The 72,089-nt window shown below is 34.1% G+C and overlaps 1 protein-coding gene and 1 long non-coding RNA gene across 2 annotated transcripts; both read right to left on the reverse strand.

Annotated features, from left to right (window-relative positions):
• Positions 1-14,350: 14,350 nt before the first annotated feature.
• Positions 14,351-16,192, reverse strand: LOC124890244 (inactive protein RESTRICTED TEV MOVEMENT 2-like). Its single transcript, XM_047402068.1, has 2 exons — positions 15,966-16,192; positions 14,351-15,051 (listed from the first exon to the last, which is right to left on the reverse strand). The coding sequence occupies exons 1-2, from the start codon at positions 16,087-16,089 to the stop codon at positions 14,528-14,530; spliced, it is 648 nt and encodes a 215-aa protein (XP_047258024.1). The 5' UTR covers positions 16,090-16,192; the 3' UTR covers positions 14,351-14,527.
• A 14,001-nt stretch (positions 16,193-30,193) lies between these two features.
• Positions 30,194-53,307, reverse strand: LOC124890241. The gene is made up of 3 exons (XR_007049027.1): positions 52,990-53,307; positions 46,363-47,056; positions 30,194-30,496 (listed from the first exon to the last, which is right to left on the reverse strand). It is a non-coding gene; the product is annotated as an uncharacterized LOC124890241 (long non-coding RNA).
• Positions 53,308-72,089: the final 18,782 nt, after the last annotated feature.

Here is a 72,089-nt window from a genome sequence, read left to right on the forward strand (position 1 = left end):
TGATGCTCAAGATCATAAATTCTATAACCCTTTTGTGTATCAACATATCCATTAAAACTGATTTGATAGATTTTGGTCCAAATTTATCTAATTTATTTAGATTGGTAGCATGACACAAACATCCAATCACTCTCATGTAAGATAGGTCAAGTGATCTCATAAACATTATCTGAAAAGTTGACCAGTTGTACAGTACTGTGGAAGGGATTCTATTGATAATATGAACAATATTGAGAATACACTCACCCCAAAATATGATTGGTATATGACCTTGAAACGTTATCGCTCTAGCTATTTCTAAATATCTCTATGTCTTCTTTCAACTGCACCATTCTACTGAGGTGTGTGTGCGGACAAGAACTTTGGTGAATAATTCCATGATCTTTAAATAGCTTATAACAATGTGTGTTGAAAAACTCACCACCATTATCCAAACTAAATGCCTTTATTTTCTAATAAATTTAGTATTAATCGTAGAAATATTTTAAGATAGTATAAGCATCAGACTTAAAATGCATACAAATATCCAGGTCCACCTAGAATAATCATCAACCATTGTAAGAAAAATCCCATTCTATTATGTGTAGTAGCTTTGTATGGTCCCCATACATCCAAATATATCAAATTAAAAAAATTAGAACTTTTAGTATGACTAACAGAAAATGGTGACCTGACTTGTCTTGCTAAAGTACATACATCACAATTTGGTAAAGTCAAACACATTTTACTCTTAAATAAGTTTATTCTTCTAAGAACAGTCATAGAAATGTGTCCTAATCTCTTATGTCATATATCTGCATCACCATAAGTTGCCATAAATCTAAGTTACTTTTGCTCTGATCCCAATAATTGTTTTGATTTCCAAGTATATAATCCTTCTACTTTTCTACCAATCTCCTTCACTCTCCCAGTGAAGAGATCGCAAAGAATGACAAAATCGGGGGAAAAAAGAGTAGTTGCCACACACAACACATTGTCAACTACATCACCTCCTAGCAAAAACAATTTTCCTGTTTGCATGATAATAGCTTAGTCACCAGTAGAAAGTTGTACCCTCTCTGAATTGGTAACTGCCAATCCATAATATAAGAATTATTCATGAATAACCATATAATTTGTGGAACAACTATCTACTGTCCAGTCTTGATCTTTGACTGTATTATGATAGTAAAAAGTTCTAACAAAAATCCTGCCACATTTGCACTTGATTAACTTATCACAAGCTTGTGTAGCATGTGAAGAATTTGGTTGTACTGAGTTGGAGTGAATAGTGGAATTTCTCCATTGCTAAATACTGATTGTTGTATACCATTAATGCCTCCTTGATGATAGCCATTGTTATTTTCTGCATGCTGTATAAAAAGACATATTGCTCATTTCCATTACCTGCATACTGCATATGAGAACTGAAACTTTGTTGACTATCTTCACCCTTAAGCAAGGGGCCAGAGTACTACATGTATGGTCCAATAGAAGATGTTGTAACACTTTTAACCTTTTTTACTTTATAGTCTGTAGGATATCCTATCAGTTGATAACATATCTCTTGTGTGTGGCCTTACATATGACAGTATGTATAATACTTCAGCTTGTTATAATTTCCTCTACGATGACCCTTCATATCACAGTAATCACAATACAAAAAGCCTTATTTTTTTCCCTTATAAGATTGATCTCTACATCCATCAGGTCCTTATCCTCTAAATCTTTTAGTCTTAAAACAACTACTACTAGGTTTATTTATGAATAGAGCAGTAGGATCACTAATTTCACCAATGGCATATTGTGCTCCACTCAATGCCCGCTGACTTTCGTCTTTAATGATAAATGCATAACACTAGTTTACCTTAGGGAAGGATTCATCATGAGGATTTGGCTCCTTTCTTGCCCGTAACTATTAGTTAACCCCATAAAAAACTACAACAGACTCTCTCTACTCATACTATCACCATATTCCTTTGATTTTTCATAGTCACACGCAATATGTGGCACTATAGAATTATATTCATCCCAATGATCTTTCAATTTTGAATAATACACAAAAATCAGGGAAACTCCTTGAACATATGTAACTATAGGTTTATGAAGATGAAAATTTCTCTCCATATTCACTTTATTGAATCATTCCTTTAAATCCTTCCCCACTAAAACTGCATTTAAATAAAACAAAATTCCACTAATTAGGTCTTTACCTACATTACTTGTCAACCATGAGATAATTATTGCTTGCAGCAACCCCATTGAAATTTCTCTGATTCATCGATAAAATCATGTCGCTTGATACTTCCATCAATAAAACCTAAAGTGTTCTTCGTCAAGAGGTTCAATTGCATGGTACAACTCCACAAGGAGTAGTTTTCCATTCCTGTGAGTTAAATTCCAATTTGTATCAGATGTTGTTAGATACCGGGGGTGATTATGGTTGATCATCGGCGTCATTGTTCTCCTTCAAATATGCAATGAAATTCTAGAAAAAATTATTTGATTTGAGAGAGAAAACTATCTAAATCAGTCGATTTGCTCTAATGCCATGTTAATTTGTGATTTAGAACTTCATGTAAGTTCACCGACTAGCTAATTTATAGAGAAGAGAAAAACAAATCAGAGTGTTTGTGGAAAAGTAAAACTGAGAATAATTTAGTGTATGTACATTGTGTGTACAACAATGATCACGTGTTGCTTATATACTAATTCCTATCTCTACTAACTATCGTTGAGTTCCACTAGCCTCCTATGATCAAGATACAAAAATATCTACTAACTATCTCTAATACACTTGCTACATCAACAGCTTCCTTTAACTGTACATTACAGCTAGCAATTAATCAACTAGCAGCTATTTATTTATCAGAATTATACTCCTCAATGTAATTTTTTAAATTTGATGTTAAGTCAAAATAAGATAAAAATTAAAATAGGATATTTACGATTCGTGAGGATTCTTGACAACCACCGATTCAAGTCGTGGTTGCTGCATCCACTTCTGCAAGCAAACCTGATAAGTCTCCTTAATTATAATTACGATTAAATATAACAGAGAGCATAGATGTGATTAGGAGTGACAAATAGAAGGATTAACCTGAATTTGGGCGGATCAAAATGAGCTAAAGTAATAAATGGGTCATTGCCTCACTCCCACCCCGACACCTCAAAATATTGATAGGCTAATATAGGTTGGGTCAAGATGAGCTAAACAATGTGTTATGACCCAACTCACTCAACTTAACTCATCATTGAACAAAACTATATTTACCATTCTAGTATCAAATTTAAGTTGGAACGATATTTTTTAATTCTTGTTTATATTTATATTTATATTATTATTTTGTATTTTCAAGTAAAAATAAAATATTAAAGCTTTCTAATTTTTGTATTGAATCCAAACAAAGTTTCTCTGTTTTGAGATGCAGTGATCTGCAAGTTATATACCCAACAAACAATGATGTGCATGTTATATGCCCAACAAAGAGTTATGTACAAGATTGTTGTTTTTCTTAGATTTTAGGTTACAAAATTAAAAGAAAATGTAATATTTTCTAACTCTACCTTAAATGGGTGTTTGAATATATTTTAATTTCTCAAAATTTTTGGTTCTACAAACACACACAAAAAAAAAATTGAAACAAGTGATCATTATATCTAAAGATGAGATTTTTAAAAAAAATGCAGTTGCTAGCTAAAAAGGTATTTTGAATAAAAATAATGGAGTTATTAATTTATTTATTTTTATAATTTTCAATAAAGAAAAAGAATATAGTTGAAGAAACTAAATAAGAATTAAAAAATACTAAAGGTGGAAATCATACGTGTTAAGATTGAGCATCTTATCGGTTAAAGTTGTGCACTATCATGAGCGCATTAAGATTGATGATGTGTGATGAATTTATTTAGCTAGTCCAAATCAACCCATTTTTAAACCACTCAAATCCATCAAACTTATGGACGGGATGAGCGGGTTAAATGGGTTTGGATTAGTTTTCCATCCCTGTCTGTGACAAACCATCTTACCACATTAGCACCAATTAGAGGTGTCAAAATGAATCCAAATTGAGCTAACTTGCCCAACCCGTCCGAAACATAATAGGTTGATTCAAGGTAATTTGTTATTGGGTAAATCTCAATTAGTTAAGTCGCGCTCATTTTCAAATTAGGTTCAAATGAGCATAATCAATCTCTATTTCAACTCATTTAATAGAAAAATTATTTTCTTAATGAAAGTACAGGAAAAAAGTGACAATATGTCCTCCCACTCTCAAAATTACCTACCTCACCTCACCCTCACCCTTACCCCAACTCCACCATAAGCCAACTTAACCCATCCCTACCCCATCTCCCTTAAATAAATTATTTTTATTTCTTAAATTATATAATTCCTAGCTCGAACCCTGAACCCCCCCCCCCCCCTCCACCCTCGTCCTAACAAATTATCTTATTTTAATTTTTTTGAAAAAAATTAAATATTTTTTCTTATTTCAAGGTCAAAAACCAACACTCCCTCCTTCCCCGCACCCCTTACCTCTCCCCAAGAAAATATTTTTTAAGAATAATTTTTAAAAGTAAATAATTAATTTTTTGTAAAAAAAAAAAAAAACTCGTACCCCACCTCCGATCTCTCCCTACTCCTTACATCCTCGCACCCCCTCCCCTATATGATATATCCGTTCCTCCCCCCTCCCCCCTCCCACCGCCCTCCGAATAACAACAACAACATAACAACAACAACAACAAACCCAGTGTATTCCCACAAAATGAAGTCTGGAAAGGGTAAAATATACGCAGTCCATACCGCTAGCTTCGAAGAAGTAGAGAGGTTGTTTTCGATAGACCCTCGGCTCAAGATAAAGAATAGTAAACAAGAGCATAATAAAACATGAAACAGGATGTATGGCATAACATAAATAAGGAATAAGATATAATACAATAGAAATCGGAGCAATACGAAATAATATAAATAAGTGCAATGTGAAATACGAGATAAGAAAAGGACATCTGGAATAGGACAACCACCCAGTAGTAACATACACTCATAGACCAAAGGCACCCACCACCCCCAAACCCTCCTGATTAGGTGCTCCTATCTATGGACACATTCCTCGGATTGCTAACCCGGCTATACATGAGCTCTTCTAACTACTTACTACAACCCACACACTCATCCTAGCCTTCTACCCTTATCCGTGACCTCGACACCTTCCTATCTAGGGTCATGTCCTCAGTAAGCTGAAGTTGTTTCATGTTATGTCCAATCACTTCCTTCCAGTATTTCTTCGGCCTACCTCTCTCCTCCTGAATCCATCCAATGCTAGCCTCTCACACCTACAAATTGGGGCATCCGTGCCCCTCCTTATCACATGCCCAAACCATCTCAGCCTTTCTTCCCGCATCTTGTCCTCCACTGAAGCCACTCTCACCTTCTCACGGATAATCTCATTCCTAACTCTATCCCCTCTAGTAAGTCCACACATCCAATGCAACATTCTTATTTTTGCCACCTTAACTTTTTGAATATGGGAGTTCTTGACTGGCCAACACTCTGGACTACCACTCTGTAGAATTTGCCTTTAAGCTTAAGGGGCACCTTCTTATCACACAACACTCCCAAGGCGAGCCTTCACTTCATCCAACCTGCTCTAATATGGTTAGAAACATCCTCATCAATCTCATTGTTCCCATAAATCATAGACCCAAGATACTTGAAATTATCCCTCTTACAGACATCCTGGGAATCCAACCACACCACCACATCTTCCTCCTCCTCAAGTCACTAAACTTGCATTCCATATACTCCGTCTTAGACCTACTCAACCTGAACCCCTTAGATTCAAGGGTTTACCTCCGAACCTCTAATTTATCATTCACACACCCTCGTGTCTTATCAATCAGTACAACATCATTCTCAAACAACATACACCAAGGCACCTCCACTTGAACACTCCACGTTAACACATCTATCACATATGCAAATAGGAACGGACTAAGAGTCGAATCCTGATGCAACCCTATCTCGGCTAAAAAATGCTCTGAATCCTCTCCCGTCGTTCTCACCCGAGTCTTCCTTCTATCGTATATGTCCTTAATAGCTATGATATACGATACCGATACCCCTCTCACCTCTAAGCATCTCCAAAGAACCTCCCTAGGGACTTTGTCATACGCCTTCTCCAAGTTAATGAACACCATGTGCAAATTCCTCTTCCTTTTCCTATACTACTCCATCAATCTCCTCACCAAGTGGATTGCCTCTATCATCAAGCGACCAGGCATAAAATTAAACTGATTCTCCAAAATGGACATGATCCTCCTCAATCTCTACTCAACCACCCTCTCTCGAATCTTCATAGTATGACTCAACAGCATTATACCCCTATAGTTGTTGCAACTCTGAATATCATTCTGGTTATTATATAATGGAATCATCGTACTCCACCTCCAAGCCTCAGGCATTATCGCCGTATTTAAAACATCGTTAAATAAATCAGTCAACCACCTTAAACCAGTCCCACCTATAAACTTCCAAAAATTTATCGAATCTCGTCAGGCCCTGTCGCCCTTCCCCTTCGTATCCTACGAATAGCCTTTCTAACCTCTTCAACCTTAAAACATCTAAAATTATGGCTCTCCTCCAAGTGCTCCAGCTCCCCTAACTCAACGCCTCTGTCCCCCTCCTCATTCAAAAGCCTATGAAAATACTCCTACAATCTCTTCTTAATGTGAACATCCTCCACCAATACTCTACTATCCTCCCCCTTAATGCACTTCACTTGATCGAGGTCCCGACCCTTTCGCTCCTGATACAACTACAACCACGAGGATGGACGTGAATGAGTGCGTAATAAATCCATCCAAGGAAGTGCACAAGTGAATTGTAAAGGAGGGCTTAAACATACCAAAATTATCCCACTTCTTGCACTTGATGGGCACCTCACCCTTGAGGGATATTATGGATATTTCACACTATTTTTGTAATAACTATAAATAGAACTTTTTAGGGTTTCATTCATTAGACTTTAATGATAATGAATGTTGTATAACATTAAAAGACAAGTCCTCTCTCCTTAAGGCACAAATCTGAAACTTGTAACTAGGGTGGAATCACTAGTGTTGCATTCTTGCTTAGAACGTTAGGTGCTAGAGAAGGTTGAGGTCTCTTTTATACTCACCAAAGAGAGTAGGTGTTCCTATTATCATTGTATTAAGGGTCTAGGCGCTTGAATACACTTAGGTTCTTAGTACATAAGATAGTGTATGTCACTTTATCTATCCTTTCTATTCTTGCAATCTTGTAATATTTGTATCTCGTATTGTATCCATTTGTGTTGTTGCTGTTATTCCCATTGTTAAGTTTATCTTGTTCTTCATTATCATATTGTTAATCTAGTTTGTTATTCACTTAAAATAAGTGTTAATCACCTCATTGCATTGTGTTTTTATTGTAGATCTTGAATCTGAGAGTGGTCACTCAAAGGGTCCTCGGTTCTCTTGAACTTGTGGAATGTTTTGAGTGTGTGTTTTGTGTGTTCTTGTTCAATCCCGTATCATTTGGTATCAAAGCAAGGCTGGTTGTGTTCCTACACTACCAATCTTGGGTTCTCTTGGACGAAAATTCAAAAAAAAAACTGAAAACTGAAAAAAATTTCCAGAAAAGTGCAAATCTGTCCATTTTGTGTTCTTGGTCGAAAATTGTGTTGTTGTTACCTTGGCCAAGATTTGTTTGTTGTGTGTCTAGAAATTGTAGTCTTTTGTTTGTTTAGAGTGTTTCTAGTGTTGGTTTTTTTTTTCATTAACACTAAAAAGTGTCCAAATCTAAGATTGAACTTGAACTTGTCGAAGTTGTTCGTGTGGCCGAGTTGGATGTTGTTGTTACTAAACCTTGGCTGATTTGATGGTCTTGTTGTAGTGGAGTTGGAAACTGAAATTGTTGTCGTTCTTGGAGTTTTTGTTGTGTTCTTAAGGTTCTTCACCCTTTCATCATCTTGTTAATCCTTAAAGTGCAAACTAGATCTAAAAAGGTGAAAGACAAGCTTGTAGTAGTTGTTAGTGAAAAACTTGTCTGTATCACTTCAAAAGACTTTTCATCTACTTTTCCTTGATTTAAGGACCTTGTTTCAAGGAGAAAGTTCAAAGAATTCAAGTTTTGCTTTTGAAATTTGAACAAAAAGGCTCCAAAACCATTTTTCCCTCCATTAACCAAATCCACCAATTCCAATTGTATATTGATTAAAACTTGAAATTGGGAAATAAAATTTTGATAAAACTCGAGGCCAATAGTGGACTACCATGTCACTAAAGTACTGTTCACGCAACATTTTTGAGTTCAAATTTTAGATTTCTTAGTTTCATTTTATTATTTCCTAGTTTCATTTGTTTGCTCGGCACTAATTGACAACCTAGTAATACCCTACTAGCTTGTAAGTTAGTTTTGTGTACGTTCTTCATGGTAACATTGTTTGTTGTGTGCTTTTCTCATTCTTGAGTCGTAGTATCTTTTTTGGTTCAAGTTCGTACATTACTTATTTGAGTCGTTTCAAACAAGAATCTACTCCGACCTCGAGCCACAATTTGGACCAAGTAACCTCATTGGAGTATAAGCGAGTTATCAACACTTGTAAGGCTAATAGAGAGAAAAATCCAAAGTGTGAAAGTGAGGGATTGTGGACTATTTTGAAACACATTGTGGACTATTTTGTGATGAATTGTGGACTGATTTTTGCTAATCTTTAATGTGTTTGTTTTTTTTGTATTTTTTTCTTAGTAGATCTTGATGGGTACAATGACGAATGAAGCTGAAATGCCTAGTTGGGTTAAATCCATCATGGCAAGACTTGATGTCATAGATAGGCGAATAATGGACAGAATGGAAGGAAGATTGGAAGGGACGAAAGGTTTTTTGTGCGAGAAGTTGGATAACTTGATGGAGCTTCCAAGTGTTCCTAATCAAATTCCCGTGAGTGGCTATGCTCCACATGAGCTACAAGGTAATCAAACTAACTTTTGCACTCTAGTGAATGAGGATAATAGCCAACTAAGTGTGAATGATAGTTTGTCTTTAAGTGAGCCGAATGTGCCTTCATTTTGTGATGATAATGTACAACTTGGGATTGTGGATACACTAGTTGATTCACCTAGTGTTGAAGCCATTGTGGAAAGTGGTAGTATATTGTCTTATGGAAGTCATGAAGACCAACTTATGTGTGAAAATAATGATGTTGAACATGTTGGTTGATTGACTAAAGATGACCCTCTAGTTGTTTTTGTTATTGATCATGATAGTATAGAGGGGACATTTGATCATTATTGTAGTAGTATTGGGGTAAGGAAGTGTATTCCCAACCCGTGCCCATGGACACTCTACCCATTTGATTTCGGTGATCATTTAAAGTGTGGTGATGAGGATATCTTTTGGAATGACTTGAATGTGCATGAAATGTATAGCTTTCCTCTCTCAGCTTTCAAGTCTAATTGTTGTTCCAAGAAAAGTCTATGTTTTCAACTTGATAAGCGACGCTTGTTCCTTGTTACTTGTCACACTTATGTGGATAAACTAGTTGATTCTCCCTTGGTAGGGTATTCAGGTTAGAGGGATATTTGGGTATATGTAAAGTTTGAGCCACCTTGGCAAGATGCTATGATTGATTACACTAATCCTAACCCTCATACCTTGAGGAACTTTTGTTTGCTTGTCCTTCCTATTGCTTTGCAAGGTTCGGATTAGAGGACGAATCCTTTCTAAGGAGGGGAGGATGATACGGGTATGATCATGATCGGGGTCCAATGCGTCAAGACTCGAGCTCGGGGGGCTGCCCATCCAAGGAAAAAGATTTGAAGTGTAGAGAACAAGTCCCACAAGCTCCAAAACTGTTCACTGTTCATCCACGTTCATTGTTCATCCGCCCTTTGCAAGGGTTTTTTAGTCATTTGTAATAAGTTAACCTAGGTATAAATAGAACCTCATTAGGTCATTTTGGGGGGATTTTTGGAGAATATATTTTGTAGCCTCTTTGAGAGTTTTTAGCAAGGTGAAATCCTTGGACAAGGTGGAATCCTTGTGTTGATCATTTCTTAGAAACGGAGATTGCTTGGGAATTCTGGTTCCCTTGATGTCACGTAAGAGATAGGTTTAGGTTGTGTGTGATATTAAAGGTCCAAAAGTGGAATAAGTTTTTGGGTTGTTAATATTATACCATCCCTTTGTCTATCTATCTATCTTTACTTTCTTGTAATCGTTTGTCTATATCTAGTGTAATCCGTTTGTGTTCTTGTCTTGTAACTGTGTGTTGTTGTTATTGCATCTTGTTCATCAAGTGTTGTTGTTTTTTTAGTGTGTTTTACTCTTGATATCACTTCCCTTCTTGTTTTTCTTATGAATCCGAGAGAGGTCATTAAAAGGGTTCATAGTTCTTGAACTAATGGACTAATTTTAGTGTTTGTATTGTTGTGTTCTTGGGGAGTTTGGTATCATTTGGTATCAAATAATGGCTTGATCTTGTTCCTACAAGATCAAATCTTGGGCTAGCTCACTTGAAAATTCAAAAAAAAAAAAATTGAAATCTGAAAATTCTAGAAAAAGAATAATCTGTCCATTTTGTGTTCTTGGCCAAAAATTATATTTTTATTGTGTCTTGGCCAAGATTTTTATTTGTCTTTGTTGTCTCTAGGTGTTAGTTTTGTTCCTCACTAACACATTGAGTCTATATCTTGATTTGAGCTTGTATTCTGATGTTGTTATTGTGAACATAAGCATGGCCCATTGTTGTTGAACATTGTTGTGGTAGACATTGTTGTTGAGAAACTTGATTGGCCGTGTATTTGGTTGTTGTTGTTGAAAGGAGTGTTGTTGTTATTCTTGGTGAATGTTTTTGTTCTTGAAGTTCTTCACAACCTTCATCTCTTGTTAAAATCGAAGATACAACACTAAAGAGACTTGGCCGTTTGTTGTTGTGGATTGGAGTGGGTCGTTGGAATTGTTGTTATTCTTGAAGATTGTTGTTATTGTTCTTGGAGTGGTTATTGTTTTTCTTTAAGTTCTTCACCTTCCTTCATATATTGTTAGAACATAAAGTGAATGATAGATCCTAAAAGGTGAAGGAAAGAAGTGTAAGTAATTGTTAGTCTTGAAAGACCCCCAACCACCAAAAGACTTTACATCACTTCTCAACCACTTTTCCGTGAAACAAAGGTCCATGTTTTAAGGAAAAGTACTACAAAGGTCAAGTCTTGAAATTTGAAACTTGAAAAAAAAGCTCCAAGACTTATTCTACCCTCCTTAAAATAAACTCCACCAATCCAAATTAAAATTGGTCTAGACTTGGACTTTGGAAAATAAAAATTGTAGAAACCGCAACCAATACGTGACTGCCACATCAAGTACTATTCATGCATCAAATTTTGGCTCAAATTTAAGATTTCTTAGTTTCCTTTTGTTGTTCCTTAGTTTCAATTTTGTTGGTTCCACTACTAATTGGCAAACTAGTACTCATCTACTAGATTGTTAGTTAGTCTTTGTGTTCGTTCATTCGTGTAAAGCGTTTGTTGTGTGTTTTTCTCTTTTGTGAATTCGTTGTGTCTTGTTGGTTCAAGTCCGTAAATAAATTTTCTTTTGAGTCAACTCAAACAAAAATCTATTCTGAGGAAAGATAGACTCAGCCCTCAATCACTCACGAAGTACAAGCCGGCTTTCAACACTTGTGAAACCAAGTGTGAGGTAAAAATCGAGAGTGAGAGTCTGGTGAGATTTTTTGAGCTAACAAGTTTGTTTGTTTTGTTGTTCATTGTTGTCTTTTCCTTAGGTACCATGGCTGCCACCAATCCCGATGCCATGTTTGACCGCATCACCGACTATATTGAAGAAATAAAATGGCACGTGGAAAGGCTACGCCAATTGCTACCTAAACTTATCCCACAAAATCCAACTTTCCTTGTCCAAACACATTGTGAAGAGAGCTTTTCGAAGGAAGAGGTGGGATACCCTGACCCACACCAAGGTAAAGATGAGATTGAAACATCTTTGGTACGAGATAGTGAACTTATAGAGAGCGAAGCACTTGCTAGTTCCAAATCTGTCCGTGAGATAGATCATGCTTTATTTACGTTTAATATTCTGTTTGAAGATGATATAAACACTCCTAATGAACCTAGTGGTGAAAATGATGGTATATCTTTCCTTGAAGGCTATAGCCGATATGCTAACCCACTATGGTGTGACAACATTTCTCCTAAAGATGGAAATCTTTTCTTGGAAGATGAGAGTACTCTTATGGGCAAGGAATGTGTAGTTTCGGAAATGAGTACTCTTAGTGTGCATGATGATCAATTTACTCTTAAATGTAGTTCACTACTTGAGCATATGAATAGTGTGCTTAAAAATTCTCAAGATAGTGATGATGTCTGTAGAATTGATCTTGATAATGCACATGACTCTTTGAACATCTTGTATGGTAAAAGCATTGCAATTAGTTTTGTTCATAGAAACTATGTGTATAAAAATATTTTTGTGTGTGAATGTAGGAGTGACATTCTAAGGGAAGGAAGGGATAGCCTCGGCTTAGGCCCTTGGCTAATTTTTCCATTTGATCCCGGCACCCTCTTGGAATGTGGAAATCTCTAAAATCCCCACTTAATGCTTCGTCAAGATGATAAGCAATGTTTGGTTGTGGGTTCTAATGAAGGAAGACAATGTTCTTCCTTATCTCTTTTTATGGATGATGACCGCTTCCTTTGTGTCTTTTGTACTAAGCTTTGTATGTTCAACACAAAGGACCCATGGATCTACTCCAAGTTTTCCCCCCCCCCCCCCCCCGACATGAAATGTGATGTGTGTATTTTGCTAACCCTAACCCCTCATATCTTGAGGATGTGTGCTTATTGTCTTCTCTTAATTTTGTGAGGTACGGATTCGAGGTCGAATTCTTTTCAAGAAGGGGAGGATGATACAAGTACGACCACGAGGATGGACGTGAATGAGTGCGTAATAAATCCGTCCAAGGAAGTGCACAAGTGAAGTGTAAAGGAGGGCCTAAACACACCAAAATCAGCCCACTTCTTACACTTGATGGGCACCTCACCCTTGAGGAGTATTATGGACATTTCACACTATTTTTGTAATATCTATAAATAGAACCTTTTAGGGTTTCATTCATTAGACTTTGATAATAATGAATGTTGTATAACATTGAAAGACAAGTCCTCTCTCCTTGAGGCACAAATTCAAAACTTGTAACTAGGGTGATACTAGGGTGGAATTACTAGTGTTGCATTCTTACTTAGAACGTTAGGTGCTAGAGGAGGTTGAGGTCTCTCTTGTGCTCATCGAAGAGAGTAGGTGTTCCTATTATCATTGTATTAAGGGTCTAGGTGCTTGAATACACTTAGGTTCTTAGTACATGAGATAGTGTATGTCACTCTATCTATCCTTTCTATTCTTGCAATCTTGTAATGTTTGTATCTCGTATTGTACCCGTTTGTGTTGTTGTTGTTATTCCCATTGTTAAGTTCATCTTGTTCTTCATTCTCATGTTGTTAATCTAGTTTGTTATTTGCTTAAAATAGGTGTTAATCACCTCATTACATTGTGTTTTTGTTGTAGATCTTGAATCAGAGAAGGGTCACTCAAAGGGTTCTTGGTTCTCTTGAACTTGTGGACTATTTTGAGTGTGTGTTTTGTGTGTTCTTGGTCAATCCCGTATCAGCTCCCTAGCCTTAGCAAGCCTATACAACCTTTTTCCCCGCCTTTCTCCTCTAACCCTGCGTAGAGGCTCTCAAACACTGCTGTCTTAGCAGCTACAACAAATATATTTTTTAAAATAAAATATTTAAAAGAAAAAACACTTACCTCAATCTTCATCCCTTCTCTACCCCCTACCCCCAATATCCACACCTCCACACCCCGCCCACACCCAATTTTTTCTTTAGAAAAAAATATTAGTTTTTTTTAAAAAAATTTCTTTTAATTTTCTTTTCTTTTACCTCAACCCCATCCTAAAATTCCACCCCTCCTACCCCGACCCCTTACCCCACACCCCCTACTCCATACTTCTTCCCCAAAAAATTAAATTTTTATTTTTAAAGAAATAACATTCTTACCCTACTCTCACCCTCACTCCCTACCCACCCACCCAGCTTTCCAACCTCGTCCAAATTTATTTTCTTGAGTTTGGATTTATAAAAGATAATATCAATATGTTAAAATTTATTAAATTAAGCGGGTCAAATTTAACGAGTCAAGACCCAACCTGATTTTTAACCCATTTCAATCTAACTCATTTTAACTCAAAGTAAATTTGGGCGGGTCATGACCCAACCCAATATCCAATTCAACCCATTTAATATCCTCAATCTCAACCCAACCCGTCCATTTAACACCTCTAGCACCAATGTTTTATTCAAATGCTGTTATTTGTTCTGATAAATGACAGATTCATTCATTACATTTCAATATGAATCCTTGTAACTTCTGATTACAATCACAACAGAGAATGCACAATTTCTCAACTTTGAAATTCGAATTGCAGCAAGACAAGCCGGCTTAGTCTCATTCCTTAGCTTTCTTTGGAGACCTCATCACATTGACAACATAACGACCGAAACCAAGAACCACCACAGCAGCCAGGGCCATGTTCATAACTTGCCTAGACACCTTCAACTTTGCAAATAAATCGCTGGCATTTCGTGTTGTGTCATCTTTTGTCGATTCATCCTGTTTAACTTGTGTTTTTTCACTGATATTTGGACTAATAGTCTTTGGTTCTTGTTTGGCATGGGAATTTTCAGCGTTGTCCTGCTTGCTTAAGTCATCTAATTCTGTTTTCTTGTAATCCTGTTCTGGTAATTCACTAGTTGAGGCTGGCAATTCTTTTTCTTTTTTTGTTATGAGTTTTGGATGTTTGACATATAGAATGCCATTTACAAGCCTTGCATTGATTTTACTTTTGTCACAATTTCTTGAAACAGGAATGTCCTTTTGAAAGCTCAAGAATTTATTGACTGGCCTTTGACCACTGATCTTTAGAATTCCTGTTTTGCAAAGTTGAACCTTCACCTCTTCTTTCTTGAAACCTACAGAATTTAGATGTTTGTTATTGGAAAATTTGAAGTTGTCAAAAGCGAAAAGCACAAAAAAGTGTCAAGAGCTGTTGGAGCTTTGAGGGTAAAGCGAAATCAAAATGGGGACTTTAGCGAACAAAAAAATAGAAATGTAATGCAAGAAATGTAAAATTTCCCATTAAAGACTAGAACTCATTGGTAAAAGGTGCACAAGACGAAAACTATTTTTAAAAAAATGGATTTAGAGACGGAAATTTCCTAATTAGACGATGAAATCTGTCGCTGATCTTACTTAGCCCCTATTATAGACATAAATTATCATAAAATTCTGTTAGCTACAAGTAATTTGCGATGAAACTAACTCATAGCTAATTCCAAATTTTTTTTGTGTGTTAGCACCCTATAGTAAAGCATTAGTTAAGGAAGGCAAAGCGCTACAACCTGAATTTAACAAGCTTGAGGGCTTACGGGCTTTATCAGCTGAGCCATTAAAGCTACATTATTCAATTTCTGAAAAGCAACTTTTATTACAATGCACTTTTTCTTTTCCTAATAGCTTGGGCAAATATTTCAACTCTCTAAAATGCTCAATTTTTTTTAAAAGAAAAAGATAACACTTCTTTAGCTTTGGAAAAAAATTTGCGAAACATACTGGAGTCTAAAGCTCTAGGGTTCTAAGAATTTGTTTCTTGTAACATATTAATGAATACGTTGCATTATTTTCATGTTGTTCGCCTAACATATGTATACATATTGTTGTTTCAATAAATCTTGTATATATATATCAAGCAGCATCATTTTCATGTTCGCCTATCGTATATATACATATTGTTGTTTCAAAAAATCTTATTTATATTATCAAACAGTAAAAGTTTTCGACGAAATAGTAATACCGCCGGGGACAAAAAATGAGGAGCTGCATTCACCTGGTAGATTAAGAAGAAGGGTATCATAGTCTTTTCCATGAACCAATTCTGATGACGGCACAAAATCTTCATATATTCTTGAGTGGCTACAACAGCTACATCTATCTTTGTACCCATTTTCCATCTTTTTTTCTTAATTTCTTTTGCAGATTTTGTAATGTTTCCTTTTTAAGAATAGGAGTTTGTAGGATGTTAGAACATATATTTGCAGATATTCGTATTGGGATTCTTCTTTGGGATTCTTCTTTTTTGTTTACTTTCAAATTAAATATTCCTTGCACATAGTTACATGCCATTCTTTATTTATTAACTTTTGCCAAGTATTGTTTGAATGCACTAGAAAAAAACTAAGAAGAATTCTTAAATAGGAAACAAAATATTAGGAAACAAAGTTTGGGGCTCAAATTTTAGGAATTTCCAATTTGAGGAATTAATGGTTTGACACGTATGGGAACATAATCTTGTCCGCCAAGACTTTAGTAGTGGTAAGGCGTGTTTAGAAGCTGGTTAAGAAAGAAAATATTTATGTATAACGCAACTAAAACTAGCGTAACTAATTTCATATATATTTTGGGAGTTAATAACTTAAATGGTCACTCAACTTTGTATTTTTATCCTGCAAAGTCACTTAACTTTGAATTTTACTCAGAAAGTCACTCAACTTTAGATATTTTACTCAGAAAGTCACTCAAGCCATTTTATTACTTTTAAATGGTTCAGTGGACCCTTGTACTATGTCAATTTTGTAATGTAGATACTCCTACTTATATGTTTGTCATCTGAACTTTTGAACCAATTAAAAAGCAACATTTTAAACCCTTTGACCATTGACTGGACCTATGTGGCATTAAAATGACTGACTAGGACAAAGTACGTGTAAGCACGTGCCTAAGGTGCGAGTGGGGGTAATTTTTTTGAACAATTTTATATTAAAATAATTTTAAAGAAATAAAAAAAAGACCCCCCAAAGCTTTTCTAATTTAAATATATTTTTAAAAATTAAAGTCTCCTCCCCTTTCCCCTCCACCCCCGCCCCCAGAAACCACCATTGCAGCCCCCAAAGCTCCCACAATCGTCTCCCCGTCGTCTCCCCATACATTTCTACGAATCAATTTGCAAACCCTAGAACAAATATCCTTGCTCAAATTCTCAACCAACTCAGAAGAACCATACAACTCTTTCAGTTTCTTCACATCGCCATTCATCTCTTCCTTCTCAAATCTCTCAATAACCCGATTAAACGTACCCCTCGACACTCCATACCCTTTACCTCTCATAACATCAGATGTGGAGAAATTACGAAAGGTAGATGGTTGATAAGAGTCCATATGAAATGCACATGAGTGGATAGTTGAAGAAGTGACAGATTGATTTACCTGAAATAGAGGTTGATTGATGAGGTGCCGGAAAACTGAGGAGGAGATAGAGAATGGTGACGGAGAAGAAAAAGAAGTCATTGTTGCTGATTCCGCATTCTTTTTTATTAATAGATTATTTGAAAGAGTTTCGGCTGATTTTTTGGGGGGATTTTGGTAGGGTTTATGGATGAGAGAAGCAGAAAGGAGAAGATCCATTTCTCAATGTCTCTTATAACACTTACAATGATCAATAGCTGCCTCAATTGACCTTCTCTGTAGTTGCACTATTACTTCTCTTAAAAAAAATTCAACTCATAAAATCATTAGAATTCAGTGAAAATAATAATGAAGATGAACCATTAGATAATGAAGAAGAGTCATTAATGTTGGTGAATTATCTGTACGTTTTTCAATATGGCCAAAAGGGGCGCTGGAGATGGAGAATTATCCGATTGATGTGGAATTTTATGTTCATGGTGTGTCAAAAAAAAATTCTTTATAATTGATCTGTAAAAGTTTTTTTGACTGATGAAGAAAATGGTGTGATTGATTTTGACAATTCTTGACATTTTGAGTCCAAATTCACTATTCTTGAATAAAAATACAATCTTTATGTGTTTTGTGTTTATGGATGTCAAAGTTTTCTTCTTCTTTTTTTGATAATTGATCTGTAAAGATTAATTTTTAAAAAATATTTTTTGCCTAATGAAGAAAATGCTATGACTGATTTTTTATAATTCTTGGCATATATTTTATAAATTTTTCTACAATTTATACAAAAATTTTATTTAATTAAATTTAATTTTAATATTTAATTTCTTATGTAGAGTTTTAAAAATGACATAAAATTTAATGTAATACCTAAAAATGACGTGGAAGATGATGTGGCAAACGCGAAAACCTACATGGCAGCTGACGTGGGACGAATGTGTTACACTCACCAAAAAAGTATTTAAAATGTTACTTTTTAATGGGTTCAAGGGTCCAGATGACAAACATGTAAGTAAAAGTGTCACATTACAAAATGGACATAGTACAAGGGTCCATCAAATTATTTTGTCTTATTTTTAAACTAATATTTGCTTATTGTGGAATTTCTTTTAATAACAAAATTTTTAAAAATATAAAATATTCTTTTAATGGCCTTTTTTCCTTTTATCTTCACTCCCCTTTAATTTAGAATTTCTAGCTTCTCCTTCCCACTTTTCCTTATTCCTCTTTTCCTAGTTAGGGATTTCTCCTCCCTCTTATCTCGATTGAAAGCTATATTTCAAATTTTACTTTTGAAGATGAAATCAAGGAGAACAACAAGTGAATCTCAAATAGAAGGCTCGAAGTATCTTATTTTGTTAAAACTTGTGCTTGTATACCCTTTACTCATTAGTTCCATATGTTAATCTTATAAGCAGTATTTTTTGTTATAGGATAATGTTGCTTATTCAATGACATTTGAATGGTATTTATAGACGACTTTTTTATCAAAGACAATTGAAATTCACCTACTTATAATCAAATTGTGAACTTATAGACATTGTCACGGTATGATCTTACTTACTACAAGATGAACTGGTCCTTGGAAGAAAGACAAATATAAATCACCTCTTTGATCATTAGCTTCTATCTTGACTATTATCTGTTGCAAGTCAATCTGATGAGCATAATGAAAGAAAACTACGTGTTGTATGGTCAACTAGCTTTTAAGATTTCATGGACATAACAAAAATTCACGCAGTACATGAGTGACTAGGACTCTACATAGAATGAAAGCTATGTTCATTGAACAAGATCAAAGGCAAGATAAACCTCTGCTTTCAAAGAAAAGGTAGACACTGTAGGCCACGTAAATTAATATATTGGTATCGTAGTTAATAGAATCTCGCGAATCAATCATGAAATATTGTAGGCTCTCAAGAATTTAAATGTAGGTATGAAATGAAATAAAGGGTAGAAGGGTCATTAGATGAATATTTTGTATTTTTCAGAATTTTGTTATTAAAGCAAAAATTCTACAAGCAAAAATTAGTTTAAAAAATAATAAAATGGATTGAGTGACTTTCAGAGTAAAACATCTAAAATTGAGTGACTTTCTGAGTAAAGTTCTAAGTTAAGTGACTTTCTGGGATAAAAGTCCAAAATTAAGTGACCATTTAAGTTATTAACTCTATATTTCGGTAGTATTCCAGTTTCGTTGGTTGTTTTTTTTTTTGGTAAACAGTTTCGTTGTATATATGGTGTTTTGTTATCATTTTAAATCTCACATAAATAAATATGTTTAAGTTATGAGTCATCAATTTTTTTATGTAATAGTTTGGGTGTATTAAATATGAAGGGAAATATTTTTAAATTTTTTTGATCAAATTTGTTTTTGAAAGTAGAATAATATTTTATTCTTATTATATATAAACCACACACAAAAAAATGTAAGAAGTAAGAAACCTCGAAGATTTGTCGATTATAAAAACATAATTTAATTGACGGAACACGCAATCAATATGAGGTTCAATTTCCAGGTGACAAATAGAAGTTTATACATGCATCAAAAGGGAATGGGCACATAGCAACGTCTTTATGATGGTGACCATTAGTGAATTTCTATTTTCTTTTATCCTTCTTCATGAATTTTCTCCGGGGAAAAAAGAAAATTCCTTCAGAGAATTTACTTGTAGCAGGAATCTATTCTATCTTTGGCATGTGAGAAAGAAGTTGGAATAATAATTTTCCATGTGAACTGCATGTCTCCTTTCTACATCCTTTTCTGTTACACTTATATACTCCCTCCGTTTAAAAAAAAATGATTTACTTTGACTTGGCACAAAGTTTAAGAAAATTTTTGAATCTTATGACTTTAAATTAAAGTTGTGTCAAATGTACCAAATATCCTTTAATCTTGTGGTCCTAAATATATCACGTGGAAAGTTAAAATTAAAGTATTGCCGAAAAAGGAAAGAGATCATTCTTTTTTAAACGGACTAAAAAGAAAAGTAAGTAATTCTTTTTTAAACGGAGGGAATATATATATAGGGTTTTGCTAACATACTACATGAAGGTAGTATGTTAGCATCCTCCCCATTTTTTAATTTACCAGAGTATCCTTGCCATATCTTTAAAATAGAAATTATTAGGGATTTTTTGATCTTTCACCTTAATTTTTCAATTTCCCAATTTCCCTCCAAAACCCATCTTCTTCAATCACCCCACCCCCATGCACCCCCACCCATCTTCTACAATAATACAATTATTTATAATTCTACATAATTTTAAAGTTATATTAATCATAAATTAATTAATTTTATTCGACTCTCAACTTATCGTTATAGGTGAATTTTAGGATTTCGAATCTATGAATACGCCTATAAGATTTGCCTCAAAACTAGTAGATTCAGACGAAACAAGTAAAAATGGTTGTAGCTTCGTTTCAACTTACCGCAATCCACTTTACATTATTTGGATTGATGCATAACTATTATTAATTTAGTTTTGTGGAAAATTATAGGAATTAGTTAAAAGTAATTTCTACTATTAATGATCAAACACTAATAATTCAAAGGAAGTATTATTATTTGAGTGATATTTAAATAAAATGACAAATAAAAAATACATGAAGATTCATTTAGTGATGTGGTTGGATGAACATTTGTTTGTTTGTATATTACACGTATCACATGACTCATAATATTATTTCCTCCATCTCAAATTATATGTCGTGTTGTTATTTTATACATCACATAAAAAATTATTAATTAACAGAAAATTTAAACTAAGAATAACTGGTAAAGTATTACTATCGTGACTAGAAAGTCATAGATTTAAGTCGTAGAAACAGTCTCTTGCATAAATGTAGTAAGATTGCGTATAATTTTTAATTGAAAGATTTTGTGTGTAGAGTGGGAGGAAGGGGGTAATTGAAGAAGATGGGTGGGAGGTTGGGGGGATTGAAGAAGATTGGTTTTGGAGGGAAATTGAAAAATTAAGGTGAAAAAGGACAAAAAGTCCACACTCATCAATAAAGTGATTATTTTAAACTAAGGGCATTTTAGTAAACAAAAATGGGGTCATTGCTAACTTACTACCTTTATGTAGTATGTTAGCAAGACCCATATATATATATCCCATAATTCGATGGGATGAGAATGGTGTAATTGGCACTTTTGCAAACAAACAAATTAAGCAAGTAAAGACTGGATCGCTTCAATGATATTCCAGGAACATTTACAAGCAAAGTATAAACTTATAGTGTTAGATTTAATTCAAAAAAGGGTCCAAAACATAGCCTTTAACGCCCTCCTGGCTAACAGGCCTTTCAAATGGACCTCAAGCATGAGCCTTGAATCAAAATCTATTACTACAGGTTTATGAATTGCGACCTTAATATCATTAGATAATTTGGTTCCTATTTGAACATCTTATGCCATACCGTACTAGTAGCTTAGTTTGTTACAGTTCAACGCTAAGTATTTAGCCTATCATTAGGCTAAGAACAAGTAAAGAAATTAAAATTTAAGTTACAAAATATTAAATTATACCTTGCTACGGTTGAATGTGCTTAGAATCGAAAGCTTTTATCTTAAATCAAGATATATATTACAAGAGAGTGGAGAAAGAGAGTAGTGAACAGAGTGGGGGTCTAAAAAACTGCCTCTAAAAATGAAAATGAGCTCCTTATATAATGAATGCTCCAAAAAAAAGACAAAATAATAAATGGTCTTTACTATTCACAACTGACCTCTACTATTCATAAATAACCTTTACTTTTTCAGAAAGTTAATTCCCTTTACTATTTGCTTTTCAAAAGTTTTTTGCTATCATAGTTGTCACCCCAATAATTCCACTGGTGGGGTTCTGTGATAATTTATTTTTCCCCTTTTCTTTTGAGGATTCGGAAGATTCTTCCAGTGTATCCTTGAACTTCTTCAAGTATTCATCAAGATCTAATTCTTCATCGCTCTAGATGCTTTGGGATTCCCCAGCTAAGCAATTTCCTTCATTCTCCGTGGTATGACCTACGGATGATATGGACATGTCTGAAGGACATCCTTGATCAAGATTCCTCATTAATTCTCGTTTGAAATCTTCCATGTATGAAGCCAATATTTCACCTTTGTACATTGTTCCTTTCTTCATTTGAAGTTTTCGAGCAATGTTTTTGAATGGACTATGCTCTTCCTTCTCATGAGGCGAAGTCATCTCCCTTTGCTGTTTGTATTGAGTAACAGTTGATTTTATTAATTTAATCAATTAATGTCCATGGATATTTTTATTTGCCATCTGCTGGTTTAATTTACTCCAAAATTTAGTATATTAAATCCGCATTAAACGTAATAAACTATCAACATTTGATTTTATCTCTATGGACCATTTCAAGATCCAAGGAATAGAGAATTCAATGAAGAAATACATTGTTGATATTCCTTCAAAATATATATTTTCTTTCTGCATTTTTTAAAGTATAGGTGATACTTCTACCCAGTTCTTATACAGATTTTAAAATGGTTCAGAAAAATTTGTTGCTGGGGTACCATGCAAAATCCACCATTGGACAAACCAATTTGGTATGCTCTATATGTAAACATTTTCACAAACTTTCACAAATCATGAGTGAGATCTCTCAGGATTCTCACATAATAAAATTTTATCAAAGCTTTCTATATAATCTCAGTAATTGTATTTAACAGTAATTTTTTGCTATTCTGAATGTATGTATTCTTTCTCTTTAAGGGTACTCAAGCCCCATTCTTCAGGAGAAAAGATATTTTTGATTATAATTTTTAAAAAAATATAATCTTTAGGAATATTTGCATTTGCATAAAAGTGTTGTATTTTTGTAGATACTGTTTGAGACAGTATTGTCTCATAATATGTACGGTACTTATATGTAGCCGTAGTATAAAATGTATTATCTAAATATTTTTGCATCAGCTGCCATGGACTTTCTCTCCATCAGAGGTCATGATTTTCCAGAAGAAGTATAACCTCTTTTTTTTTATTTTTCTCATATAGTTCTGTATTTTCATTATCATCTCTAAGGATACTGGAATAAGAAGGAACCTCATCTTTCTCTTGTATTTTGGATTTTGATTTCATGAAATCCAAAAAGTCTTGGTACATTTGTTGATCCGTATTCAGATCAGATGAACTCAAGCTTACAATAGTTGAGGCTATATGCCTTTGATTGCCAATTTGAGCGAGGACATTTTCTCTGCCTTTTTTTGAGTTCATTTTACCTCTTCCTCATCCTCTATAAGAGGAACTGGATCCCTGGGATGCTATCCTAAATTGGAGTAAAGAAAACATTAAGTTATATACTCACGAGTCAGAAAATCGGGTAGACTATTCTCTGAACCCTTTATATATTGAATTTCAAAGTCAAATGGAGTCAATAAGGCTTTCCATCTTGCAAACATCTTCTTAGAAACATCGTGCTTACAGTCTTTATTAAAGATAAATTTAGTAGCTTGACAATCAGTTCATATAACAAACTTTTGATTATAAAGATCGCCTTGAAATTTTAGAACACATTTAACTATAGCAAGGATTTCCTTAGCTACAGTTGCATAATTTTTCTGGCTGGCATTTCATTTTTCAGAATAAAATTGAATAATGTAAGCCTACTTATCTTGTTGTGAATATTGCTTCAAAACTCCACCATAGCCAATATCAGACACATCCGTCTCAATATTTTTTTTTTCAATTGAGATTTGCTAGTGTCAAACATGGTAGGTTATTAGCCTTTACCTTGATATTTTTTACTGTGAGAGTATGACTCTCTATCCATGCATTTGGACTTTTCTTCAGTCTATCATACAAGATAGCTGTGTCTTTTGTTAAATCCTTTATAAAAGGAGATATATAATTCAGGCTTCCCAGAAATCCCTGCAATTGAGTTTTGTTTGTTATAACATCTGGGAATTTAGAAGCAAATTCAATACTTCTTCTTATAGGGATTATTTTCCCTTGGTCAATATTATGACCTTAAAATCTCACCTTTGTTTGGAAAAGTAGCATTTTTGGCTTCGATATAACCAAGCTATTTTGTATAATGATCTTTTTGAAAAGATCCAAATACTTAAAATGTGTCTCTATGCTTTTTGAGAACACCAAGATATCATCAATATAGACAATTATAAAATTGGTATGTGGCATAAATATCTCGTTCATGATTTTTTGAAATTCTGAAGGAGCATTTTTTAATCCAAATGACATGACATTTCATTCAAATTGTCCCATTGGAACATTAAAAGCAGTTTTATACTTATCTGTTTTCAAAATCTGGATCTGCCAATAACCTGATTTCAAATCAAATTTAGAAAATAATAGAGCATCATATAATCTGTCTAATAAATTCTTTTTATTAGGAATTGACTACCAGATCCATTTGAGGACTTTGTTGAGAGGTTTATAATTTATAACCAACCTCGAAACTCCTCTTTACTGTTCAGCATGTTTATTAACATAAAAGTCCGTGCATGACATGAAGATTTTGAAGGTCGTATAAGACCTTTATCCAAAAGAGAATCAATTTCTTTTTTTACATAATTCAATGTATTCAAAATTCATTTGGCAAAGTCTTGCCTTAGTAGGGATATTATCCTCTTGAAAACTTTCTTCATATGGAAGGCTAACCACATGCCTTTTTCTTTGCCAAAAAGCATTTGGGTGATTTCCGCATATTTCTATTGAAAAGTGACTCTTCAATAAATCTATTTTTTCAATTAGTTTTGGATTTTGAAGAGTTTGATTAATAGTCAAACTGTAAATTTTGTTTTTCGAAAACTCCATTTGTTTATTTTTTGAAAGTATTTTTTCTTTGATAATATTTATATATTTGGTATAAGGCAGTTCACACCATTCAAACTTAATTTTCTTGTTTTCAAAAGAGTCAATTACACCATTCTCATTCCATCGAATTATGGGATATATATGCACAAACCATGATTTTTCCAAAATAATTTTATCACTGATATCTTTTACTAGAACAAAAGTTTCTAGCATGCATAATTTATCTTGAAAAACATATGCCTTAGGGATTTTGTATTCTACCCCATCTTATGCCCACTAGCGTTTCTTACTACATGAGTGGTTTTCATAAAATATTTCGAAGGTATCAGACCTTCTCGGATGCAATTACAGCCTGCCCCACTGTCAATGAGAGTTGTGAACTCCTTTTTATAATTATAATCAATTAAAAGAGTTACCTTTGCATAAAAATGTTGTTGAGTAATTGCCTCCAAAGTCTGGAGAAAGTCTTTCTTAGGCAAAGAAAGAGTAAGGATTACCACAGTAGGTGTTACAGGGGGATTTTCTAGGGAAGCAACCCTTTTATCTAAAGTCAAATTGTGACTCTTAATAAAGGATATTTCCTTTTTGAGATTATCAATCTCATTCTTAAGGTCTTGGGTTGTTGCAGGGATACCAACAATCTTTTGTCTTTCTTTTAGAAGTTTATGAACTTCTGTCATAGTATAAGGTTCCTTTTGGGAGGGGATACAAGGAATTACCCCCTCTTTGGAAGAATAACTAGTAGATGGTTGGTTATCCTCCAATTTTAAGTTTTTTAGCATCTCAATTAGAGTTGCTAATTTATTTTCTTTCAAGACATTTATTTTCATATCTTGAAATTGAGAGTAGATGTTATAAAAAACATCTTTTTCTTCCTTGTTATTACAAGGTTGTCCCTATTGATAGGAAAAACATTCATCTTCTGAGGACATATAATCCTCATTATAAAGGACACATAAATCTTCATCTGTGGACGAATACCTTCCCTCATTATCACTATGGTCCGGACTAGAATTTTTTGGAGAGAAATTAAGCAATATCTTGGATAAAGAGTCTTTAACTTCCTCATCTAGGGTAAGACTCTTGATCTTTACCTTTACTCTGCAATCTTTTGTAAAGTGGCCAAATCTACCATATCTGTAGCAAGAACTAGTCTTTCTGGCCTTCTCATTTTTGGATTTATAATCCTTTTTTCTCTTATATTTTTTCTCAATTCCCTTAGCCTTTTTATCTTCATAGAATCTCTTTTTCTTGTGCCTATGAGGCTCTTTAGAAGATTTAGGAACATCTATGGCAAATTGTTCGTAGAATTCTCCTAATTTTTGTCTCTCATTAAGACAGTGTCTCTTAATCTATTGGTTTAGCTTAATCTCATTACATAAATCTAGACTTTATTGAGTACAAACATTGATTAAGCTTCAATATGTGTGCTCATTATAGTTAATACTCAGGTTATAATCTCTCAGGGTTTTCTAACTCTTTCCATAAATAACATAGGAAGACCATCTACAAAAATCTAGACTTTCTTGAGTACAAATATTGATTAAGCTTCCATATGTGTGCTCATTATAGTTAATACTCAGGTTATAACCTCTCAGGGTTTTCTAACTCTTTCAATAAACAACATAGGAAGACTATCTACAAATATGGACTTCCAATGGGTGCTATTACTCTCAAGTAATTCCATGACTCTGGATAAGAAAACATCTTCATACCACCTAAAAGATGTCAAAGTCTTGCACCTAAGATTCTGGAGTAAAGTCCTGATACTTTCACTATTATCAGTCTATTTTCTTGAAAAGTGTTCAATACTATTAATAACTAAAGTATAGACCGCATTCAAGGTCTCTTGACCATTTCCTATTTTTACTGCACCTATAATTTTCGCTTTATGTTTTGGTGTGAGATAATTATCCCACCAACCTTAAAGCTGACCAGTAAAGCCTACAGTAATCATTTCTGCTATAGCCTTATCATTAATCTTATGATTGTCCTTGCAGATTGTACAGTACATCAACATTCTATGTACCATTACAGAGATCTGTCTATCAGTTAGACCATCTACATTCAACTCATAGATTTCATCTCCTCTAAAGCTGTTAGGAACGTACAATCCCTATTCTTTAAATAGAACATCTTGAGGAGTAGGCTTTGGATAATAGAATATTTTTTGGACCGATTTTCTCGTGAATTTTTCTGTGAGTTTCTTAACCTCAGTAGGACCATCATTGTCCTTTTGCAGTATTACCATCATGGATAGGGTTTATCTTTAACCCACTGAATTTTTCTTTTAACAATTTTTGTATATCATCTAAGTCATTACTTATCTTGAAATCTTTGATTTCAGGTGGAGGCTGAATACTAGAGGTAGCAGTAACAACCTTGTCCATATTTTTTTGTTTAGTATTACTAAGCTCTATCTTCTTGATCTAAGCAAGAATCTTATCAATTTTTTCATGTAACAAATTGTTTGTTCTTCTAATATGCTCATGTAGATATTAGCGTAATTATGTTGTTTTAACATCATGTTAACATTTTGACCAGTGATTAGAGCAGTATCATTCTCTATCAGTTTTGTAATAGCAGTAAAATAGAATACTTTATTTTCTTTTTACAATTGAAAAGATTGTTGGGGAGGTATGACTGACGAGGTGATCTTGCCATCAGCTAATTTAAAATCCCTAGCAAGCATGGAAATATAATTATCCACATACTTGGTCATAAACCAAGGCACAAAAGCAATCATTTTATTATGAACAGAAAGATCTTTATAAAATTCTTCCTGAAAAGTTATTTTTTCATTTTTTTTAAAGTTTTGAAAAAGCCATGTTCTGAAAAGTTCCCATCGGGGCATAAAAACTCTTCAGAGATTTTTTTTTCTTGCCGGAGATCCCGAACTAAAATCAATTTTGTCTTTATTCATTTTAGACCTGTGAAAAAATCCATTTTAGATTCTGTTGGATTCATATCAAAAATTGCATTAGCAATATAATTGCTATCAGTTTTGATATTATTCATCCTAGAACTTTCTCTAATCTGAGAAGTAGAAGCTCTAGATGGAGAATTAATAATATAATCAATAGGGAATATATAAGAAGATGTTGATCTTGTTAATCTCGATGAAGTTGTGATATGCAAATCACTAGCTCTATTTATTAGAGGTAGGGAATTAGAAAATGTGATTCTCACAGTACCATCAGTGGTCTGTTCCACCTCTGAAATCTCACTGTCGAGATTACTCTTACGAGGAGTTGTATTCTCAAGGATCCATTCTTTTGTAAAATCTATTTCATCCCATTCAATAGGTCGTCTAGTTACTACTTTAGACCTACCAAAATTGGTTTCCATAAGAATAGTCTCATTTTTTAAATCCATAATTTTATACATAGGATTCAAAGTATAAAGAGGTTTATAATATATTATGTAAATAATACATATGACCTCAGTACCAGGCATGTAATTATAACCATGTAATTTAATACTTAAGATTAAAGCATTCAAAGAATTCTCATCACTAAGAGAAATCTGCAAATTTGGTTATGCATTAAAATATACAGGCCCATAGGCCAGGCTTGTTTGGACAGTCCCTATAAGAGACTTTTCAATCTTGGTTTCTGCCATCTCTTAAAGCTGTTACAAAGCTTTATGGCAAACCCCTTAGGATTAGTGGCTTAAAAGCAACTTGAATTTACCCAATATGCATGAATCTATAAGATTCTCTATAAGGTGCTAAATCATTATCGGACAATAGTCTGAAAGTTGCATGATCATTATCAATCGTAAGGGTTTCTTCAGTTGTTTTTACAACTTGTTTTAACCCTAATTTTTCAAAGGTACCCAGTTGGTATAACGTTCTGGGTGGAACTTTTGGGGTCATCCACTTATTAAGTAGATCCAATTGTTAAGGCATATCATATTCCTCTTTACTGTTTTTAACAGTATTGTGTTTTCTCATGATATTCATTATGAAAAGAGTGTTGAACATATAACAACTATTGCTAAGAGTATGCCATGGCTCTGATACCAAGTAAGGACCGGATCTCTTATAAGTATATATACACATACATATATATATGTATAAATATATATATATATATATATATATATGTATATATACATATATATGTAGTTTAGGGTACGTGCGTTGCACGTGGATCTCACGTCAATACAAAAGACTTTATGCAAAAATATAAGCATAATAATTTTCAGGACAAATGATGTTTTTAAAATGAATTTACACGTTTATTTTAAGATTAGGGTATAATTTCATTTATAATAACAATAAGGGATTGACATGAACATGATGCTTGATGATTAAAATGAAGGGTCAAAAATATGCATAAAGTATCTCGATGTTTTTAGGTTTCTACCTGAAATCACTTTTAGTTCCTTTAGGTATAAGACTCTTTTTATAAAGAAAAAAAAAAACTAAATTAAATAAAAGATTACAATGCTAAAATCTAAAATTAAAACTAAATAACATGGTAAAAAACCTAAATTTATAGAAAGACAAACTAATATGCACATCTCCTTAATTTTCTAGGTAAAGTTAAAACTCTATTTCTTCTTTTTGTCCAGTTCATTCAGATTTTATAGTTAGACTTCATTCTTTTGTTTGTTATATTTTGATTGTAAGGAAATTCATAGTAGAATCATAAATTCGTTGAAAGTTAGTATCCTAATAATATTACTAATTTCATGAGAAAAAGTTAAATAATTGTAACCTAAGTCTATGGGATCTCATATTGCAAATCACTATTTCCTTTTTCTCTATCGACAAACAGTTTGAAAATTTTCTATGATGATTCAGGAATAAAGTGAAGGGTAAAAAAAAAACCTAAAATATTTTAGTTCTTTTAGCTTTGTACCTAAACTTTCACTAAACACGCTATAAATCTAAATGGTAGTGTAAAACAAATTTCATTCTACCATTCACTCTTTCATTTTTCTCAATTGACAAATGTCACGATCTAAACCAGGACCTGTTCGCGACGGGCATCTCAAGTCCATGAGGACTGGAGATCGCCCCCTGAGCCTATTCCAATACAACCATGAACACCTAGCAGCGGATGAATACCAATATAAAGCAAGACATGAATGATAAACTCAAAATTCTATATAAAATCAATATCCGAAACTTCCATAGTATCAAAACTAATACCAAAAGACAACCACCATACCCATGTCCACAGTATCCAACAAAGCATATAGCAAAATCGAATACCAATAAAGTGTCGGGACATGCCCCTGACTATAGCAAAAAATAAGTCTGAGACATAAGAGACCAAACATGAAATGTACACTTTCTATGTATGGAAGCTCAACACTTCAGTTCAACTCACGAACTGCTCCTGAATCCTAGTCACTATGCAGAAATAGTAGAAATATGGCCAAATCCTGCATCACGTGGGAATACAACATCTGAAGACGGTTAGCGGTTGGAGCACTAGCATGTAACTCAGGGATAAGGAAACAAATAATTTCATGGATAATGATTCAAAACCAGTGAAATTCTATGTGTATTATCAAATACAAATACATATATACATACATACATATATATATATATCATATGCCGGAAAAGGAAATACGATTTAGCATGAACTTTAAAATCTTAACCTGGACCGTGTAGCCTAATCATCATAATAATAGTACCCACGGGCTATATGGTCTCCAGTTCTCACCCTCTGATCGGGTCTCAATGCATGTAGCCGCACGAATTGGAGAAAGATTATATATATATGCACGAGGGACTTGAACCATCTAATCATATACTAAGGTGACTACACCCGATCATGAAATGTGATTTGGGGGACTTGAAACCTCCACTCATAGTAATAAAGATAAGGTGGACTCGAACCACCTAGTCGCAAGCAAGGGGAATCAAACCCTCAAGCCATAACAACCTCTGCACCGGCTAGTGCGGTTTCCAGTGTCGATCCACCCAAAATCTCCACCTTTCACGGTTAGCTACCCAACCCTCTTTTAGTCTCAATTAAAGCATTTAACATGCATTCTCATTAATTGAACCAATTATACATTAATCCATCCCGTTGGTATCACCATACCAACATCAATTGCAAGTTCATTATTATGCCATATCAACTCTTAGTCATTTGGGACTCTAACCAATATAGACACATAATTTTATTCCTCTCGAATATTACACTGTCAAAATTCACTCTGTTTACCGTATCATTACAATACACACTCACCCATTTAATACTTCCACCACAAGAATCCAAAGAACAAATCCAACAAATTCATAACAACTTTGGACACCTCACCGTAACAAAAAATAACCACCACTACCCTCACATACCCCTACCCCTCATGTTTTCTACCATTCAACAAAACACACACACTCTCACATGATATAAACTCACCTCACCATATATACACACAACAAAATAACGAGGTGACTGGATTTTTTTATTCCAAAATTCATGCACACGGAGAGAAGATAGGATAGACTCACATACACCTTCATTTTGATATACACACACAATGTACAAAAAAGGGGAAGGGGTGGATAGAGAAGATGGAAAACAAATTGAAATTGAGAAAGATTTGTAAAGAGGGGTATAAGAGGGAAAATAGTAAGGTCGACACACAGTGATTAAATGAGAAGAAACGGGGAGAGAGAGAACAGATTAGAGAGAAAAAAATTAGTCTCCACTATTAAGCTCATTGGAACTACGATGATGTAACAACAGTCATCGGAGAACTCCATAGGCAGCAAAACCAGTGACCAAACCCACCCAAAACTCCATTAGAAATCATCACCCACCAAAACCAATCCCTTAACGCTAATTCCACCAGAAAACAGCTCATTGCTATTGAAAAATAAGAATTTGGGACAAAATGCCTTATAAAAACAACCGAGTTTGGGACAAAACTGATATTGAGATTGAAGTCTTCGGTTTGAGATTCAATGTTGAGGTTTGGTTCCAGATTTTTGTCATGGTTCTAGTCGGAAGGAGCAATTTCAATTGATAAAACATTGAGGTTCACTTGTATTCTCGCTCTCTATTCTATTTTGAATTTTGGTTGTTTGTTGTGGGTGTGAATGACTTGTGTTCTTAGCATGTTTGCATCTTTATTCTGTGTATGTTAATGATGTTTGATCAAAATTTTAAAAATCAAAAAAGGAAAGGATGAATTAATAGCCAAAAAATTATTTGTCATTGATTGAGAGAGATCTGTAAAGAGAGGTATAAGGGGGAAAATAGTAAGGTCGACACACAGTGATTGAATGAGAAGAAATGGGGAGAGAGAGAACAGATTAGAGATAAAAAAAAATTAGTCTCCACTGTTAAGCTCGTTGGAACTACGGTGATGCAACAACAGTCACCGGAGAACTCCATAGGCAGCAAAATCAGTGACCAAACCCACCCAAAACTCCATTATTAGAAATCATCACCCACCAAAACTGATCCCTTAGTTCTAATTCCACCAGAAAATAGCTCATCGCTATCGAAAAATAAGAACAACTTTGTTTCTTGTCGCTTATTACTGAAAACAACAACGACAGTCAAACCCAGCGCCAAAATGCTTGATAAAAGCAACCAAGTTTGGGACAAAACTGATATCAAGATTCAAAGTCTTCAGTTTGAGATTCAATGTTGCGGTTTGGTTCTAGATTTTTGTCGTGGTTCTAGTCGGAAGGAGCAATTTCAATTGAAAAAACATTGAGATTCACTTTTATTCTCGCTCTATTTTGAATTTTGGTTGTTTGTTGTGGGTGTGAATGACTTGTGTTCTTAGCATGTTTGCATCTTTATTATGTGTATGTTGATAATGTTTGATCAAAATTTTAAAAATCAAAAAGGGAAAGAATGAATTAATAGCCGAAGAATTATTTGTCATTGATTGAGAATGAAATTGGGACCGAATTAAAAATTGAAAAAAAAATGAATGTTGGTTTATTTCGATTCATTGATGGTTGTTTAAATTGAAATGAACGTCGATTATGTCGATCTCGATAGTATCATGTTTTAGGTCGTGAATTGTTAGGCAAATCTTAAGATTGGGGTAGGCAAAACTTAGGGATTGTGGATTGTTGAATGTTTGAATGTGTTGAATGACTTTTATTCCATCGCATCTAAATTCTTTATACTCTATTTGGATGTTGAATGCCCCGAGAAAATTGTATTTATTCATCAGAGAATGCCCCGACGGATATAAAAAAATACTTCTCTCTACTTTCTCTCTCTACATGAGAGTTCCTCCCAGTGAGAACTGATGCCGAGGAAGACGATAGCAAGGGGAAGGGGGCAAAATGTCAGGGGAGGTAAACAGAAGGGAGTACCTCAAACAACAGATGATAAGAAATTTAAAAATCCTAATGTCATAGCTGGGATTGAACCTTTCCATCTCCATCCACTAACGTTGTTGACAAGTCAATTGTAGCTAGATTCGGGGGCAATGCAAGTGGAACAGGAAAAAGGTGAGGTAATAGAATCAAGTCAAACACAAAGTCCAGTTGGAAAGCTATGGAGTAGAACAGTGGGTAAAGTACCAGAAGATGAAGGATTTGACCTAAACTTGAAGGAGCAGAGAAATGGTAGTGAACACATCAAAATTACCCTGGATCACATTAAAGAAGAGTTGGAATATTGGCGAACATCAGTGATATGTTGTGTAATGGGTTCAAATCCGCCATTGGTGGTCATGGAAGAATACTTCAAATGAATTTGGGGAAATCTGGGAATTAATAAGGTCGTACAACTAAATTGAGGTGTTTTTGTAGTTCGATTCCACACATTGGAGAATCGTACGAAAGTAGTGGAGGAAGGGGTACGAATGTTCGATAAGAAACCTGTGGTTATCCTACCCTGGAGGCCAGATATGGACTATAAGAAGGAAAATATTGAAAAAATTCCATTGTAGATCAGATTGATGGGGCTGGATATCAAATATTGGGGACAAACAACCCTAAGTAAAATTGTTGGGCTTGTCAGGAAGCCATTAAAGGAAGACAGTGCAACCATGAGAAAAGAGCGACTTGTTTATGCAAGAGTTCTGATTGAGATGTCCCCAAATCAAGCTTATTCGGAGAATATGATATTTGAGAATGAAATAGGGGGAATAGTAGAGCAAATTATAGAATATGAGTGGAAACCAATTTTGTGTAAAAGTTGTAACAACTTTGGGCATGACATGCTGAATGTAGAAAGAAAATGAAAAAACAGATAGTGAATCAAGAAGGCAAGCTAAAAGAATAGGGGTAGAGACTATGGTAGCTCAAAACGCACAGGATAAGGCTGAGAATGTAAGTACAGATTTGACAAAAAAGGATAATCAAGAACTAGCCATCGACCAAGAAGAACACCAACAGATGAATAAGGGGACTAACGGTGAACCAAGTAAGGTGGATAAACCATATGATTGGACAATATCTAGACAAAATAGAGCTCCTCAACATCAACTAAAGTTTACATAGTCATATGTACCTACTGGCAATACATTCAAGGCACTGGATAAAAATAATAGTAATGAGACAGAGAGGCAAAATAGTACCAGTACTTCAATCCCAATTGAAGTGCAGGGAGTTAAGGGACCAGGACATGGAGAGGATGGGAAGATCCCCCCTCTCCATGGATAGAATAGGCTTCTAGAATGTCTGGGGGATAAACAAGTCTGCTAAGTAGAATGAGGATAAGTTGTTTCTTCATAATTCTCAGATAGGATTGTTTGGTCTCCTGGAAACAAGGGTTAAGAGAGCACAAGCAGGTAAAGTCTCTCTTAATCTATGTAAACGCTGGTTATTCACAACAAACTTGTCACAACACAAAGGAGGAAGAATATGGGTGTTATGGAAACCAGGGATATATGAGGTAGAGATACAGGTGGTCACAACACAAATGATTCATAGTAAAGTGAGACATATTGGTACTAACAAGGTATTATGGTTTTCGTTAGTGTATGATTTTAACGATATAAGGATAAGACGAGACCTATGGAGCAACTTGAAAGCTGTCCTAGGAACAATTTGTGAACCATGGGCAGTTATGGGAGATTTTAACGTCTTAAATTTTAATAAAAGAGTAGGGAGCCCAGTCAGATACTCAGAAATAAAGGAGTTTTCAGATTGTGGTTCTAAATGTGTGCTGCAGGATCCTCAGCCCACAAGGGTATTCTACACATAGAACAATAAATAATTGGGTGAAGGCAGAGTGCTAAGTAGAATTGATAGAGTCCTGGTTAATATGGAATGGATGGTTGAACTACCAGCTGCCTAGGTACAATTCTTTAGTAAGGGATTGTTTGATCACTGTCTAGCTGTGGTAAGATGGGAAAATAGAAATCAGCATTATGAAAGCATGTTTCGTTACTTTAATATGTGGAGTTTGACTAAGTATTACAAGGAGAAAGTAGGAAGAAGTTGGGAAAAAAACATTTTAGGCACATGTATATATCAAATGGTGGGAAAATTGCATAGACTACAAAGAGTTCTGAAAGATTTGAATAAAAACAGATTTGCGGATGTGAAGAATAAGGCAACAGAAATGATGCAAAAACTTAAGAATTATCAAGCAATGATAAAAAAGGATCCCAAGAATGGTAGTTTGATTGAAGAGAAGGTTAAACTTGTACCCAATGGCAACAAGCTAGAGACTTAGACAAAAAAGCAAAATACTATGGCTGCAAGCTGGGGATCAAAATACAAAACTTTTTCATAACTATATTAAAGCCAGAATGAATGCAAATAGAATTTTTTTAGTGATAGATAAAGATGGCAAAATGCAGGATGAACTTGAGGGGATAGCAAAGGCATTTACTGACTTTTATTCAAATGTGCTAGGCTCTTCAAACATTGAAAGAGATCATGTGAATGGGGAATTAATAAAAAAGAGAGCAGTTCTAATATATAACATGGGACTGACACTTATTCAGCCAGTAATTGCAGGGGAAATTAAGAAAGCATTACGGTATATACCTGGTGATAAATCCCCTGGTCCAGATGGCTATGGGAGTCAATTTTTTAAGGATGCTTGGGACATTGTTGGATAGGACTTGATTGGGATAGTGCAAGAATTTTTTCAGAATGGGAGAATGTTAAAGAAGATTAATAATACATTGAGCACAGTTATCCCAAAAGGAACCCATGCAGTAGCTATTGGTGATTATAGGCCAATTGTTTGTTGCAATACAATATAGAAAGTTATTTCAAAAGTGATTTGCAGTCGATTAAGGAAGGTGTTTCCAAGTATCATATCCCCTAACCAAAGTGCTTTTATACAAGGGAGAACAATAGTACAAAAGGTGCTCATTTTTCAGGATCTAGTGAGGTTATACAAGAGAAATTCATCCACTAAGAGTTGTTTAATGAAAATTCACTTGAAGGATTACGACTCGGTAGAGTAGAATTTTGTGAAGGAAATGCTTTAAGCTTTACAATTCCCAACAAAGTTTATTGGATGGATCATGGAATGCATTACAACCACTCAATATACTATAGCAATTAATGGAGATAACTATGGGAATATAGAAGGGATGAGAGGCCTACGACAATGAGACCCTATGTCCCCTTTGCTATTCATGGTTTTCATGGAATATTTAACGAGAATACTTGAAGTGGCAGCAACTACTGTAGGATTTGAATACCACACAAAGTGCAAGAATATGAGGTTGACCCATCTTTGCTTCGCGGATGATCTGCTCATATTCTGTAAGGGTGAAATTCAAGTAGCTGTGCTACTTTTAAAAGGATTGAAATATTTTTCCAATGCTTCAGGGTTAACCACTAATGCATCCAAGTCAAATATATTTAGTGGAAATATGGAAGAATATCATGTTGATGACTTGTGCAATATTACAGGCTATAAACGAGAGGAACTGCCATTTCGATACTTGGGGATCCCAATCTTGTCCAGAAGTTGTCAGTTAATGATTGTACAGTCTGATTGATAAGCTTACCATAAGAATAACAACATGGAGTACAAGAAACTTATCTTACACCGGAAGAACACTATTGATAATCTCTATGCTACTGCACTTGCACATGTACTGGCCAACTGTGTTCGTGCTACCAAAGAAGGTACTCAAAGCAATTATATCTATTTTTAGAAACTTTTTATAGGATGAAAAAATGAACACCACAAGAGTCCCCCTTATTGCCTGGGAGGTTGTATGCAAAATAAAGAAAGAATAAGGGTTAGGTATAACAGACATTATAGCTTGGAATAAGGCTGCTTTAGCTAAGTATGTCTGGAACATAGCCGAGAAAAAAGACAATCTATGGGTGGTATGGGTGAACCATATCTACTTAAAAGGGAAGAATGATGCCCATACCAAGTTAACTTAAATAGTAGTTAGTATTGGAGAAAGATATGTGCAATAAGAGATAAGATTAGAGGTGGGTATATTCAAAATGGATGACTGAAATCAACGGGCAAATACATAATAGCAGGTGAATATATCTGGACTGACCCAACGTATTATGCAGGCGGAAGATGTTCTTAATCAACTCCCGAGGCATCAGGTAAAGCTTAGTTAGGATATTTTAGGTTTTATTTTGGTTGTAATAAATTGGAATGGACATTATTTTTTGGACTTTTGACTATTTAATTATTTGTTTTCTCATTGTGTGTTTTGTTGGTTTATACATTCCATGGTGTCATACTAGCTCATATACTCTACGGAGCGACTGTAGTCGAACCACAGGACCGAGGGATGCCTAACACTTTTCTCTTAGTTAACAGAATTCCTTAACTAGAATCTCTATTCGTGGATCAGTTTTTAGAGTCAAATCATTTTGAAAAGGATTTCCAAAGGTGACTTGGTATACCCGATTTATGCCAAGTGGAGACTCTGAGTTTAAACGTATCAATTTTTTTTAAAACAAATTTTACTTTTTGTCACTTAATAATAAAACCCTTTCAAACATAAAATTAATCTTTTTTGGGGTAAAAGAGGGTATGACAGCTCTGATGACACTACTGGAGATTTTTAGAATTTAAGCTTTATTTTGAGTGATATCGGCTTAGTTTGATACTATAGGTGTGTAGATGCTTTGTTTGTGTTATCATTTGTGTTATTGTTTTATCATTACTGAGTGCTACGTGTTTATAGTTTTTCTTTTATGTGTTTACCACTTTATATCTGGCATCATATGCATTACCCCAAGTCAATTCTTTCACAACAAGTCCAGAAGTACACGTTGTGTATACGAACTCTATTTGAGTCACCCTTATTTTAATAAGGGAGCTGTCAGATGTATGAAGTAGGTGGAAAGCTCTCGCAGCCACTATCGACAATATGCTCCCCCGAACAGCCTTGTTAGTGGATCTCAGCCTAGGTCAACCTTTAGATCATGCTTATCTGGATCATATTGAGACCTAGCGAGACCCACTTGATCCTTTATAGGAGACTCCCCCCTAAATCATTCCTACATGCTAATTATTGCATCTTTAAGGGTAACAGGGTCATTTGATGGACTAATTTAGGGGAAAATGTGTGCTAAAATTAAAGAAAAGTGGGTTGGCAAGGAAAGGTTGGAAAAAAATTGAAAAAATGAGTTTCTTAGTTTTTCAGAGTTCTTTATGACTTTTGTTTTTTAAAATTCAAAAAGTCAAATAAATTTTTTTACCTTTTGCACTCATTTTCTTAAAAAAATAAAACATCAAAAATATTCTGTCATTATTTCCTTTAACAAGTATTCATAATCTAAAATTTCAAAAAGAAAATTAAAAGAAATGATTCTTTTATAGGAGCTTTTTATAAAAGAAAATTAATAAAAAGATGGTAGTTTGCACATTTCATATAACGAAAATACCAAAAAGATCTTTCTTTCATAGTTGTTGTTGTCAGTTTTATGTGAAGTGTCAAATTAAAAATCCAAAAAAAGATTTTATTGACGTATTTCATCGTCAGTCTTGGTCGTGTCTATCAAGTTGTGGTTCAGTCTGTCCGTTATTGTTTAATTACCCAATCTGGATGAACTATGCACACCTGATTCTTCTCTCTTAAGAGTGAGATATGTAGGCAGCCCTTCTAGGGTTCGCTAATGTTATTTTAAAAAATCCAAAAAAAATAAATTTCACTCTTCATTTAGAGTAGTTGTTTCATATACATATTTAACGGAAAACTAAAAAAAGATTTTTCCTTTAATAACTTCAAGTTTTATTTTCATATGAAATTAAAATTTAAAAACCCAGAAAGATTGTTCTTTAGTAATCATAGGTTTCATTTTGTATAGGGATTTAAATCTGAAAAATGCAAAATGATTTTCGCCAATTCTTTTGACAATTTGTTATTTTCTTATTTTCTTAAAAGTTTCAAGAAAAAGAAAAAGAAAGAGAGTTTGACTGGTTATTTTTTGGTCAAACTTCACGAACTACGCACACCTGATTCTCCCCTCTTGGGGTGAGATACATAGACACCCTTCTAGGGTTCGGTGATCTTTTCAAAAAGGAGAAAATAGATTTTGAAAAGGTGTTGAATCTAACACATTTGTTATCACTTGTTCAGTTCGTTTAAGGTGGTTGGTTTGTGGCAATCTGGTTGGTCCTACACATCACACCAAGTATTAGGAAGAGTTAGTCATGTCCAACAAAGATATAAAGAGTGATATCATGGATCAGACAAAGAGTTGGAAAAATGAGAGTTTAAAGCAAGAGATTTTGAGACTAAGGCAACAAATGACAAATGCACCGAGCTTGGGCCAGTGGGTTGCCTCCTCCTTCATTTCCTGCTATTGATCCTACAAATACCTTGAGTTTTCCATCAAAATCGTAAAATCAGTTTCCTACTGTTGTTAATGTACCACAACATGCCTCAAAATTTATTCCACGTCAACTGCATCCCAATACTTCTACCACTCTTTCTCTAGATCATCAGTATAAGCCTACTATATTCACAATACCACATATCGTCTATGATTTTGTTGCTCAATCCTATACTGAGGCTTCCACATTGTCTATCTGTCCAATGATTGTGCTTTCTCATGCCGTTGGTGAAACCATGTTCAATACTCTTGATGATCATTGCTATACTCCTGAGCCTACTTTTAAGTTAAGTGGACCACTAAAATTTCTTACCAAGAAGCTTGGCATGCCAGAAGAGCAAGAGAAAATGGTTGGAAAAATAAAGAGTGCAGAAAATACTATAAAACGTTTCCTAAGAGTTGCGGGTAAAGAAGATGTTTAATATAAAGACTGGGGCATGTCTTAAAGTGTCAAACTTCCTCCAAGCTTTGAGATATCAAAATTTGAGAAGCATGATGGACATGAGGATGTCGTGAAATATTTGGGACGATATTGCAATCAATTAAGGGAAACTGAATGGAAGAAGAAAGAAAATGTATCTATTATTGTTCCAGGGGAAAAGCAGAGCTCGAGAGGTCCAACTCAGCAATATTGTTAGTCTTAATCCCGAGCATACACATCAAATCCACATATTCACCTGCAACAAGGTTCCTCTTTTCAAAATCCAAGATATTCCATTCCACTTCCTTAGTATCCTTTGGACAATGCACAGTTATATGTTCATCGGTCTTCTTATCCACAATGGCATGCACCGGCCCCTCAACATTATCCTCGACCCTCACATATTTATCAAGAAACTTCTAAGTTCAAGTTTTAACTAAGGCCAGGGTTTGCAAAATGGATGAACTCAAAGGATAATTGTACACTAATTGAGAAATTGTATGCCAGTTTACTCTGGAGATTGAGAGAGTTGGGCATGATCACTCTCTCCTTGGGTGTACTCCTGATCCACATTCAAGAAATTTTGATCCTCGTGTACGATGTACATATCATTCTGATGTTCAGGGTCACAGTATTGGAGATTGTAGTGCTTTGAAAAGAGAAATAGAGAGGATAATTCAATAAAAATTGATTGTAGTGCAAAACATTGACACTACAAAGGACACAAAAAATCCTTCATCAACGCACAGTAATGCACAAAGCAATGAGTTAAGCATGGAGATCCAGAAATTATTTATTGAAGAGAATGTGCCTGGCAGTGGTGGAAGCTCTAGTCATGCTGATATGCAAACCAGTGGCTAAGATACCAGGCTCAACAATTGAGAAGCCACTCCTCTCCCTACTAGGAAAAGGTCTGGTAGTTTTTTTTCTTTTCTTTTCTGTTATCCAAATTATTTCAGGATTATAGTTTGGGATCTATCTTGTTTTGTCCCTTTGTCATTTATGTTCAAATCCTTCTATCTTTCATTTGAACTAAATGGAGTGTCACTTTTTCCTTTGTGTTTTAAATATGTGTTTTTTGTTTGTTTTCTTTACTAGTAGATTTTATAGTGATTCTAGTGATATGACATGCTGGCGGAATTTACAGCTAGATCTTAAAATTCAGTTTAAGAATGAACTTTGAATCAGAGGGATAAAGTTATAAAAAGCTTGAGAAAATAGAAAGAGTGTTGAGACATTGGGTGACCAAGTTGAAGCCTTTTTTGAAAATTAAGGAAATTATTTTGAGAATTACATGAATATCTTGGTCAGCAATTAAAAGGCATATCTCAATTAGGTCAAACGGTAGATGCGCGATCCTATATCAAGAGGAATAAAAAGAAAATCAGCTCAACGAAATCATGAGTCATACAATGTGAGGAATGTACAACAAAGGTAGATTTGTATGCTGCGATGCACAAGTTTAGTTAAAGTTAGTGCTGGAAAAAATATCACAAATGATCTTCATCTTTCACTTTCATATTGCATGATATATACTTGCATTTTTAAGGATTGATATGAAGAAGACATTTCATTATGCTATCCAAACATTAAGTCATCCTTCGTTTAGCCCGTTTGAACTTTAGTTCTATTTTCTTTCATGCCTTTCTTTTGGAATCAAGATAGAGTCAGCAAAGTTTAAGAAAAAGTGTCGAGTAAAAGAATAGAGTCAGAAAAGTTTTAAAAAAAAAAGAGAAAAAAATGTGTCAAAAAGAAAAAGAGATGATCGCCATGAAAAATAGAGTCAAAAAAGTCTCAAAGAGAAAAAGAGTCAACAAACAAAAAAAAAGAAATCAAAATCAAGAAAAACAACAAATTACCAGAACTACGTTTGACCCAATTCTCCTCTTTCGAGTGTGATATACATAAGCAGTCCTACTCTGGGTTCGATCCAACCAAATAAACAATTGGGAATTACCTAGTCCAAAGAAACTGGAGCATGAGTTAATTTCCATTGTTTGAGTCAATTTAAAAAGTTGTAAGTCCCACCCCACTTCAAGTGTTGTTTGGGCCTCATGCCATCCTTTCTTCTAACCTTATCCAAAAGCCAAGTTACAACAAAAGAAAGATCTTTAGATCAATATTTGAGGATGTTAAGGCTTATTGGAGAAAATCCTCACGGGCACCGTAAGACGATTGTGAGTTGAGAGAATGAAATGAGAGAGTCTTATTGGAGAAAACCCTCATGGGAACCATAAGACGATTATGAGTTGGAAAAAACAAAAATGACCGAATCTTGTTGGGAAAAACCCTCACGGGCACCGTAAGGCAATGGTGAGCTGATGTAAAGAAACTGAGAGAGGCCTGTTAGCAAAACCACTTCAAGGCGTCACTAGCCGAATGAGGTCTGTGGGTGAAATTTACATATGAAAGAAACTCAATTTTAGAGTCATCAACTCAACAACAATTGATGAAAGATTAGATGAAAAGATCAGGTATCTTAATCCAAAATGCCCAGACAAATTTTTTTTTCTCTATTTCAAGGGGGACATTCATTGTCTTTTCTTTCTTTTCTATTTTTTCTATTTTTTATTTTATTGAGTGAGTTATTCAAATGAAAAGTCATTTTTCTTGTGTCTTGAGTCAAATCAATGTCAAAGCAAGTGAGAAAAGAATTCAAAACTGGCTACCAACTTCTTCAATTACACAAAGAAAGAAAAAAACATCAACACTTGAAAGAAGCATGATTATCAGTCCAAACAAGGCATGCGGAAAGTTGTTGTCAACAGACAAATTTGGGAGATTGGTGGAAATACCAAGATTTAAAGGGGGTTATCTGAGAAACATAGCAAAGAGTCACTCTTAATAATTTGAATTTGGATCAATTGTGCAGCAATACCAGGATATGTCAATAGTTTAAAGAAAGATTACAAGGGACAAGAGAAGAACAATTACCTCAATAAGCTAAAGCCGCAAGCCAACCACCATGTTCTTAAACTCACTAGTTCTTTTTGTATTAAATAAGAACAAATTTTGCCTTTAAATCAAGGACTCCAGAGCCTAAAATATCAAAAGGCACATTGCCTCACTTTGGAGAATGCAAGAGGCAGTATTGCTACATAGTTTTGGTAATCAAAATAATGGTAAATACTCATAATCCAATATCCCTAGGAGACAGAATTCCTTGTTGGGTATTCAACTTTCTCTTGCTAGAAAATACACTTCCTAACTTAAGCTTTTACTCCTAGAAAATATACTTTATAGCTGAGTAGTTAACTGTTAGGATATTCAATTTCTTGTCAGGGTAATTCAAGTTTTACTTGTTAGGTGGTTCACTTCCCAACTTAAGCCTTGACTCCTAGAAAATGAACTTTCTAGTCCAGTCATTCTACTTGACCCTTAGGAGAAACACTTCCTTGTTGGTATTCAAGTTTATCTTGTTAGGTGGTTAACTTCCTAACTTAAGACTTGACTCCTAGAAAATGAACTTTTTAGTCGAGTTATTCCGCTTGACCCTTAGGAGACACACTTCCTTGCCGGTATTCAAGTTTCTCTTGTTATATGGTTCTCTTCTTAACTTAAACCTTGACTCCTATAAAATGAAATTTTTAGTCGAGTCATTCCATTTAACCCTTAGGATACACACTTCGTTATTGGTATTCAAGTTTTATTTGTTAGGTGGTTCATTTCCTAACTTAAGCCTTGACCCCTAGAAAATGAACTTTCTAGTCGAGTTATTCCACTTGACCCTTAGGAGACACACTTCCTTGTTGGTATTCAAGTTTCTCTTGTTAGGTTGTTCACTTCCTAACTTAATCCTTGACTCCTAGAAAATGAACTTTCTAGCCGAGTCATTCCACTTGGACCATAGGAGACACTTACTTGTTGGTATTCAAGTTTCGCTTATTAGGTGGTTCACTTATAATTGAGTCATTCCACTTGACCCTTAGCAGACACTCTTCCTTGTTGGTATTCAAGTTTTGCTTGTTCGGTGGCTCACTTCCTAACTTAAGCATTGACTCCTAGAAAATGGATTTTCTAGTCGAGTCATTCCACCTGACCCTTAAGAGACACACTTTCTTATTGGTATTCAAGTTTTATTTGTTAGGTGGTTCACTTCCTAACTTAAGCCTTGACTCCTAGAAAACGAACTTTCTAGTTGAGTCATTCCACTTGACCCTTAGGAGACACACTTCCTTGTTGGTATTCAAGTTTTTCTTGTTAGATGGTTCACTTCCTAACTTAAGCCTTGACTCCTAGAAAATAAACTTTCTATCTATTCATTCCACTTGACCCTTAGGAGACATACTTCCTTGCTTAAGCCTTGACTCTTATAAAATACACTTTCTATTCGAGTCATTCCTCTTGATCCTTATGAGACACACTTCCTTGTTGGGTATTCAAGTTTCACTTGTTAGGTGACACAATTCCTAACTTGAACCTTTACTCCTAGAAGTCACACTTTCTAGTCGAGTCTTTCCATGTAACCCCTAAGAGACACACCTCATTATCCTCAAGAGATGAATTCATTGATTAGAGTTTTGAGTCACCCTTGCCTTACGCATTTTGCAAGTAATGGTGATTGAGTTTGACACCTACAAAAGTTTTTAATGATAAACTGGTGAAAAATTTAATTCATGTTACTTGGAACTTCACTTTTAGACCCTCCTAGAAAATGGGATTTTACTTTTCTGGAAAATGGAATCTCTCTTTATAATAATCTTTGTCTGGGATAATGTTTGTTCTAGTTTTGATTTTGAGTTCAGGAACTCTCCTGGAGAACAGGGTGTGAAAGTTGCAAATCAACAAGGAGAGGAAATAGAAAGTTAGGAGCCCGCTCGGAGAATACGATGATGACATTTAAAGTCAATAAAGTGAGGAAATTACAAGTTGAGAGCCCACCCGAAGAACAGGGTGATGAAATTGAAAATCAAAAGATTAAAAAAATAGTAATTCAGGAGTCCGCCTGGAGAATAGGGTAAGGAAATGGAAAATAAATCAACAAAATGAAGAAATTATAAGTCAGGAGCCCTACTGGAGAATAGGGTAAAGATCTTTAAATTCAAATTTAATGTACAGAACTCCCACATGAATGAACATGGTCAATGTTCAAGTTTATCTCCAACACCAAATTTTGTATGGAGAACGAATCTATTCTCAAGTTCAACCCAAATAAGATCAAATCTTTTGTCACTTTTGAAAGCATCAGAGACTCAAGACAAGAATCAAGAGATGCTGCATAGATAGGATTTTTGTAATTTCATTTTTCTTTTTAACTTGTAATTTTAAATTTTATGTAATGACAGGGCCGCGGACCGAATCCTTGACAGGTCCTCACTCGACTCTCCAACTCGGTATAGTCCCTATCCTTCTAACCCTTTGATATACCTATGACTTAAGTCCCTCATAACTTGGATGGGTATGATGTCCTAACTCAAGACTAGGTGGAACTCTGTCCTTCTTTGTCTCCCTTTTGAATAATGGTTGGGTCAAAATTGTCTCGTTGTCTACATCTTTGTCTGCAAACACTTTGTGTTCACAAACAAAGAGAGGTATAATGTAGACACGTAATTTTTTCCCTCCCAAACATCACACTATTAAAATGTTATTCGTTTAGCATATCATTACCATACAAACTCACCCATTTAATAAATCCACCATAAGAATCCACAGAACAAATCCAACAAACTCATAACAACTTTGGACACTTCACCCTACAAAAAAATAACCACCACTACCCTTAAATACCCCTACCCCTCACAGTTTTTACCATTCAACAAAACACATACACACTCTCACACGATACAGACTCACCTCACCATATATACACACAGCAACATAGAATAGAGGCTAGAGGCAACTGGATTTTTTTATTCCAAAATTCAAACAAACAGAGAAAAAATAGGATAGACTCGCATACTGATCAATTTTGATATACACACACAATATACAAAAAAAAGAGAAGGGATGGATAGAGAAGACAAAAAATAGAGATCAATTGAGAGAATCGAGAAAGGAGGGGTATTAGGGGAAAATATTAAGGTCAATATACGGTGATTGAATGAGAAGAAAAGGGGAGAAAGAATAGATTAAAGAGAAAAAAATTAGCAGTCACTGTTAAGATCGCCGAACCTTCGATATGCGACAACAGTCACCGATGAACTCCACAGGCAGCAAAACCAGTGACCAAACCCACCTAAAACACTATTAGCAATCATCACATACCAAAATTGATCCTTTAGTGCTAATTCCACCAGAAAATGACTCATCTCTGTCAAAAAAGAAGAATAAATCTGGTTCATGTCGATTCTTACCAGAAACAACAACGACTAGTCAAGCCCATCACCAAAACGCCTTAGAAAAATAATTGGGTTTGAGACAAAATGGAAATTGTGGTCGACGTCGTAGGTTTGATATTTGATGTTTAGGTTCGTGTCATGCCCCGAACTGAGGCTCTGGACAAAAAGGCATCCTGAACCTTCAAGGCCTGAGAGCCCTCATAACTTGCAATTATAAGCATAATTCACCAAAAATTCAAAATACGAAAGTAAACTGGAATCATGGTCATCTTATTATTTCAACTAAACGATATGGTTATGAATTCATAAAGACCCAAAACTATCTAACATAAGTCTGCAAAATCTCTAATAAACAAAAAACAACATCTGTATGAAACAGGGACAAATCCCTCGGTCGGACCATAAACTAAAACCCCAATGAAAGTATCATATGAAATAAGGCCTTCTGAAATAAGGGAGGCTCACCAACTTCAAACATCTGGTAATGATCTACTGCTTAGTAGGACTGCGGGACTAAGCCCCAGATCCTGAAATATAGGGGGTAAATACAATTGTACAGGTATGTAAAATAATCCAAAATAACATGTTTTTGTACAAAATAATGAGAGTATTTCATAAAATAATGAGCATAATGCATAAGTGAAAACACATGGGCATACAGAAATGAACTACAAACAACTTTTGGAAATCGTGACTTATTCTTTATTTACTTCTGATCTTGATGGTACGCCCTACAATCCTGATCATCTCACGGGCTATATAGGATCGCCCTTGACTCGACGACCAAGCCCCCAATCTAAGTTTATCTCAAGGATTCGTGTATCAGTAAGGGAGAAACGCAAGAACACAAAGTAGGGTGCCATAATACCCAAATCAAATCAGCATGTCATGGTAGTGCACAAGACCATAAAGCAGGGCTCCTAACCATAGTCTCAAATTGGGACGACATGAATCTAGGTACACAAGATCACAAAGTAGGGTACCTAATCCCATGTCGGTAAATCACGGTTTCCAGCATTGAGTGTTCCAACTCGAGCTTTCTTCGGGTAACTATCAAACTCCCTTTAAGCCTAATTTTTAGTTCTTTAAAACCATGTTTCAGACCTTTAAAACATTCAACACTTATTCTATTAAGGGCACGCTATCACCGGGTATCGTCATACCCAGACTTGCAAGTCATTCATATCAATTCCACAACCTTTCTCACTCAAAATATGCAAATTACCACCCAAAAGATTTATAACATCGTAAGAGAATCCTCATTTTGAAATCTCATGAAATCTTATGCAAAAAACCTCTTTTCGCAAGGCATAAACATGCGGTGTCCGTGTCAATTATTCAATCTCATATAATTCTTCTTTTTATTGCAAAGAGTATAGTTATGGAAAGAAGACTCCCTATCATCAATTCACAATTGATGTCAACCAAAGTTTGGGTAACAATCATTTGACGTAGGAATTCAAATCATGCAAGTGAATACCACATATCGTATAAATCAAGAAAAATCCACACTGAGAGTGAGGTCTCATAAATCATGCTCTCAATTAAACTCTTCAAAAGACAATCGAAGGCTCATGTATACATAGTTATAATTCAATTTATAAAAAAGGAGTTCAAAACAACATATGCTTTCATCAAAACAATTCATGATACATACTATTCAAAACAATGTCAAAACCTTTCTAGTAAACGTAATTATGAATCTTTATAATTTGAAAAAATGATAAAACTTATGTCCATGGAGTTTAGGATAGTGCCACATACCTTAATGATGAAAAAATTGTAAAGAAATAGACCCCTTAAGCTTAAATGTCCAAACCCTAGGTTATTTTTCTCCTCTTGGGTTTTTGGAAGATGAACTAGGGATTTGATAGTGTTAAAACGTATTTAGGGACTTTAATTTCATGTAAAGATGTTTAGGGACGGTTATTGGATTTAAAAAGACTTTGTTGCCCTTTAATTTACTAAAAAATGGAGCTTTACACCGCTAAACCTCGGCTGGGCGATGCTTACCCCATCGCCTAAGGCAAGGATGGGCGATGCACGCCCCATCGCCGAAGGCAAGGTTGGGCGTCGCATGCCCCATCGCACAGCTTAGACAGTGGGTCATTCAAACACTCATAACTTTTTACTCTGGACTCCGATTGATAAATGGTCGGTGGTTTTGGAAAGAAGACTCGAAGGGATTTAATTTGATATATAATAGGCTTTATGAATCTTTATATCCTAGGAGAAACAGTCATTGGAAGTTGACCCAAGTAAAATTTTCAACTAAAAGTCCATCAATAGGAAAGTGCTCAACTTACTTTTGAGCTGGGAGATTCTTATGGTGTGCATTCATCTCCAAGGATGTTCCCACACTAAGGAAATTTAACTAGAAAACATTGGATTCGGGTCTATGTACATTGAAAAGACGGTTCAAATTTAGCCCAAAAATACGGGGTGTTACATTATCTCACCCTTGGGATCATTCGTCCCCGAATGATGGGTAGGGACTTATTGAAGCTCTAAAAGTATGGAATAAGGAACGTGACCTCACATTTAACATTTTTTCTCAACAAAATATGCAAAGGCATCAAAGAGCTACATGATAACCCCTAGTGAAAAGTGTAAACATGAAGCGTGAGATAATAAGAATTGACATAGAGATGACCTTGCACATGAGTTCTAAGGGTCATAATCATCAAAACATATGGTATGATTTTATTTGGTTATCAAAAGCTTGGTTTAAATTTGTGCAAATCATGAAATAAGATTTTGTAGAAGATAAGAAATAGAAGCATTCTCTATCTTACAAGATACAATGAATAGACATAAAACCTAGAGACACTACTCAACTATGCCACAAACAATAAATAACATACTGCATCATATCCAACTTACAATTCTCCCATAACACACCTAACCACAAGAATTTGAGTCCCACTGCATAGTACTTCTATGTTAAAGCCTAACTCGAAGTAAAAAAAGTGCTAGCTTAAGCTATGGGACCCTGAACTCTACATCCCATTAAGAAAATAACTTCACCTTATCACTACTATCTGACACACTCGAGTTTTAAAATCAAGGTGTACTAACCAGATAACACATTGGATTGCGTTTTCATCAATCACAACTTTCAATCCTATCATTACTACACCTATTTCATGGATCTCCCCACTAAGACCAGCAAATTCAATCACCCTTACAAAGATTTTCACCATAGATCTCCTTCCTAACTATCTCACATAATAAATGTTCATCTCCTTCTTCCCCCTTCTCCTATAACCTTAGCTCAAGAAATCACATCAAAATTCTCGCCTTCAAAAACATCTACTTCCTTACCTACAACATTACTATGCTTCCACAACCACCATCATAGTAACATAAGGAAGGTCATTAAGAGACCAGAGCATAAGTATCATAAAAGGGAGAAACACTATTTGATTATAACATATGCCTATTACACTACTCAAAGTGGTATATGAGATGAAGATACAATACAATAGACTCAAAGTACTTTATACATCAGATGTCTAGAAAATAAATAGAGAGTAGTTCAGGCATAAACATAACACAGCATGAGTTCTTAGGACAGACCATAATGAGAAACATGAGCACTTACATCATGAGTCGTATATCATAAGGTCAGAATTCATGAAGTTAATGATGGAGACAAGGATTGATACTTAAAGCTATTATCTCATTTTCATAGCTAAGATAGTCATAAGTTTGCATTAACCTTATCACTTTGGCTAATTTTCCAACGTAAAATAAATCAGTAACATATAAAAATCAAAGTTTCTTAGAACTAAGAATTATGTGAGACGTGGATTTTTATGGATCATGAACAACATAACATAGAGCTTGGATACTTGGAATATTTGATAACTAGGGGACATTATTGCTTCTAGATTGGAGGTCGAAACATGACATGAATTACATAGAGAGCTCAAACCTTAGACATAGGCAGGACTTGAATGCATAAGACATTAGTAGATGTCCATTCAAATTGAAGTAGGAGGAGCTTGGTTGAATAGGAATTGATTTATCATGATTCTTACTTGAAACTTGACACCACAAGAAAATTTGGGAACCATCTTAATTCATCATCTCCCCCTTAGATCAAAGTCACAATCCTAGACTTGCAGACATAAACTCACATCAAATCTATAGCCACAAATCTCAACACAAAAGGGATATCACTATAAACATAAATGTTAAACTCTACTTGATGAACTACTCTGAAGGTATTACTTTTCAGAAATGCTACTCTTAACTTACACTATCCTCTGTAGCCATCTTCTTACAACTCACACTCTCATGAGCATACATATCCACATCCCTTATCACATAATAATTTATTCTCCATCACTTAACGTACTCGCATTAAACCTCTAATTGCATAACATAAAACTTAACAAAATTTGTAAAACTATACCAAAGGCACATACTGCCTACCTACATTTCCTTAATTTAGCTCTAAAGAACATCACACAACAACTCCTTAGTCTTTCCTGTACTACCAAATTCAAGAACATGAACTAGGTACACATGACACTTATACCATAAAACCTTACCTAACAACATACTACCTTGAGGTTTAACTTATTCTTCATATACCCACGCTCTTATCCGCTTAATGACTCAACCATAATTTATCATTTTAACACTAGTCTTGCGTGTGTGTATGTATATATATATATATATCATAATTATTCACTCCTTTCTCCACAAGTTGCCAACCTAGTCTATTGTACACATTAAATCAATCCCACCACTTACTCCCACAAAACATGCATCATTAATCTTAAACTACTATTCTTACCGCCATAATCCACATCTAAAGTTCAACCCTATAGACTAGCATCAATCATGTACCACCGATAAAGCATGCCACATTTTATACTAGTCCATCAAATAGGGAAAGAAACCCAACTACCACATTCTTACCGCCATAATCCACATCTAAAGTGACTTGATGTGTGAAATTGGTTCTAACTTAAGATAACCATTTTTTAGTTCTTGTAAAGTTATACTCCCTTTTTATCTCTCGGGCTAAGTTGCTTGGACTCTTCAAAAATATTATTGCACCCGTGTAAAATCCTTCAAAAATACACTATGTTAATGACACTAAAGTTGATGGAGTGATTTGGTGTCTTTGTGGAGCACACTAGTAGCTGGAATAGATTCTTTGTAAAATGAGGTCAGAAGTATAAGACTATTTTACTGTGTTAATGTATTTGATAATATGGTTCCACTGATATGTGAAACTAACAGTTACAAGAATATTCCAGGTCTCCTGGGAAAGCATATATGGAAGGATATGCCTCAAGTGCTAGCTATTTTTTGGCTGGTGCAGTTAGCACAGGTGGAACTGTCACTGTTGAAGGTTGTGGAACAAGTAGTTTATAGGTATTAATCATTCCATTGAGACCTTGGAGGCAATCACATTCTATACTTTTACATCTTGTGCTTGGAAGTTGTGACAGCACCATAATACTCCCTATTCTTCTTCGTTTCACAAGCTTAATCTTGTGTAAGTACTAAAAGAGAAGAGTGCAATGTGTGGTCTACATCTTAGTCTTATAACTACATAAGTTATTACCATCTATTCATTCTCAACATAGATATACATTCACTGACTAGCACAAACAGTCTCAATGTACTTTTACAAGCATACAGTTAGTATATTGAAATAAAGCCTAAAATAGCATAAGCTAAGCTTGCTGAAACTAATTTTGATGACAAAATTACCTTAGCTGGCTGTCTTTTTGAGCTGTGTTTTGTAAGATGAAGCATATTTGAGAAGCTATTTTCTGGTCTTTGGTTACTAGAAATATTTTCCAAGAAAAAATGTTTTCCACAAAGGAGGAAATGAAACTTCTCCTCACTTATGAGATACAAGTCATTTCTTTTAACTACTACTTCAACTCTTACTCCATATCGCTCGCTCCAACCAGTGCTTAGATTATATTATCAGCTCTTAATACTCAATAACATCATCAAAATATAATCCAATTTGCTAAGGGTATTATCAATCTTTAGTTAATACCAAACACACCTAACCGGAGAAGTACCTTTAGCCCTCATTACAACTATCTTTGTTCCATTCAACATATCTTGCTCCTATTAATACACATTTCTTTCACTCATTCATTTTTAATATTATGGATAACACCATTGACACTCCACCATAGTCTCGATTCACAAACTCTACATCAAAATATATTCTGCAAATAAGGCCCTAGGAAAGCAATTTGTGATAAAGGACTATAAAGGACAAGTCTTTAAACCACAAACAAAGAGAAACCAGAGGGTAGCAGTGCGACTTAGCTGGCCGACCGGAGTAGCAATGGCCGACCAGAGTAGCAATGGCCGGTTGGAGTATCAATCGCTTATATTGTTAGTGTTACAAGTTGAATCCAAAATAACAGGTCATGAACATGCTAAAATCAAAACAAAATGGAGCTTAACTTACGAACTTGTGGTTGAGATCTTCTAGCAAATGCACTCCCGCTGAAATGAATAAGATTTTGGTAAAAGTTGTCAATCGATTTGGGGGTTTTGGAGAAAATCAGAGAAAAAATATTTTGGGGGAAAATTATTGGCCAATTAAAAAAAGAGGGAAAGTGTTTTTTTATGCCAATACTTACCGCTATTTTTTTTTATGGATAAAGAGGGTTAAAACCCCATAAATTTATAAATTTTGGCAATAGATTTTTAATGCTCGCATTTCATGTAATTTTATGGAGGTTAAAATAACCCCAGTAAATAAACTCCCCGCAATTAGACCCATTTTTTGTAGTGCGGGAATTCCACATACCTCAAGTTCAATAAGATTAAATCATGCTTTAATAACCTTTTATACCAATGCATTAGTTCAAATGAACAAGCCAACTATGTGACAAAATCATATTCATTGTCAATTTTACAAATAGGTTGAGGGCATATTGTTTTCAAACCATAAAGCAAGGCAAAATCATCAAATTGGGGTTTAAATATGATCCCTAAATTTATTCACCATTCTCATGCACCCCAAAATGTTCAAAATCAATTATCAAATATGAATATTGCATAATAATCCACAGAAAGTCAATTTAATGAGCAATCATGTCAAAAGCCCTCAACTATGCCAAAACCTACATTAAAACCATGCATTTATAATCAATTCATGCAATTAAGAAAAGTATAAGTATAGGAAAATAGATACATGCCTTAAACCCAAGAGAATCGGAAGAAAGCAACACCCTATGAACCCTAGATGATCACCTCTTTGAATCCTAGCCTCGAGTTGAAAAGGGATTTTTGAGAGAGGATGTTTAAGAGTGAATAACGACCTTTGCATATTGAAAAATTAATGAGAATTGGTTCTTGTATGTTTTAAAAGTCGTGTATGAGTAAAAGGACCTTACTACCCTTCTCCCCTTTTTAATTAAACAAAACGGCTGCAAAAACACACAGGCCCGCGTCGCTCATCGTGGTGACTACCTTCCGCGCCGCGGGGCTATTATGGAGGCTTACTGCCTTCGTAATCTAAAACTATCCCGAACTTCATTCAAAATTTTTGAAACTCTCTCAATTTACCCTTTTTAAACTCTTGAACATGATTTGAGTCAAAAATCGATATTCCTAGCTCGGGTAGGCCAAAAATAAAATACTTAAAATTTGAGGGTGTTACAACAAACAACTTGAAATTATTATGATGACTCATGAATTAAGTGAGGTCAAAAATACACCTAAAATATCTCAATTTCTTATATTTTCTATCTATTTGGCCATGATGTCATTAACGACTAAAGTTTGATGTCCATCTATTTTCTCCAATCACTCTATATATCTAAATAATCCTCTAAAATAAATTATGAAATCTCATACTATAAATCACTTTTTTCTTTTTATCCATAGACAAACAACTTGAAAATTATTATGACGACTTATAAAAAGTGAAGGGTCAAAACACACATATATAAAACAAAAGAATGATTTGTTATTCATGATCAATAAACACAATGTCATAGAAAAAGAAAACAGCAAATCTTTGTATTCTTCTTAATCGTCTCTTTTTTTGCGTATCTGAAACATACATCTTCTTTGTTATCCCTCACTGAATGCCTTACAATAGCGTAGCTTCCTCAGGTTTGCGCTCTCTTCTCTCGGAAGAAATTAATATGCAATGATGTGAGAAAGGTAATGGGAGAAAATATGAAAGACAAAAAATAAAAAAAATAGTAGGAACGTTTAGCAACCTTCTCTTGAATCTATTATCTAACTTGCTTCTCTACTATGTGAGGCAACAACTCATCTTATATAGTCAAATTCATAGCTATGAGAATATGATAAAGGATATCATAAAATACGTACTTTTTCAATGGCGGTGGATGTGCAGGTGGACGTTCAAGCAAAATCCCAGCAATTATAGTAGCCTATACAAGCACAACTTCTATATGCAACAACAAAACATACGTACGCATAGAACTTATACCTATTCTACTACTATTATAGGATAAGAGATTATTTTCAATAAACTCTCTGCTCAACTATTACTACTACTACTACGATGATGATGATAATAATAATTGAATCAAAAAATAACTTAACAAAAATTTATCAAAAAATCATACTTGTCTAAGATAGTCAGATATTATAAAATAAAATAGAATTAATTAGACTTGATCGATATCAGAATAGAAACCTATTAATTCTCCCACACAACAAATCTAGAAAAAATTCTCAAAAATATAATTCCTTTTCACAATGCAAAGGATTGGAACTTTCATGAAATCAAAGTACTATTGTTGCCAAAACATGCATATTATTTGGTAAAATTATTTTAAAGTTACCTGAATGCGTGTTTTAGTTTTTGCTTGCATATTTTTTTATGATATCATTTTCTTTACCAATAATAAGACCAATCTAAAACACAAGTCATATATTTTTTTCTTTTGTCATATATTTTAGGATTCGTTAATTATTAGTTATGTCAATACTTCTTACTAATATATCTTTTCTTTTACCATAAATTTTTGAATTTCTTAATTATTAGTTTTCTTAATACTTATTACCATATATTTTAAGACACCTTAAATAAATTATAAAAAAAAAAAAAAAAAAATCCACACAAAAATGAAAAAGAAAAAAGTTCAAGGGACTTAAGTGTTCTTTATGGACTAAAATCAAAGTCCCGATACTAAGAAAATAAAATAAAGACTTACATGTTCATTATGGACTAAAATCAAAGTCTAATTAGTTAGGAAATAATTAAAAGATTATTTTTAAATATTAGAAAAGTAATTAAAAAATATTCTTACATCTATATCTATATATACTATATTAAATGGAGTTTAAATTTTATGCATTGTCAGTGTATCAGTTTTTTACACCATCGGATAATTTTAACCTGCTATAACAGATCACCTATTTTTCTTTAATTTTTTCTTTTAAAATAAAATTAATGAACTGATTTTACCTTTTCCCTCTCTCTTTTATTAAAATTTTTCTATTTTCATTTAAAATAATTATTTTATTTCTCTCTCAACGTTTCTTCTGCCACAATAACCCTATTATATTGATTCATTATAGGATTTTCAATTATAACATAAGTGATTAATTTTACATGCTAATGAAAATATATCCAGAAAAGTTTTTGACTATCTAAGCTTCACGTTTCTTAAATAAAGAATTGTATTAACTACTTTATCAGTCGCCAAAGGTATAGAATTTGATCGTAATCTTTTCCTGAAACTTTTTGTTCTGCATCTTTCCTGTGACATTCAAACAATTGGTAGCCGAACCAATTACAATTTAATGAAGCTTCAAATAAGCTCTCACTATTAACGGTTAGATCTGTTATGCTAATAAACAAGAAAAGAATCAAAAATTAATTTGAAATATATGATGACATACTACTAGGAGGAAGAAACTTGTTGTAACCTTTGAAGCTTACTTAAAAATTTATTTTTTTATAGATCCCAATCTTTGATGCTTGCTTGAATCAATGAAGCATATAGAAATATTCATAATCATATTAAATTTGAAAAAGAAAATAATTTGGATATAGAAATAATTTTGGTTGGAATCCAAGTAGGATTCTACTTGTCATGAATATCTTCTTCTTTTTTATATTATTGATATTTATTTTTTTTAGAATTTTTAAAAATAGATTGTTGTGGTTAAATATCACTAATATTACCTAATGGTGTAAAAAACTAATACACTGACGGTGCATAAAATTTAAACTCTATTAACTGTGTGAAGGTCCTTACAAATATTATTTAAATTTTTTGCCCTTTATTAAAAGTCTCTCTTTCAGACAAAATCGTCCTTTCACTATTTTTTTAATATTTAAAAGTTGAAAATTAATTGTTTATAATAAAATATTTCCTTATTAGAATTTATCAAAATTAATGACAACTAATATCTTTTTCATTAGTTTAAAAATTCTAAATCAACTAAGAAAATTTTAAAAATCTAGAAATAAATATGAAAGCTTTAGAATAAGATAAATATAAGAAGCACCAAATTTTTAAAAGTTTTAAGTAAGTAAACAAAGATTTTCTAAAGATTTTAACTTTAAAAATAAGGAATGATTAAAAATATAGAAAAAAAATTAAAAATAATTGTATCACAAATAAGTTTGAAATCGATGCGTCTCTCTTAGCTTCTAGTAGCAAGAAAAAGAGGTAATGCATAACAAATGTAAAAGTGACATCCATTAACCGCTTGAATCCTCTGGTGGTAAAATATATGTGTGCTTATAGTAAAATATAGGTTATGTTTATATTATTATATTAAAGTGTAAAAGATCTTTGGAAAGTGATTTAAATTTTTTGCACTTTATTAAAAATCTTCGCAATAGATAAAATTGTCTAATTTTAAATAATTAAAGATTACACGTGCAAGGCACGTGCGGTTTGTCTATTACGGAATCTTTTTGATAAAGACAAAAAGTTCAAGTCACTTTTTTAAGAGTTGTAGATATGGATTGTAGATATAGATGTAGATGTAGAAGCCTCACAAGTAACCATTTATTGAAAAACTCAAAAATCCACAAATAACAAACTTTTAAAAAAAAAAACATATTATAAAATTTTAATAAAGATCGGAGATTAAAAGAAACTGGTGAAATTGTTGCATAATGCATATTAACAACGTGAGGTAAATATATAACCACGTAATATTTTTCTTTGTTGCATGTAAAAAGGTTTTACCTACCTTCGTTTTTCAAAAAGTAAAAATTAATTCTCTCCAAACTAAAAAGCTATAAAAATACCACAGAGAACAATACATTTTCTGAGAAAGGATTCATCACCAAAAAAAAAAAAATAGTTATGAAAGTCATTCCAGGCAGCTGCAATTTCTCATCTTGCGACTACATCTTCAACAATGGCATACTCATACTATAATACATCGAAATAATATTATATTTTTCATTCTCTAACTGTTGTTGAAGTTGTGAATTTATGATTTGATGTTGGCTCTGGCACCATCTTTGACAAATTTAATATTTGAATTACTTATCATAGATCCGCAAATTATGTTAGTGTTTGAATCATATACCATAGATTCAAAAAGAAAAAAATAATATTAACTTCAAAGTGAATTAAATTCATCCCTAAAGCTGGTGTGGCAAAAAAAGAAAAGAAAAGCGAGTGAATTTTTTTTTTAAAAAAGGGGTCCACTTTATTATTATTATTATTATTATTATTATATGAAAAAAAAAAAATCAAGAGCCCACTTCATCTTCTTCTTTTACCCGTCTCCATTCCCATCACCCCCTCCCCACCCCAACCCACCATCATCATCAATTATCTTACACCTTTTCTTCAACCTTCAAAGTCTTCCTTCAATATATATTTCAAAAAATAAATCTACCAACAAACACAAAGTTGAAAACAAAGCAAAATTTTAGTCAGGTTAAACAATTTTCATCTAATTCTTGAAAAAAAAAAATTCATTTTAGTTTATCTTTTTTTTTTTTTCCAATTTACATAATAATAATAAATTGAATTTGCAAGTATTTTGAAGTGAAGGTTGAAATAATGTGAAAAAACTTTAAATTGGTGTGTTCATGATTGTTCTCTAATGATGTTAATGAAGAAAATGAAAAAAATTGAAGGGAGAGGCATTGCAGGGGTGGGAATTGAAATGAGGGAAAGAGAGGGAGGAGGGGTTGGGAGAGCGCGGGAGGGGGGGGGGGGGGAAGGGGGAGGGGGGGGGGGGGGGTGGGGGTGTGAAGAAGAAAAGGATTTTCTTTATATATATATATATATTATTTTTCTTTTAAAAAAAAAATATATACTTTATATATATAAAAATAGTAAATATATATATATAAAAATAATGTGTGTGGGATTATTTTTTTAAAAAAATCTATTTTCTTACGTGGCAATGACCTAACACTAATGTGGCACTGATTTGACACTGACATGGCGCGCCTGTAGTGCACTCTCTGTAGTGAGAGTGAGATTGTGATTTTGAAGGTGAAATTAATTCACTTTAAAGATGTTAAGGGGTAAATAAATAGAAGTTTAGTTTAAGTGCTAAAGTGAGTTGAGCGAATAAGTTCAGGGGTATGACTTTTTTCTAAAAATAACTGCAACAATATTAAAAGAAATACAAACTTTTTTCGAATCATTTACCATAAATCCATAAATTATGTTAATGTATGAATTTTACCATAACTCCAAAAAGAGATAATAAATATTGACTTGACCTACTCGTAGCTCCATTTTTCTTTTGACTACATTAAGAATTGAAGAAGTACTACAACAACATTAAAAAGTGAATTAGTTAACTAATTGGAAAAAAATCAATTACCATACTAACCTAAAGAAGATCAACTACAACAATATTATAATACAATCAGTAAATTAATTAAAAATATGCCAATTAACATGTATAATAACCTCAATAGATTTCACAGCTTCTATACTATATTTATGTTTGTACGTAAAAATATATAATGATTGATATTGAGTATTTTCTTTATAAAAATTAAATTTAGAAAAAAAGAAGAAGAAGCAATTAACATTCTAACCTCATAGGTTCCACTGGTTGCTTGTCTACTTCTCTTGGTATACATATTTGTGTTTCTATGGGAATCAAATTAAATTGAAAGTGACGTTGTATAAAGATTCCAAAACCTAAAAGAAAGTGATTTTTTTACCTAAAATAAAAACTTCATAAACTTTCTCTATTTAATTTTTAATATGTTTATCATAGTTAATATTTAATATCATAAAAATAATGGTATAATAATTGAAGAAAAAAGGTGAAAAGATAGTTTTGTCTATTGCCGAGTATTTTAATGAAAGACAAAAAGTTTAAACAACATTTCTAAGACCCTTCACACTTTTAATAAATTTGAGATTAGAGATTAGAGATTATATATGTACTAGTTTTATAAGGCCCGTGCTAAGTTCCAAACCCAAATAATTTAATATTTTATGAATAACATAAATTAAAATATATAAAATAATTATAACTTGCAAAAATCATAAACATTAAAACATATTAGTAAATTAATTTATGAGCATATAATTATTTTTTGTCTAATTTCTCAATTCAATTCAAGTTCATCTTTGCAATCGGGAAGATGGAGATGAAAGTCATCAAGTGAATCGATTATTTTCCTCAAATATTCTTGTGTATGATGGAAAATGCATAATCTTATTTATAATTTCACGTGATAAGAATTTATGTTAGTTAAATGTGGTGTTTAAGCGTAATTTTATACTAAGTTAAGAAAAAAACTAGACTCATTGAAATGAACATCGAGAATCAGTTGATTCTCTCTATATAGTTTAAGCTTAAAATATTAATTCTCAACAACAACAACAACAAAAAACTCAGTATATTCCCACATAGTGGGGTCTGGGAGGGTAGAATGTACACAGTCTACAATCTTTATGCATATCATTGCTTTAATTTTTAACTTTATCAATATTTTGAACTTTCAGTAAATAAAGTATGTTTGATATTTTTAAAATCAATGGATAAAATTGTCCATTAAAAATTTTATTCAATGCATAAAAAATAATTAAGAAATACATCAGAATCATACTCGATTTAACAGAAATTAAGTATAACCTCATACAATAACTAATTTTAACCCCTTGATTTTTCCTCTTCTTCATCCCCACGATATTTTGTATAAAATACTTTCTTATGAAAAATAAATTATTAAATATAAATACGAAGAAAAAAGTGATGAATTATTAACGCAACAGAAGAAAGTTCTCTATGATCAAAATTTTATTTTCTTTAGCTACTTTAAATAAAAGTTCGTATAAAATATTGATTTTATTAAGGCTATTTTTATTTAAGAAAATTATTTAAATAATTAATTTGATTAAAAAATAACAAAAGATAGTCAAATTAAAGCTTTTTGGTTTTGTGAATAGCAAATAGAAAAGTTAAAATTTTTTGGTCTTGCACTTCATAAAGCATGAAGTACAAGCAAGGGTGGACCCACGTGTAATTTTGGGGTGCTCCGACACCCACTAAACTCGACGTAGATTAGGTATAATTATATAAAAATACAAAATAAATGGTATAATTTATTAAAATGCACCCAGAGAACAAACATATGGTTGGGTGCAGTAGCTAGAGGATATGACTCATGTGTCCAGCTTTCTGGGTTCGAATCCCTACAGTAACATATTATTTTTTATAAATTTTTTTGAGCACCCTCAACCTTGAAATCCTGGATACGCCACTGTACAGTAATTTAATAAATAAAATTAATTATAGGATATTTGACGTTTGTATTTTGCAATTAACTTGATTAATAATATGTAAGTATGAAAAATAAAACATTATAATGGAAGATTTTAAAAATGATTTATTGATTAGTTAAACAAAATGAAAATTTGAATAGTTTAATTGATTGGCTATCTAAATTATTAGCAAATGTTTGATTTTTATCTTTGTAATCTCCTCCCTAATTTTTCTTGTCCTACTCCCAATTATTTTTTTTAAAAAATGTCAATTAAACAATTGAAATTACAAGAAAAAATTTAATAATAGCTTCTCATATCATGACATATACACCAAGTGCAAAAGTCCATATAGCATGAACGAAGACATGGTAACTTCATCTATTTTAACCAAATGTCATAATATTATAGGATTAAGAAATTGATTAAATTACCATAATAACCTTGTGAGGACTACCAAAAATTGGTATTCTCTTTAATATATATATACACACACACACACACACATATCAAAAATTGATATTCTCTCTTATAGGATTTTTGTTTCTTATTTTTGTTCAAACAAATATCTCGGTTCTTCTTTTATGCCCGTAGATCAATTTTTAGGGGAGTTTCTTGTTCTTGCTATTGATATGGCCTGCCAAAGACATATGCTTGAGTACAAAGCTTTTTGGACTAGGAATATGTGCAATTTTTGTTGCTTGGATCCAGTATTTGTTTGTTGTAGCCTCTGCATTTGATTTTAGTTTTATGAGTAAACTGGTGCCTAACTTGAATTTTTCTTTTCTGGATTTCTAATTTCTTATAGTCATGTGCTCTTTTTAATTTTTCTTTTAATTTCAGGCTTCTAGTTCTTTCTCTTCATACTGTATAGGAATAAAGTTTGAACCATTTTAGTAAGTTAGAGGCAAGGTTGGATCCAATCAATTTTTGAGGGTTAGTTGTATTTGTTTATTCCCAAAAAATGTACATTAAAGAATTGAAGGAGGGCGAAGTAGTAAACAAGGAGGATCAGTTTTGTTTCATGTTTCATTGCGGTCTTGCTTACTATTCTTTAACTTAAGTCGGGGGTCTATCGAAAACAGCAGCTCTACTTCTTCGAAGGTAGCGGTATGGACTACATACATTCTACCCTCCTCAGACCCCACTTTGTGGAAATACACTGGGTTTGTTGTTGTTGTAGATAGATAGATAGCTAGGTAGGTAGGTAGGTAGGTAGGTAGGCAGGCAGGTAGGCAGGTAGATAGATAGGTAGGTAGGTAGGTAGGTAGACAGGTAGGTAGGCAGGTAGATAGATAGATAGATAGATAGACAGACAGACAGATAGACAAATAGATAGATAGATAGCAACTGTCATTTCTTGATACTCTACTTTTATTGACGACATTGTTGGCTACCTTTTGTTGCACCAAGAATTATTCTAGCTCCGAACCTAAACACTTTCACCTTTCTTGTACAAAAGATTATAATCAATTGTACTTTTCACAAACCTTAGTATTCGTCGAACAGCCTCCCTGTAGTGCTTATTTGGATTGTGCATGTAGCGACTCATCATATCTAGTCTGAGTTAATAAATCAGACTACCAATCAATTGCCTATACATCGTCACATTTTTTAAATCTTTTTTTATATGCATATATCCTTGCATTTAGTTCCAACGATGTTGAGATTGGTCTACAATTAAAAATTTCTAAATTATTCAACAACTCTGTGGAATATTTTCACTAATGCAAATGAGTTCCTTCTTCATCATGATCAACCTACAAGCCAAGAAAATGATTAAGTTGTTCGAGTTACTTTATCTAAAAGAAAATTCACAAATCCTTCTTAATTCGAAGAATTTCTTCTTCATAATCTCTTGTTAGGATTAGATCATCTATATATCATCCATATATACTAATACGACAGCTAGTTTACTTCTAACAACTTTTACAAATAAGATGGAATCTGCCGGTGCTATTGAATAACCACTATGAGTAAGAAATTCAGAAATCTTACAATACCATATCCTTGGCACTTGCTTTAAGCCATATAGACCCTTTCGAAGTTTACACACATACTTAGGATGATCTTGACTCTAAGAATTCATTGGTTGACATATATAAATATTACATCTAACTCTCCGTGTAAGAAGGCATTTTCTACATCTATCTACCATAGGTTCCAATCTCTACTAGCTGCAAGTATAGGTAAAATCCAAACAATAGTAAGCTTTGGTATTGGACTAAATATGTCATAATAATCTAGTCCATATTGCTAAGAAAATCATGGGCTACAATACGAGCTTTGTGTCTTTTAATTGATCTATTTGTGTGATGCTTTATATTGTAAATCTATTTACACGATATAGGTTTGACATCCCTTTGCTTTGCCACGAACTTCCAAATTTGATTTAGTTCTAGTCTAGAATTTCCACCTATATAGCTTTAATCCATTTTGATTTCTATAAAGATTCCTCAAAACTCTCTAGTTCTTTTTTATTTTCTTCTTCTACTATGACAGCATTGACATGCTTGGGATTTTACTTTCTAATCCTTGTTGACATCTGAAGTGAAGGTGGTGTATTTCCTCCATTTATTTGGCCTTCTTCACTTGGTTATTGGTAAAACCTAGTTTGCCTAGGATTTTGAGTCACTCCAACATTATCTCCATTATCTTCATCTTCAACTGTCACGACCTGAGCTCAGGCCTGATCGTGATAGGCATCTCAAGCCAACCAAGATCGGAGACAACCCCCTTAGCCTTACCTCAAGAGCACAATAATAATAAACATCAAAATCCAACCAAAACAATAAAAGATATAAATAAACCCCAAAAAAGTTAAAGAGTCAAAATAAGAAGTTAATGATATCTTAATACTGTCCACAAAAGCATCTAATCTAAGAATATCAACTAAGTCAGGACATGCCCTCGACTATGACAAAAGAAATTCATAAGTACTAAAATAATGACTGAAACTAAGAGAATGATCGAGCCTTCCGAATGATGGAGGCTCACCACTTAATAGCTGATCACAAGAGTACCAAACCACCTAACGTTGCAGAGGACCACAAGAAAATCCCTCAGAACCTACATCATAAAATGATGTAGAGTTTGGGGACGATCAGTACAACAAGTACTGGCATGCAACCCAAAGTAAAGCATATACATTTACCAAAATCCAGTCATAAACCATATGCACAATAATTTATACATATATATAGGACGCTAGGATAGGGACAAGGAATATGAAACATGACCTTTAAAATATTAGTCCTGGACATGTAGCTAATACCGACCTTCCAAGCACCCACGGGCTATATGGGTCTGGCTCTCACTGTCGGAAGGGCCTAGCCTATGTTAGTAGCATGTACCGAGGAATGACTAAAGACACCAAGGCGATAGCTGTCCAAAATATAATGTGTACATCAAACACAATGGTTATATAGACCCCCAACATCGGCAAACATAGTTTCCAGTGTTGCTCTCTTTGGGACTATACCTTCTAGATGAGCTACACAATTTCCTTTAAGCCCAAATTAAAATAATTTGCACATAAACCAACAATTAACCAAGGAGTCTTTTATTATGGCATTTTCCAACTTGGTATCGTCATACCAATAGGCTTGCAAGATATTTCAATTATGCCTAACCAAAACCATTTAACCATTAGACTCCAAATTACGGTTTAAAATCCATAGACACCAAGGGCATTCCAAAATCATAGCCACTAAGGGCATTCCAAAATCATTTTTATCCAATTTTTCTTTAATGCAATACATTATTTTTCAAAGAATGCATTAAATTATATAAAATCCATATTCAAAACCATGATTATAATGTGGGTTGAGGGTTATGCCATTTCCATGCCCAAATTCATTAATTTTGTGAAACCAAGTATCAAATTCCGCATAAACCACAATTTTCATTCACGATTCACCATTATAACAATGCACTAATTCAATTCAAATCCATCTTTTAAAATATTAGTAAACCATTTAAACAAGATATAACAATGTAAGATTATCACAATCCAAGGACCCTCAACTCTAGTTCAAACCCATCATTCAAAACGCATAAATATTTGATAAATTGATGCAATAATACAAAATCAAGTTAGGAAGTATGCAACATGCCTGAAAAATAGAAGACATTGGAGTTCAGATCCCGGAGTAGTAAATTCTTATGGAAACCCTTGAGTTTCTTGACTTGGGAGTTGGAGAGGAAAGGAGCAATGTAAAGCTCAACTAATTGGGGGTTTTATGAGATTGGGGGAAGTTTTAAGTTGTTAAAAAGTGAAAAGAACCAAAAAGTACCCATCCCAAGCTTAAAAAATCAAACTGGGTGAATTCCGCCCAGCAGCATAATAGTCGCGATCGTGGTGACTAGCCAGTATGTCATGCTCTTATCGTGGAGCTTAGGCGGTGTGGCATGCTGCTATCGCAGACCCTCATTGGTTTGGGGTCCCAAAATGACCCCGAACAATTTCCAAAAATTCTTAAGCAAATTGGAATGATAACTATTTCTATAAGCAAATTCAATAAGAGGTAAATGGTTAACCCAACTTTCCTTAAAGTCTATCACACACGCCCTAAGCATATCCTTCAAAATCTAAATAGTATGCTCCGTTTTCCCATCCGTTTGAGGGTGGAAAGCGGTGCTAAGGTTTACCTGAGTACCCAATCCTTTTTAAAAGAACTACAAAAGTGAGAAGAAAAATACATACCTCGATCGAAACTAATGGACACTAGTGCCCCATGCAATTTAACTATCTCTTGGATGAAAAACTTGCCATAATCCTCTCCTGAGTAGTTAGTTCTCACAGGCAAAAAGTGAGCAGACTTGGTCATTCTATCCACAATGACCCAAATAGAATCAAACTGATTTTGGGATCACGAAAGACCTATAATGAAGTTCATATTAATTATCTCTCACTTTTACATAGGCAATTCAATCTCTTGAGACGTGCCACCTAGCTTCAAATTCTCTAACTTGACTAGGTGACAGATCATACACTTGGCAACAAAATTTACCATGTCTCTCTTCATATTATTCCACCAATATATTTTTTTAAGTCATAATACATTTTGGTCAAACCCAGATAAACTGTATATCTGGACTCATGATCTTTAGTCAAGATCCTTTCCTGCAACCTATCTATATCAGGAACACACCACCTTCCTTGATACCTCATGAGACCATCTTCCCCAATCTCGAATGCCATAACCTTTTTGTTGTCCTACATCATCTTTGATTTGCATAAGTATAGGTTTCAAAACCTGCTTTTCTTTGACCTCAGCCCTAAGAGATGATTTAACCACTTTCTGAACAAGCACTCCTTCATCCTCAAAGTCTAAAAGACGAACTCCTAGATTGGTCAGCCGTGAATATATTTTACCAGTTCTCTCTTATCCTCCTCAACATGGGATAGACTCACCATGGACATCCTATTAAGAGCATCAACAACCATATTATCTTTGCTTGGATGGTAGTGCAAACTCATGTCATAATCCTTAAGCAATTTGAGTCACCTTCTCTACCTAAGATTTAACTCTTTTTGCATAAACATATACTGTAAGCTCCTATGATCTGAATAAAGATCTACATTCACCCTTTACAAATAGTGAACATAAATCTTTAAAGCAAAGACCACAGCCACTAATTCTAGATCATGAGTCAAACAGTTTTTCTTATGAACCTTAAGCGGCTTAGAAGCGTAAGCTACAACCTTACTATATTGCATCAACATACAACCATCCCACATGAGACGCATCACAGTACACAACAAAACCATCAGTACCCTCGAGTAGGGTCAAAATAGGAGCAGAAATACTTGCCCTTTAACTTCTCAAAATTTCCCTCACAAGCATCAAACTATACAAACTTAACCTTTTATGGGTCAACCTTACAAACGGCTTAACAATAGACAAGAAACTCTCCACAAACCTTCTATAGTATTCGGCCAAGCCCAAGAAACTCCTAATATCGGTTGGAGTCATGGATCTAGGCCACTTCTTAACTGTTTTAATCTTTTGCGGATCCACCTTGATCCCTTCACTAGAAACAACATGCCCGACAAAAGTCACAACACTAAGCCAAAATTTACACTTAGAAAATTTTGCATACAATTCTTAGTTCTTAAGGGTTGTAACACAATTCAGATGTGATTTGCATGATCCTCCTCACTTTTGAAGTACACCAAGATGCCATTAGTAAAGACTATAACAAATAAATCCAAAACTGTCTAAAAACCTGATTTATAAGATCTATGAAAACAGCTGAAGCACTAATCGATCCGAATGACATAACCAAAAACTCATAGTGACTATACTGGGTCCGAAAAGCAGGCTTGGGAATATCAACCTCTTTGATTTTTAAATGATGATAACTCGAATGAAGATCTATTTTAGAGAAACACCTAGTACCTTGAAGCTGAACAAAGAGGCCATCAATTCTAGAAAGAGGGTACTTATTTTTCATGGTGACCTTATTCAACTAAATACACATCCAAAGAGACCCATCTTTCTTTTGCACGAAAAGAACAGGAGCACCAAAGAGAAATACTAGGATGAATGAACCTTTTATCAAGAAGATCTTTTAATTACTCCTTTAATTCTTTTAGCTCTACCCGAGCCATCCTATAAGGAGGAATGAAAATAGGATGAGCATCCGATAGAATATTAATCCCAAAAATCTATTCTCTATCGGAAGGAATCCCAGGAAGGTCATTGAGAAAGACTTCAGGACATTCATTAACCACAAGGACAAACTGCAAAGAGGGACTTTCAGAGTCAAAATCTTTGACCCAAACTATCTGATACAGACACCTTTTGGAAACCAATTTCTAAACCCTAAGATAAGAAATAAACTTCCCCTTTGGTACTATGGAACTCCCCTCCTATTCAATTACCGATTCATTAAGAAAATGAAAGGGATCTTTCGAGTTCTACAGTCCAGAGAAGTATATCATGAATGAAGCCAATCCACCTCGAAGATTATATAAAAATCCATCATATTAAGATCTATCAAATCCACCAAGGTTTCTCTATGAAGGATGGACATTATACAACCGCTATAGATTTTTCTAGCTACAATAGAATCACCCACCGGAGTAGAAATAGAAAATGGATCGAAAATGTTTTCAAGAACAAAACCAAAGTGTACATCCATATAAGGAGTCGCATACAATAGGGTAGAACCCGGATCAAGTAAATAATAAACATCACGAGAGAAAAGTTGTATCATACTAGTGACCACATCAGGGGATTCCTCAGATTCCCGATGAGTAAAAAGTGAATAGAGATGATTCTGACCAGTTCCCATTACTAAAGAAGCATCCTTAGCTGCAGGATCTGATGAAGTGGTAATCGAGACCTTATTAGCTCCTGTGGCGACCCTAGTTGAAGGATAATTTTACCGCAGATCTCCAGGCTGACCATAAGTGAAGCATAAATTCCTCCCCTCTTCACAATAACCATAATGAAGTTGTCCACAAAAATAGCATGAGAGTAAGGTAGGGCAGACTGAGCTCCACTCATTTGAGACTTGGCACCATATGCCTTAAGACCTCTACTAGACTAAAAAAACCCGATCACCGAAAGGCTTAGGATAAAAAGAACTAGTTGAAAAATAGGAGTTTTCCCAGTTTTTATTTTTAAGCCGTTGCATACCATCTTTCTCCCTATTCTGCTAATCTTCACCTTGTTCTGCATACTTAAACTTCTTGCTAAACCGCTCTCCCATGTCCACCTATTTTTTCTTTTCATTTTCACCTGCTATATATAAGCCACCAACCTCATATATCTATATCATTATTCAATATAGTATTCTTACACTCAAACACCAAATTATGGGACATACTAGAAGTTGACTTCCTCATCCTAGACCTCATATTAGACACCAACTCCGGAGCATAACGGGACAGTTGTTAGAACTTCAGTGCATACTCTTTAACGCTCATCATTCCCTACTTCAGATTCACAAACTCTTCAGCTTTGGCCTCTCTCAACTCGTAAGGAAAGAAATGATCAAGAAAAGCACCCGCAAACTCTTCCCACATAGACGGCTCAGCACTATCGCCCCTTAACTCCTTCTACTCTTCATACCACTGATAATCCACCTCATTCAATTAGTAAGCTGCAAACTCTACACCCTCCAAATTACTAGCATACAAGACTCTAAATATTTTTTCTATATCATCTATATATCCCTGAGGATCTTTGTAACATCTCAATTTTCTAGAATCAAAATGCCACACGATGCTCATGATCCCGAAGGACCACAAGCTAACTCTCTACTGATATCTATATCTAAGCACTGTATAATATAATATAATAAATATGGAAAACTGGCAAAAAATTGCCATAAGGTTCAAAATATCTAAAATACTCAAAACTGAACACTGAATACTGATACATCTGTCTGAAAAGCCTCTAACTAAATTGTAGAGTTGATGGGACATGTCCCCAACTAACTCCGTCTACTGAAAATAAACTAAGTCTAATGCCATAATAAAATAAGGATCATCCTCGAATAAAGAGGACTTACTATTACGTCTACTGCTGCTGACTGAGTCTGGACTGCTAAGGGTGCTCTGGATCTCGCGCTTCTGAACCTATAGTATAAGACACCATAGCGCAAGAGAAAATTATGTATCAATACTTTGAATGTACTGGTATACTAGATGAGGTAAGGCTAAATGCAAGGGCTTATGCATGAACATAGCTTAACTGAATAACATAAGAGTACTGAATGAGGACATATGCATAAATGCACAAACCATAACTGAAATTATCGTGACTCTGAATACTAATACTCGGATACTGCTTTACTGACATTTGAACTCACCACTAATACTGAGATATTGAATAACTAAATTTTCTGATATTGATAACTGAGTACTGAAGTTGAGATCAATATTCTCTAGCAGTTGATCTCTTAAACTGATAAACTAAAGCTGGTTAATTGAATCTATTCATATCAATGACTGATTTCTGAGTTTGCTACTATCGACTGACTAAATCTGTGATTAAACCTTTCTAATGGATGATCTTTGAATCTACTAATAATGATAAAAAAAATGCTTGTATCTGAGATTAGATCTATGTAGCGGAAGATCTCTGAATCTTTTAATAATAGAAATAATGGACTGAGTTTAAGATCAGGCCTATCTAACGAATGATCTTTGGATCTATTAGTACTAATGCTGATTAACTTCATGTAAGACCAGGCCTTTCTAGCGGGTGGTCTATGAATTTATGAAACTATCTAAGTTCCTCGCTGAGCTGAATGACCGCATCTGATAGTCCTAATTCTGAGTGCTACTGTGATGATTGAGACTATACTATAACTGTGGGAGTTCTCACTTAACCGACATACCCCAACTCTGAACTAGTGGAGTCTAACCTATATCCCCAGCTGAAAGGGTGTCAATACTGTGCCACGGGTAAAGACCTCTGCTATGGTCAAGCGTCTCTAATGGGTGACCCTGAAAGGAAGTCAAGCCTAAGGCAGTACGATAGTCAAGCCGTAATCTAACGGGTGACTCCTGTTCCTGCGTTGGATACGCAGTTTAAGAGTTCAGGGATTGTTACTAACGACTCTGCTTCTCTAACGGGGAAGCCATCATCCCTGCACTCGCTCGGTGCTAGTTACTACTCCCAACTGAAGGACTCTAAACTAATTCTTAATTGATCTTAGACTGAGCTGAATTTGTTACTGCTCATATTTCTTGACTGAACTGACTGAGTTCACTTGGTTCCATTATCTGATGAAATACTACTGGATCTCGTTATCTGACTGAATGCTACTAAGTTCTGAATACTTGAATACTGCTAAGATATGATCTGAGTACTAAACTGAAGCTGGAATGCTAATGATACTTAGATTACTGAGATTTCTTATGTTTTGTAACTGTATGAGAGTACTAAGTTCTGTAATTAACTGAGTTCTAAGAATCATGGCTTGACTGAGATTATCATGAAAACTGATACGGGCTCTAGACTTGCAGCTAAATTGTCGGGTATAAATACCCCCAGGACTCGATAACATAAAAGTAAAACATAACCATTCTTGAATAATCATGACCATGGACTTTCATTCACCATTACAATCATTAAAGCATCTCTTCAAGCACTTAGAAGTCATAAACATGTGATGGTATAGGGAGATATACTATTGCCTCATACTCCATTCAACAAGGTCTTGCATCAAACACTTAACATGCATTAAAGAACACATAATTGGGGGATTTCATGCTAACATGTCACAATTCATTCCCTAAGGCTTTTCAACAAACAATTGGCATGCATGCGCTTTCTTGTCAACATGCTATAATGGCCATATTTTCTTCACACAAATATTTTATCAAACATATAGGGGACATGCTTTGGTTATTCAACAATTTCTACACCTAATTATCATAAATACATCCATCAACATGCAACTTTAGGGATTTAACATAGACATAATGCAATTCAACTCGAATCATGACAAAAGCTTGCAACTTGTATTTTAAAGCATGAACTATATCTCAACAATAACATGAACATGAACTTCAATTCACATGAAGCATAAAAAAACTCATAAAATTGAATCTTTGAATTTAAAAAGGGATTCTTGAACTTCTTGGGTGGAAGGAACCCAAGAGCCAACATCCAACATACCTTAGAAGACTCTTTCTTGAAGGTTCTTGAAGAAATCCATAGGCTTGTTCTTGATTTCTTGGCTAGGGTTCTTGACTTCTTGAGAGAGAAAATATTTTGATTTGGGGAAAAATTGATGAATAATAAAGTATTTTCGTTATTTATGGTATAGATCCCTTATATAGACTGGCTTGGGGCTTTAGATTGGTCCTTGAAATTTAAAAACGGAATCTGAAAAT

This window comes from Capsicum annuum, unplaced genomic scaffold, assembly GCF_002878395.1.
Source record: "Capsicum annuum cultivar UCD-10X-F1 unplaced genomic scaffold, UCD10Xv1.1 ctg1489, whole genome shotgun sequence".
In the NCBI taxonomy this organism is placed as follows: Eukaryota; Viridiplantae; Streptophyta; class Magnoliopsida; order Solanales; family Solanaceae; genus Capsicum; species Capsicum annuum.

Excerpts from the sequence above, each read along its gene's own strand:
- LOC124890244 (XM_047402068.1), bottom strand. The coding sequence starts at position 16,089 with ATGGAAAATGGGTACAAAGATAGATGTAGCTGTTGTAGCCACTCAAGA. Across the intron at positions 15,052-15,965 it reads CCTTCTTCTTAATCTACCAG|GTTTCAAGAAAGAAGAGGTG; the intron begins GTGAATGCAGCT and ends TAAATTCTGTAG.